At 41.2% G+C, this 72,089-nt stretch overlaps 1 protein-coding gene across 1 annotated transcript; it reads left to right on the top strand.

Annotated features, from left to right (window-relative positions):
* Window positions 1-45,267: 45,267 nt before the first annotated feature.
* On the top strand, window positions 45,268-70,309 carry LOC109411735 (DNA-directed RNA polymerase I subunit RPA2). Its single transcript, XM_019685334.4, has 4 exons — window positions 45,268-45,467; window positions 45,530-46,275; window positions 46,661-48,078; window positions 69,087-70,309. The coding sequence occupies exons 1-4, from the start codon at window positions 45,399-45,401 to the stop codon at window positions 70,241-70,243; spliced, it is 3,390 nt and encodes a 1,129-aa protein (XP_019540879.3). The 5' UTR covers window positions 45,268-45,398; the 3' UTR covers window positions 70,244-70,309.
* Window positions 70,310-72,089: the final 1,780 nt, after the last annotated feature.

The raw sequence follows: 72,089 nt of genomic DNA, 5'->3' as shown, positions 1-72,089 counted from the left end.
AACACTCAATAATCACACCGGAGGTTTGTCCGGCCTCCGTCGTGGACTCGGGTGGTCAAAGTACATGAGCTCGACGATGTTGTTATAGTTTAGCTTCCATGCGTCATTCTTCGTGTTTGACGAATAAAATCTCCATGTTGTTTTACCAGGTTCATTCTGTTCTGGGCCTTTCCGCCTTCTTGTATTAAAGCTCTCGTTGCTATATTTCTCATATTTATATAGGTCTTGTACCGCGCCAGCGAGCAAAGACTCTCAAAGCGAAAGAAAAATTAAATAATGGCCGTATTATATGTGTCTAATATACATATTTATGGTAAAATTTATTTGTTCTTAAGCTCACTGAAATAAAGCATAGCAGAGAACAAGGTAAAGCGAACGAGAAGGAGAACAAGAACAAAAAATGTTTGAAATTTATTTTCCCATCCAACATTTAACAATAAATTAAAATGAAATATTTTATATAAACGTAGGTAGGTACCACAGCCAAAGCAAAGGAGAGAAAAATTTAAAAAAGAATATGCATTATAAGCAACGAGCGGAAATATTCGCGGTTCAGGTTTTCGGGGCCCCACAAAGAGGCTCGCATATTCAAATGAACTCATTTCGGAAGCAACCTGCGCTGCATGCATTTTGGGAGCTGCTTTTATCGCCGTTTGATTAATGGATTCACATATTACCGAATAATGATTTCACACGTAACTCCAACTAGCGAAACAAGTCTGAATGGAGATATGTTTTGAAGGTGAGGTTTGTGAACTGCGACAAATTACTGCTCGCGAAAACTGTTCTATATTTTATTAAATGCTCAAATATTCGGTAAAATTTTAAACAATCTAATCTGTTTTTTTTTTTCTTTTTCGCATGACATCTTCAGTGGAACGAAGCCTGTTTTGAGTATCTGTAGAAAAACAGTTACAACGAAGATCACAAATTTCTCTGTAGTTAATTAGGGATGGGCGGGGCATAATGAGCACCTTGTATTTTCACTGTAAATCTTCAAATTAACAAAACAAATTGCTCGATTGTAGCATAATTATCTAAAATCCAATGAGTTGATGACAAAACATTAGTCAAAAATCCGTTTACCTTGAAAAATTAATCACAATACTTAAAGTGGTAACGTACTGAGAAAATATCATAAGAATCAGGTGACCTAAAATAAGGTTTTGGGAATCGAAATCACAGCTAAGTAGGCATCTATCGATTTTCTTGACATTCCCTAGGCCAATGAAATGTATTTGTTACACTTTTCAACTATTTGTATAATTATTTTGTTGAAAAAATATGCTTCGAAAAGTTAGTAGTAGGGGGTGATATGAGTAACTGGTAAAATATAAAGAAAATGGTAAACATCTTCAACAAACAAATTTTAATTTTGGTTTTCTCAGTTTTGATGCATATACAGGTCGGACTCGATTATCCGGGTGACCCAGGAAAAAAATCACCCGGATAATCGAGCCATATTTGTTTTTATTTTTTTTTTTTTTTTAAGATTTATCAATCAAAAACATTTCGATAAACATAGAAGCAAGCTTGTTTGATGTTATAGTCCTTAAACACAACGGCTGGTATGATTCGAACCATATTTGTTGAGAATGGAATTTTAGCCGAAAAATCTGCATTATAAAAGTAATTCTAAAATATTTAGACTGAATCTGATTTATTGGTGTTGTATTTGACATTAACCCTCCTTTGACATTAGCGTTATTTGTGACCCAAAATGTACACTACGTCAGTGTGCAGCTGCCAACGTAATGCAAAAGGAAGATGAAAGCAAATTATGCTACATCTTTTGACATAGGGTATTGTACCATTTCTGCAGGTGTACCTATTTTGGGCACTTGTCGCTATAACTAAGTCAATTTCAAACCGATTGCATTGAATTTTTGTACATAGTTAGATACTGTACGTGTCTAACTCTGGACAAAATTTCAAATCAATCGGTTTGAAATTGACTTAGTTATAGCGGCAAGTGCCCAAAATAGGTACACCTGCCCAAATGGTACAAGACCCTATTGCCATCTAAAACTGTGCAAACGAAACGAAAAAATATTTGTCCCCGGATAATCGAGCCATTTTTTTTTCCGGATAATCGAGCCTCGGATAATCGAGTCCGACCTGTAGTACGGTTTTGTCTGTAACTTTCAATTTATTAGCTTGAAAATTTCAGTATCAGTATATTATCACCGTTTAAAACTTCCTCAATAGAAGACTCCTTGGAACCCCACAGCTCCCTACAAAAATTAACACCGTAATCCCGTCAAATTCTCATTGAATGTTGCCGGTATGCTTAATCATTGACAAGAATAGTCAATTAGCATTTGATTGTGTACAAAACTGGTATTGACAATCCTGCCCCACCCAGGGTGCTCATTATGCCCCACTCCCAAAACGCAACTCGCGATTTTATACGTTTTTAAAAACATAAAATTTTACAACATTTTTATGTTTATTCGAAATTTCAACGATTAGCTTTTGACAGTTAAGGTTCAAATGAGGATTGAACGTTAAAATAACACATTGGTTGCACCTAATTTACTGGATTTGGTGGCAAAATGCTTAAGCTACTCATTATGCCTCGCCTATCCCTATCGTTGCTGTAGAGCTCACCTTGCATAAATAATTTTCACACCGTATGTGCAGTACATAAGCAATTTTGCAATACATGCTTGCACATTATTAATGGCGTCATCAGACATCACAATATATGTATGGGATGAATAGGAATTAACTGCACTTTGGTTACTATGCCAAGTATTTTTAAGAAATTCCATAAAAAATCCAACATATCATGTAAGAGCTTCTTCAGGGTGCATCAAATGATCTCTTCTGATGTTATTTAATAAATTCTTGTTAATAAATTTACATATTTTTTGGAGATTTTTTTTCCTAAAATTCGTCGTTAAAATTTTCGAGAAAAATTATAAATACCCGATTTTTTTCAAGAAATACTTATGTAAAAACATTGAAATAAATTGCTGAAAAAGTAGAACCTTTCTAGTCGAATTCTCATGTAAAACACTGGAGGAAATTTTTAAAAATATTTCTCTGGAGAAATTCTGCTAAAAGGAATTCCATGCATCAGAAGCTTCGAGGAGTTTCGATAATAATCTATCCAAATTACCGTTAGGATTGTTAGAAAGTGATCTGTTCAGTTTTTCCAGTCACGTTCCTCTAGAAATCTCTAGATCATTTCCAGAAAATCCCCGAGAAAATCTGTTATTAACCTGGAGGAAACTTATAAAAAATTCTTATAAATATCCGAATGAATCGCAAAGAAAACTTTCTAGAAAAACTCCTACGGAATCTTAGCAGACATTTCTTGATAAATGGCTGGGGGAACTCTAAATGGAATTCTAATCTAGCATTCTGAGGAGATTCTTGAAGAATAGCCAAGGGCTGAAAGTCTTTCTAATAAATATATAAAAAAAATAAATTTTAAATGAACTTCTGTAAGTAAATTTTGAAAAATTCAATTCGCTTTTTATAGAGACTTTCAGCCTAGGATTGGTTCATCTCTTTCAGAAATAAAATTTCATAATGACTACAATATGCAAAAGAAGGCGTTTCTGTGGGTCCTAAACATATTATTTTACAGTTTCTTGAAAAAAAATAACATTTCTTCGCGACTTTCCCCAAAAGTTACTAACTTTCTATTTCGTTTTTTTCTTCCAGGTTTTACACCTGGAAAATTCGTATATCTTAACATTCTTTCATTAAACCCCTCTCTCAATTTTTTCAGGCATTGGCCAAAAACCACTCAAATTAATCTTTTAAACTCCTATAGAGGATGTTTCTTACTCAAATCTATACTTTATTTTAAACTATTTCTATCAGGTGTCCCCTAAAATCAGAAATGCCTAATGAAACAGATACATCTTTTGTATTCGGGAATCGTGTCACGGGTTTATCTTTCTGGTGAGAATCACTTTGAACACACGCGAATACTGGGGTCTCCATTTAGCCTAGTGGTTAAGGCTATGGATCGCCAATCCGGAGACGGCGGGTTTGATTCCCGTTCCGGTCGGGAAAATTTTCTCGACTCCCTGGGCATAGTGTATCATTGTACTTGCCACACAATGTACAAATTCATGCAATGGTAGGCAAAGAAAGCCCTTCAATTAATAACTGTGAAAGTGCTCAAAGAACACTAAGTTGAAGAGAGGCAGGCCAAGTTCCAGTGAGAACGTCAAGCCATTGAGAAGAGAGAAGAAGACACGCGAATACTTAACTAACAAAACTCCGATTCATTATAAACTCTGAATAAAACGGTATATTTCACACGGTATTTCAGTACACTTTATTTCACGCTGTTGGTGACCGGTCTTGACAAGAGATATTGAAAAAGAGAGACAGATAAAGGAAACTCACGACAATTGTCGATGAGAAACGCAAATCTGTCGAAAAATGGCAAATGCAATTGCGTTTGGTAAGTTATCATATGCAGTTTTTTGTAGATGGATTCTCCAGTTCGAATTCAAAATTTAATAGTACCTAAAGGTACCATTAGACTGTTTGCTAAGATGACAAATACTTGACCAAACAAACCCAACAAATGACCAACACAAAGTGAATCATCGCCTAATGGACCCTTTAAAACTGGAGGTGTGCCTATTCTGAACTCTTTCAACATCCTATGGATTTTGCCTGACCGGTTCAGATAGATATTTCTGCAAAAACACCCTGTGGTGTTACGTTCTGCCGGGTTCCTTGCTGCAGCATTATTTTTGACAGCCAGTAGTTTTGACAACTGATCCAAATGTCGTTGTTCCTTACGGAATAATACAAAGAACTATATTTTGAGGCGTGCAAAAGTTACAGCTCCATTTGATTGTCACGTGAGGCATTACGTTATAATGTTTTCGCACTTGCTGAAAACTGCTTAAGTAATTTAGAAGCGGAAGCATTACTTGACCATCGCTCACTGTAGAGCCTAGCGATACACTGAGCGAATTGTTAAGGATCCACTTCCCTGATTCAATCCCTGAGTCGAGCATCGGCGACCAAGGCACAGGAATTACTGTCTCAGATCCACAAGAGATCCAATCATGGGTTTCTGGATCTAAAAAAGACGCAATAAAGGTTGCAAAGGAAGCTTTCACTCGGGCCAGGGTTGAGAGGGCTGTGAGATCTTTCGAGCCATTTAAGTCTCCTGGCATGGATGGAATATTCCCAGCGTTGATCCAAAAAGAGGAGAAAATACTGGTTGCACCCTTGGTTGAGATTTTTAGGGCGAGTCTGATTTTGGGGCATATACCCAACGATTGGCGTCAAATCCGGGCTGTATTCATTCCGAAGCAGGGATGGCAAAAATACTTTTTTCTCTTTTCCGTTCATCGATACTGGCAGTAAAATAAAAACAAAACAACGGCAGCACCAATACCATCAGACGCTGCGCCGACGGCTGTCAAGCAGACGCTTGATGGTTTTCGCTTCCCCATGAAAAAAATTATGAGCAGTCACGCTGAGGCGGGTGATTGTGAAAAATGTCAAATATTTTCAACTGCTAATAACTCACTTGTTTTAATAAATAATTTAAATCTATTTGCACAAATAGCAAGATCACACTCCTAGCTTTGTGATGCATGTAAAGAAGTTTGTCTAGAAGCGGTTTGAAACGCAGAAAAATGCGAAAACGGGAAAGACAGAAATATTTGTCGTCGTTGTGCTCGAGTACTGGCGCTCTCGCGCTTGGAAACCGTTTTGAGGAAGACGGCTGCAGGAAAAAAAATGTTATGACATTTATTTTTCGAGCAGTTTGAGTTTGGCTGGGCCTATGATGTTCGTGTGGAAAAATGTCAAATGTACAGCCGGTAATCGTTTTTTCCAGTACATTTCTCATCCCTGTTCCGAAGGCAGGAAAGAGAGATAAAACCAACCCCAAAGCATTCAGGCCGATAAGTTTATCCTCTGTAATGCTCAAAATTATGGAAAAGGTACTGTGCGAGTACATAAATCACACATTTAGGAAAGCAATGCCTTTGTCAAAAAACCAATTCGCTTATCAAAGTGGAAAATCTACGATCTCGGCACTACATACGGCAGTTCAAAAGATCGAAAAAACACTTAATGCAAAAGAAATTGCTCTTGTAGCATTTCTTGATATTGAGGGTGCATTCGATAACGCTTCTTATTCGTCTATAGGGTCAGCAATGTTGACGAGAAAATTCGACCCATGCATTGTTACCTGGGTGCATGCTATGCTAGCTAATCGAAAAATCTCCTCTGAGCTTAGCGGTTCATACATTACTGTAAAAGCAACAAGGGGGTGTCCGCAAGGCGGAGTGCTTTATCCTTTGTTGTGGTCACTGGTGGTGGATGAGCTTCTAGACAGCTTAGAGAGAAGAGGCTTCGAAGTGGTTGGATATGCTGATGACGTTGTCATTATTGTACGAGGCAAACTCGAAAGTGTTATCGTGGAAAGAATGCAATCTGCCCTAAATCACACTTTTTTCCTGGTGTCAAATGGAACAACTAGGCATAAATCCTACAAAAACTTCCATTATCCCTTTCACCAAACGGAGGAAGGTCCAACTGAAACCCCTTTTCTTGAATCAAACACAACTAGTTTATTCAAGAGTTTATTCAAGCGAAGTAAAATATCTAGGTGTCACACTCGACACAAAACTGAATTGGAACTCTCATCTCCAATCAGTTGTGCAGAAAGGTCTCAATACACTTTGGGTTTGTTCAAAAACCCTGGGTAAAAAATGGGGCCTAAAATCAAGTATGATCATGTGGATATATAAAACCATTGTTCGTCCCAGGATTACTTACGCTTCCCTTGTCTGGTGGCCTAAAACTAATGAGGCTGCTGCAAGGGCGAAGCTCAACAAAATCCAACGCACCGCTTGCATAGCCATCACTGGTGCAGTTCGTAGTACATCCACTTTGGCCCTAGACGCAATGCTTCACTTGCCCCGGTTAGATCAATTCATAAAGCTGAGAGCGGAAAAAAAGTGCTCTAAGGTTAAAGAGAACGAAAACACTGCTGTCGGGAGACCTTACGGGTCACCTCAGCATATTAAATGAATTTGCCATAAATCCCGCAATAGGGATTTGTAGTGACTGGATGGAAACGGTAGTCAATTATGACTTACCTTACGATGTGTTCATTCCTTCCCGCCAGGAGTGGGAAGGAGGTGGACCCAGCGTTCCAACAGGTTCTATAAATTTCTTCACAGATGGTTCGAAAATGAATAATCTGACTGGCTCCGGAATCTATGGCCCTAGAACAAAAATCTCTGTCCACTTGGGACAGTGGCCCACAGTATTTCAGGCGGAAATATATGCAATATTAGAATGCGTGTTCTTATGCCTGAGGAGAAAGTATAGGTTTGCAAAAATATGTATTATTTCTGACAGCCAAGCGGCACTTATGTCGCTTAATAACTACACTAGTAACTCAAAGCTAGTGTGGCAATGCATTCTGGCTTTGAAAAACTTATCCATACGCAATCGAGTCTACCTATATTGGATCCCAGGACATACGGGTCAAGAGGGAAACGAGATTGCTGATGAGCTAGCCAGGAATGGATCTAATGAAAGGTTCATTGGCCCTGAGCCCTTCTGCGGGTTCTCAGACTGCTATTGCAGTGCACTCACCCAACGTAGGTTCAAAGTTCTCAGCAAGCCCTTTTTAGGGCCTGCTGACATATGGATCTTATCTCCCAAGGACGTGGTTGGCTTTATAAAGCTAGTCTCGTCAGAATGGGGGAGTCACATACTGAAACTCAGGATCTCTATTCATCAATAATAGATGGTCTTGAGTTCAGTCGATACCAAGGTATCTCAGTGACAAACATGTTACTGAGATAACTTGCGTACCTCACAGCAAAAGGGTGTATCACAATAGTTCTAAAATCTGGACGCAGTGATCTCACCCGATAAACGAGAGAGAAACTAAATTCATATATTAGGCACAGCACAACTTCAAATGATATTTCATTTATAGTGGAATTAACTGTTAAGTATGTGTCCTTCTGAAAACATACCCCCTCTAACTGATTTATTCCTTAAAATCCCAGTCTAATGAAAGTTCAAATACATTTTTAATCGAAGCCCTGCCAAAGTTCATGCAACTGTCACTCACTCGATCGTATTGTCATTCATTAGCATTATTACACATATCAACGTCATCTTACAGTTGACTTGCGACTACTTCCTCGCTACTGTTGCTCGGCCGCCCATGTTCTTTGCTACCAACTCGACTGGCTGGCTGGTTATGTGCACTAAAACCGTCTCAGGAGTGTAATGCAATATCATTGCCCCTCCTCGTCATTGGCGTATAGTCGCTGTCGTCGACGTCGCCAGCGCGCTTGATCGCATTATGAATAAGTAATGATGGAAATGAAAACGAAAATCGAATTTGTAAGTTTTCCCAGTAAAATTGCCTCCACCATTCGCATGTGAGCCTGCCTAGATAGAAGACTTGGCTCAACTTGGCTTACGTGTAGAAGGCGAACCATCGAATTCATTATTGTCCCATGTCGGACTTCACTTTTGTATAATAGTATGACTGTTTCTCCGGCCTTCCCTCCACCGTCGATGCCCCCCTTCGTGAATATCCGGAGCTCTTATTAGTGGGTTTATTTGTTTGCTCATTTTTATGGACTTTACTAATCATGAAATTGACCTATCATCGGTATCTCGTTTCAGCTAGGAACGACAGCGACGACAGCCGGAGGACATGTCGACAGCGAATGGATGGACGGATTTTCGTTTAATTTGCCCGTCACATGCACACACATATCGGGAGACGGATATGGATGGACTAATCATATCGTCCTTTTCTTACTTTGTCTTACATTCTGATTTATGCTCTTTGTTCGGCTTATACGAGTTTGCGGTTGGGGTACCGATCGGAGGACCGTTGGACGGACGGACAGGAAAGTTCGAATCAATGTAGCCAGTTGATGGTGGTTCGGCGTAATGAAGCAACTATATAGGTGGGTACAGTAATCCCTTGGATAGTGCGAGTATTTTAGTGCTTATTCATCATAATATCTTTAACATATGCAGGAATAAAGTAGGATTCCCAAGTAACAATTCCATCGCTGATTGGTTTTGTTTGATTTTTATTAATGTTTTATTACAGCAATAATTAAAACTCACAGTTTTATGACTGCTTTTATGAAAACCATTAATAAAATGTTTTATAGCATACTTGAAGATATCCATAAAGACAGATTTTAAGAGTAAACAAAACTTTCCGATATGTAAACCTTCTGGCAATCATTATTACCGCAATAAAACTGTTAAAACTCTCAACAGATGGCGATCTGTTCGATTAGTAACGACATCTGTTGGTGGAAAAGCAGAAACTACGACACAGCTAGGTTTATTGTGGTCATCATAAAAGTAAACTTGCTTTCGTTTTATTTTCGCTGATTATGGTCGTCGCCATATTGAAGAATTAGCTTACGTGAATGAAAAATAGTTAATTTTGGTTAAGGACAAGGTATTTGGAGTACATAGCTCAAAATTTCTAGAGCACCGTTTTTTAGAACCGTTGAACGGATTTGGATGAAAATGCATCACGGTAATTGTTCAGTGGTTGTCAACAGCGTGATGCATTTTCATCCAAATCCATTCAATGGTTCTAAAAAACGGTGCTCTAGAAATTTTGAGCTATGTACTCCAAATACCTTGTCCTTAAATTAGCAATGAATTGATAGTTTGCAACCATTTTCATTACATGCTCACATAAATAAACTCTCTCTGCTGAGTTTTCTTGTGATTCGGGATAGTTTTACTAAATTCACAAATTGATTTATTTCATTCCAAGATGATAATATTCACTATTTTCGAAGCGCATTAATTTTATGATTCTGCAACCCCAATATTCACGGTAAATTCGAATGCGCATAAGCCTACCAGCACAACAACTACTAAAATACTACTTTGAAATAATCGCTTTCTACTTACGAATGATGTATCCTCCTGAACTTTACGTGCCATCGAAAAAGCTTCTCAGCATCTTGAGCTGTCATAGTTTTTGTTGAAAAAAAAAACAAAAACAATCGAGAATGGGAAATATTTCAACTAGGTTTTAAAACGGGTTTATTGCTACTCTTAATGCGATTTGCAAAACCTCTCCGAGAGTGGTCCACTTAGCCGGAAGATACTTATAGGTTATCAAGAGGTTTTGATGTATGATTCAGTTTTATTGCAAGTTTTATAAAATTGGCCATGAAGATCTCTTGTTGAGCCGAACAAAACTTAAAATGTTACTTGGGTTATGCTGGTTATCAATCACTAATAACCACAAAAAAGCGTTGGAGTTCATTGAGCTAAAGATTACCATGAATATATTGAAAAAAAGATCTTCCGTGCATCCCTAAACTTGGAAAATTTCAATTTTTTTTACACTGAAACACAAAAATGTAATCTTGACCAAATATTTTAAAAGAGATTTTAACCCTCCTAGGTTGTTAGGATTGACGCATCTCGCTGGCGTATTGACCTCAACTAGGGTTAATTGGTGGATTATTTTGTGCGTTAATCCGCTCTTTTCGAATGCTGTCTGTATTACGTAGGATTCCGTAGCCAATTCCGATGAACGGTGAATTGAATCCCGACTAGATGGACATTACAAAATTATAACAAGCTGTGTTATTTTGTTACAATAATTTTTTATAACAAGGGTTGTTATAAAACATGTACCGTTAGTAGTTAAAATAACAGAAATTCTAACAAAGTTGCCATATGAGAAGAACAAAAACATAATAACTTTTGTTATGATCATAACAAAAATATTACAAAACTTGTTCCATAAAATATGGTAAAATTTAACAAAATTATAACAAATTGTGTTATAATTCCTTGACAAACTTTTAGGGTAAAAACTAAATTTTTATACTCATTTTTGGGTAAATATTTTTATGTGAGTTATTCTATTTTTAGAAAAAGTAGGTGACATAAAAAAAAGTTTCCAGTACGTTATAAAATTTTCGGATCCGAACAGGATTTGAACCAAGACACCTACTATCGGTAGCAATCTGACGCCTCTGCCAATGAGGCCATCACAACACTTGAAGAAGGCGGTGATAGAAGCTTTACTGGTTCTACGTATTACCAGTTTCTTCATTCAAATCCTTGTTTGTCAGACGCACACGAGCGGGGTAGTATGACGTCACATTGAACTCGTTGACGTATAATAGACTTGATTTGTCGTTAGTGATTTTGTTTTAATCTATCACAATTATATCATATGCAGATATGATAACAGCTGTAGATATAATTTAGTTATATTTTACTTTTTTTTATTTTAAGCAATGGAATGGAATCTCTCTCATAAGGGGTCATCCATTAAGTTTATCGTCACGTTTTGAGGAGGCAGGGAGGGTTGAAAATTTCCAATTTTAGCGTGACGTACTTAATAGATGCTCCCTAAGGTCGAAACAAAATAGTAGAATAAACAAATTCCATGTTATAATGATTTAGTTCCACTTTTGCTTTCTCCATGTTCAATAACATTCACTACTTGCAATACTTTTTGGCGAAAATAGAACAGCAGTACTGTTTTGGTATTTATTGTAATCGATCTAATGTTTTCGCGTGTAAAGATACGTCATTTGTGTAAAATTCAACTCAAAAGTATTGGAAGGCATATAAACCGTAATTCCATGTAATGTAAACATTGTTCGCCCGGTCGCAAATTGTCGTTTAAGAAGACTTTGGGTATTATCGCCAGGTTTGTTCTCTTCGTCTTGAGGGTTTTATCGGCCAAATTGCCTGAAACATCCCGGTCAACCTGTGAGAGATTTTCGATATCGATCGATATCGATTTGTATTGAATCGATGGCGATCGCTATCGTCAGATAAAGCACTATAAAGGAAATCCGAATCTGGTTGATACGGATGCCCACGCAGATATGGCGCTTGTTTTAAACAATAAACAACCTGAGAATTTACTTTTTCCAAAGTTGTATTTCTTTATTCTTACTTAGAGTTTATCGATAAAAAATAACCCATTATCGTCATTTAACGTTATAAACTTTATTTGTTTCTGCAAAATAAAGTTCACAATCTTCCTATAACTTTCGAACTGTTCTTCCAATCAAGTGAGTGATTGTTTTTGGGATATACAAATGTGTTGGAAATAACATAATGTTGTTGATGGAGCACCGAATAACTTATGAAAATAGCGCATTTTCTTACATACTGAGAGACTCATGAAGCTAAATTCCGAATATCTCGGAAACGGTTACTTTCAGAAAGGTTATTACAGTAGACGTTCGGTCAGTGCAAGCGGTTTAATTGCAATGCTTTTGAACTGCAAGTCTGGTAAGTGTAACAAATTTACAGTTATCGCACCGCCAAATGTCAAAATGGTGCGCCATGTTTACCCAAATGAACAGACGGATGAAGTTCACGTTCATTTAACGTCAGTTGATGGTGTGTTGATACTGTCAGGCGTTCTAGTTATCGAATTTTTGTTCGCTAAGTGAAGCGTAAATATGTTGCAGTTATCGTCTACTGTATCTTTGACATCCTACTAAAATATGAAAACGGTCTGATAAAAAGTTCCAAACCTTTTTTCACGTTGTTTACCCGACTATCTATCGCGTAAGATTACAAAACTAAGTTTAATAGAGAAGGAAGCAAAGCTAATGATCTAACAAAGGGGAAGTTTGTCAATGTTTACTTGTTTTGTTTCACATCAGACAAGACATTACAATTGTGCCACAAAACTAACCCAACATCATCTAGAAAATACTGTGCTGTTGCGTCAACAGGTTGTTCGCCACAGCTTCCAGCAGAAATAATGTTCTTTAAAACGCTACAATGCGCTGTAACAGTACCAAAACGTACTCTATAAAAGCAGCTGTTTTGTTGGTGAGGATTCTTATTCGATTGGCATCCGGGAACTACACCGGTTTTGGATTAGAGAGCAATAAAAGAACCCCAGAAAAAAGATAGCTGTGAAGTATTTGATTTCCAGCTGTATTCCAGCTTACAGTTTGTATTGATAATAATGTTTACATCCGACAAGCCATGGTGATATCTCAACAGATTTTTTTATTATACTTACAGCTGTAATGATATCGCATAACGATAGTTGCTTCAAAGCACTGCTGGTTTGGGAAGAATTTGGCAGATTATAACTAAATATAACAAGTTGTTCTGTTGCATTTTTTTAAACAAATATGACGCCGTCCCCAAATTACGCGTTGGTCGGGGGGGTGGTTAATATGACGATTTTAGCGTTGCGTTCTAAATGAATGCTATAAGTTTTCTTTTATATCTTTTGGCACGAGTGGTCAATATTACAAACATGATCAAACTATTTCGCGTCAATACAAAAACCCCAACAAATTTTGAAATTATTTTATTACAAAAAATATAGCAAATATTACAATAAATGTGTAACGAAAATTTGTTATAGGCAATTATTTTAATATGCATAATGTAACAAATGCTGTTATATATCTGTATGAATAAATTATACAAATTTTGTTATAGTTTTGTTTTTAAAATAATAACAAATTTTGTTACAATTTTGTTATGGTTATTCACATATATGAATCCTTACAACACAATTATATGAAATTGTGTTATTTCTAACAACGGTTGTAATAATTTTGTTATAATCTTGTTAGGAGCTTCTGGTCGGTAACTTTCTTTCGTCAATGCATGTGTCGTGAAGTTGAATATTCCATTCGATGGAAATGTCGTGTATAAATCAAATGATAATTATTTTCAGTACGTTATGCGGTACGACCCAGATGGCGTGGATTACACAGCTAGCTACACTGTAAGGTTTCATTGGGAAACTCGATAAAATTTTTATGGGTTTTCCCAGATAAGCATTAATCCAATTATGAGGAAATTTTCTTTTCGATTCTGCAGAAAATTTATAAACAACTAATTGAATTGAAGCACAGCCAGAAATAGATTCAAGGTGTGACGGACTCCACCGTCGATGGCGGTAATGCAGCTAGTGACAGTTAGAACCAAGCTTCATGCTTAATTTTCGCTGCCCGCTGAGCACTTCCGTCCTAGCAGATATGCAGTGTGTAGACTGTAGGTACCATAATTAATTTCATAAATAACGAATCGATATCATCGTAAGAGGATTACTTTCGCTGCTCGCTTTCCTCATTATTTCTCCCACAACAGACTGCGAAAGAGTTTCACGAGGGACGTAGGATTCCGCTATATCCTTCTGCGCTTGGTTGTTGATCTAATTATTGATCTGTTTTCCCTGCGGGCCTAGAATAAGCACAAGTTTTTTCACCTTTCGATGAGCATTTGCTTCGCGCCTCAACACCCCGTTCGCGATTCCAAGCACACTGTGCGAGGGTTCTCGTAAGGATTCAATGATAAACATAAGCGATCTCCCCCAGAAAGATGCAGTGCTTGTCGCTCTCGGCGACTGTTTATTAAAAAGATGTTCAAATTGATACTGCCATGGAACACCTTGAGCTTCAAAAAATAATTGTATCTATTTTATGTTGTGAAAAATTGTGAGGTGTTTTTAATTCCATTAGCATGGTAAAATGAGCAGTGGAGCCCACGGGTTAATTTATAATTGCTAAGCGCCCCCATTGAGCAAGCAGGTTTTTGTCGGTATTATTTTGGAAGCCACGTTCTTCTGTTTCTTCGCATTGACTGACACATCTCGCGATTATGGAAGTAGGAATAAAAATTCAACAGCGTACCTCGCTGGCGGCGGTTTATGTTTATTATTTTTTCGTTTGATGAAATAGCGTAATTTAATATGTGCGCGCCTTTTGCTTCAACCGGCAGTGCGCGATTGTTGCAGCATTTTTTTTTTTTTTGCTCCGTTTAATCGTTTTACAAGTCCCTGAAGGCGAAGGCGCACAGATTTAGCGCCAGCGTAATTTGCGATTGTAAAATTTGGATGATATTTGAGATGCCTATTTTTGCTTAATTAGAAGACAATTATGCCGGTAGCTATGAGTAAGATTCGTTGAAGGATTTGAAGATTATTCACGCAAACCGGCTGCTGAATTCATATGGCTATGCCATGTTGATGATTGTATGTATTGATAAGATGATTCCCCAGCTTCCTTTTTCTTCTTCTTGGCATAACATTTCCACTTAGACAAAGCCTGCTTCTCAGCGCAGCTTGTATGAACATCCACAGTTATTAACAGAGCATCTGCCAATTACCATTATGCATTAGCGTGGGTCATCGGAACCGTTTTCTCAGATCAAAGCTTTTTTGGTTCCGTTTCGGGTCCAGAGTATCCGTGCAAAATTTGAGCACGATCGGTTGCGTCTACACTTTGCGCATTGCAATTGAAATTTGTATGGGATTTTGTATGGGAAAACATACTTTTTTGCGTTTTTGTCATAAGTTAAAAAAGTTTGTCTGAAACTTTTTAACCGATACTATAAAATGATAGCCTAGGATGTTCTGAAAAACTTTGTTGAAGACCGCAAAGCGATGCGATGCTTGTGAAAATAGTTATAACCAACTAACCGCATGCATGTGTTTATGTTTTAACATGTAAAGGAATAACAATAGCAACAAAATCATGCTGTTTCGCCAACGCTATAACTTTTTTCATAAGCATCAGATCACTTCGCGGTCTTTGACAAAGTTTTTCAGGACACCCTAGGCTACGTTTTCACTTTATCAGTTACATGCTTTTAAAAAAAAATCGAGCTTGTTATGAGATAAATGCAAAAAAGTGTGTTTTCTCATGTAAAATCCCATACAAACTTCAAACGCGATGCGCAAATCGTAGACATAACCGATCGTGCCCAAATTTTGCACACTTATTTGGGTCCTGAAATGGGATCAAAAAAGCTTTGATCTGATGGGTTACCATTGAATTTTCCATTTTTCCATATAAACGATGACCCACTCTATTATGCATATGTACATCGTGTGTCAGGCACGAAGAAGCCCAGGAAGTCAAGGAAATTTCCATTACGAAAAGTTTCTGAACCGACCGAGAATCGAACCCTGAGCATAGTGATGTTGAATACCTACTATTTTACTATAGCTGTAATTATTATAGGCCCCACGACTTCCATAAACTTTATTAATGCCATTGAACTACATAGTTTGGTATGACCCCCCCCCCCCCCTTTATGCATGTTAACCAAAAAATGGGCCAAAACTATCTTACGTCACTTTGCATAATTACGGCATTGCAGATTCTGTACTCAAACACAAATATTACATACTCAAATATTCGGTTTTTAATTATTCTCGATTCAAAAACGCAAGAAGTAAACCTGTAGGTATATATACACACTTATCGTTATAGTCATCACAATCCCGAGAAAAGTCTTTGAAGACCCTTGAAGAACCCTTGAAAAATTCCTGGAGAAATTTCTTTAGGAGGAGGAAGCTCTGGAAAATCCATAGAGAAGTCTTTAAGGTGAAACTATGGATCCAGTTTTTTTATAAAATATCTAAGCAATATTTCTAAAATCGGTTTTCGTGCACATGTAGAATATGGATCAAGGTATCTCCTATTTTTTTTCTAGATGGAAATTTTTTTTAGTTTTTGCAAAAACCATTTTTAAACAAAATTTCACAAAAAAATGGTTTCAACATAACGAAAAACATTTTCGACCTGGAAAAAAAATCAGGAGATACCTTGATCCATACTCTACATGTGTACGAAAACCGATTTTGAAAATATTGCTTCGTTATTCAATAAAAAATCAAAAACAAAAAAATAGAGGAAATGCTTCCAGTTTCGCCTTAAAGGGACCTGGATAAATCTCTGGAGAAACAGAGGAATCTCTGAAGAAGTCCATAGAAGAATTTCGTTACAAATCCCTAGAAGGAGTCTTGGAAGAATTTTTGATAAAAAAACAACACTGGAGAAGTTCTTAGAGTTTTTATTGGAAGAATACCAGGAGGAATCCCAGGAGCAATGACAGGATGAACATTTAGAAGAATAACGAAAGGAATTTCTGTAATTTTTACTACTGAAATATCTCAAGAAATTCCTGGAGGAGTCATTTTCCTGACGAAAATCCGTGGGGAAAATCTGGAGCAATCATACAGGAGCCTAAGAGGAATCAAAGGAGGTATTTCTAGAGGATGGCCAGCAGATATTCCTGGGGAAATTCTAGCAGGACATCCTGATCAAATCACTACAGAAACTCCTGAAAACCAATAGTATTTGCTAAAGTAATCCCAGCAGAAAATCCTGGACAAATACTAGAACGAATTCATGGAGGAATCCTGGGAGAAATGCATAGAAAAACAGAAGGAATTGTGGGAAACCACATGCGAAACTTCAGGTTAATCCCAGCGGAAACTTCTTGAGGATTCCTAGCAATGGTTCCTAGAGGAATCCTTGCAGGAACTCCTGGAGAAATCCCACAAGGAATTCTTTGATAAATACCAGCAGGAGCACTTGGGAGTGCTCTTCCTCTTTGGGGAAACCGTCGAACATCCCCAGGGGCATACATATCGGGAAAGAAAAAGAAAACTCCGCATTTTCATACTGAGACGAGATGCAATTAATTGAATGGTTAACACTGAAACTTCCTTTTACTTCACGAATAAATTATTAATGGGTATAACTTGAAACAGGCCATAAAAAGAGGGAGTTTTGTTCACACATTATGTCTAACTTTACATTAACGAACCTAATTCTAGAGGAAAGTTTATTAAACCCCAGGAGATAAACTTGAATGAGATGAATCCAAGAAGGTTTCTTGGAGTTTCAGAGGAGCCCAAAATGAGGAGGATCCATGGGATTTCAACGCTCTAGGGGGATTAAGAGGGCTTGAAATTTTTTCAAGGAGTTTTAGGTTTGGATTTAGGTGCACTTTAGAGGGGATTTCAGGGAGATTATAACCCAATGAGACATTCGTGAGGCCCCCCCCCCCCCCGAAAAATTTTGATCGGAATTCGACATTTTGAGGGGGGACACAAATAAATTATTCAAGAAATTCGAAAATTTTAAACTGAAATTAGAGTCGTTGAAAAAATTTCTGAACAAATCCGATGAGTTTCATGAGTTTGTCTAATTGTTTGGGAAATTTTTCATCAAATACGTTTATTATTTATCCTGCCCCCCCTTGCCGAGTCAACGAGCAAAGTGACAAAAGAAGAAAATGAGATTTGTTCTGGCCTAATCCTGTCGATAAAACCTTGAAGAATGAGAATGCAGTATTCATCTTCCTTTTAGCTAGACAGCTATTGGCTGGTTTCTCAATTAACTCCTCACCTAATTACCTCTAGGTATGAACGATTTGGCACGGTTAAGGCAGGGTATTTTGCGTAATTCAGATCGAATTGAGATCACTAGCATCTGTCCAGCAACTTCTACCCCTACCTCCGGGTGTGAACCCCCGTGGGAACTTCGGTCGTAGCATGACTTGGAAGCGAGAAGGTAGTTTTGCTTCTGCAAATCTGAGCGTCTGTTCTCCGGGAGGAGCGGCTCACAACAGCGTCTGCTCCCATGTTAGGGGCGGCTGATCGACGTTCGAGTTCCATGGAAGGATTAAGCTATGATCCTCCGGAAAGTAGGGGGTTGGCTCTGAGAGCCAGCCGTAAAACAGAATTGAAGGGAAAAATCAGCGACAGAATAATACGAACCGAGACCAACGACAACGACCCCAGCGAATAACGAGGACTTGGGATTGGAAACTCGGTACGTGGAATGGCAAATTACTCACCTTCTTGGGAGCACCCGCATACTCGCTGATCTACTGTAGGACCGCGGGTTCGGAATTGTAGCACCGCAGCACGTGTCATTCAAAGCAGCTTTTTCCAACACAGCCTTCCTTATCGTAACACCTGGGAGATAACCACAGTATAGAGTAAAGTGGGGCAAGAGTTACTAACTAGATAGGGTATAGGTACCATACCTTGGCCTAATTTGTAAGCCGCCTTGACAATTTTGACCAAAACTCATGAATTAATAGCACTAGAATTAATATGTTGACCATATTACACACTCTAGGCAATGCTTGTTTCACCAATTGTAAGTAAACTAACGTAAATATTCAAGAATTTACTTAATTAAGTTGAAAATATTCGATGCGATGGTATGCAATGTTGGTCTATGGTACAAAACTTGGCCTATTAGTGGATACAACGTTGGCCTATTGCTTTCCATGCACTAGAACCACTTATTATCTCATTTTTTTCAATATTTCTGCTGAAGTATTATCTCTGTTTGTTCACCAATCTTACTTTTAATTTTCATTTTCGGAGCCAAATTTTCATAAAACTATAAATATATTACTTAAACTAAAGTTTTTTCTTAATTTAGTAAGGAAAACAACGCAACCCTATTATTGTGTTATATTTTTACAGTCACCGCACACAAAATCTTTCTTCCTTTTCGTATCTTTTGAATATCTTGTATCTTTTGTATCTCTTGTATCTCTTGTATCTCTTGTATCTCTTGTATCTCTTGTATCTCTTGTATCTCTTGTATCTCTTGTATCTCTTGTATCTCTTGTATCTCTTGTATCTCTTGTATCTCTTGTATCTCTTGTATCTCTTGTATCTCTTGTATCTCTTGTATCTCTTGTATCTCTTGTATCTCTTGTATCTCTCGTATCTCTTGTATCTCTTGTATCTCTTGTATCTCTTGTATCTCTTGTATCTCTTGTATCTCTTGTATCTCTTGTATCTCTTGTATCTCTTGTATCTCTTGTATCTCTTGTATCTCTTGTATCTCTTGTATCTCTTGTATCTCTTGTATCTCTTGTATCTCTTGTATCTCTTGTATCTCTTGTATCTCTTGTATCTCTTGTATCTCTTGTATCTCTTGTATCTCTTGTATCTCTTGTATCTCTTGTATCTCTTGTATCTCTTGTATCTCTTATATCTCTTGTATAAAAAGTAAACTATTGAAAACATTTCATTTCTTTATATGGAAAACTAAAAAGTTCACATTGTGATCTTGAGAACCATTTGAGCTACAATAATTTTACAATATTTAAAAAGAAATCGATGTACTGCAAGCATCAATGCGATATAAGTAATCGAATTAATTTTCCAGAATGCATTGCTGTATGTGTGTAGACTAGACTAGACTATCGAGACGAACCAACCAAGGGCTGAATGTCTCTTTTATCAATACAATAATAATAATAATAGTATAATATTAGTTTCTGACGATTGTTAGAATTATTTTTAAAAACACTGAAACACTGTGTGGTGAAATAATTCTAAAAAGTATGCAACATTACAAAGAAAACAAATTTTAGACAGACGATAGAATGCGTAAACTACTTCAAGATTTGGTTCTCAAACACTGAAGATAGCATTCTTTTTTTTTCTCTGTATTAACGCCCTAGGCGAGATCCACGCATTACTTCCCTTCCGAAGGAAGAACTCACATTTTTTTTAAGTTTCTTGGGAATGCGGTTCAATCCCAGATACTCAGCGTGATAGTCACATGCCTTTAACATCACACCAGGCCCGCTCCAGAAAGCAATCTGACCATTGCTTTTGCTTATCTTTGAACATATGTAATCTTCAATTTTGTTTTTAGTAAACTTTTTCAAATCAGTTGAGACTGTTTATAACTAAATCAATTTACATGAAAGCTTTGATTGGCATTTTCTCATTACATTTAGCCCATGTAGGACGTTAAATAAAACGTCATTATGATTTCATTCGGCTTGATCAGTTTCCCACAAGCAAATACCTATAGGTATATGTGTTTCTACCTCCGCCTTTTCCGCTCAAACAATAAAGTCACAATGCATGCAACCGTAAACCGTGAAATCGCTCCGATCGGACCTTATTGCAAATATCATCGATTTGTTTTGTTATAATATTTGCATTGGCGTTGCTGGCTACCGTCTGCCACTTTGCTCTCGAGAAATTGTCGTGAATTTTTCGCATGTTCGTCCAGCTCTGGCACTGGCGTATATGTTGTTTGCCTGCCTGGCTCGACGAAAACCATGGCTCCTCGCAGACGGCTGCCACTGATCCTGGGCTGCTGTTGTACTTCGATTATGAGATTTTTCGTTTTTTCTTCTCCGCACCGTTTTCCATTCCATGTTGTTTGTATGGATATATGGCATGGCATGGGTGCCCCTGTGTGGAGTGTGGCCGGCCCTCGCGACGCGGACTCCCTCTGGTCTGTTTCCTTAATTCGGTATTTGACTCTGATGGCTTTCGTTAGGTCATGTTCCGATCCGAAAGTATTATTATTACGATTTCTTGGTCACTTTAACGTTCGGTTGTGCCACCAATGGTCGGAAAAAGTTTTTTTTTTATCGGAAATAAATTATTACAACACAACCCTTCACTTATCGAAAAGTTATGTTTGCTTTTGAAAATGGAGCCCTTTCGCGCGCCCATCCTACCTGCCTCAACATCTGCAGACGAAATATTTTCTTATTATTCAAGTTCCTTTCCCATCTTTTTTTTTCATCTTCAACCATTCTTCTGGCTTTGCTTTTCATACACATTACTGCTTTATTATTGTTCCTTATCACACATATATTTATATTATTATTTTTATTTATTTGCGAGTTCACTTGTACGTCTATATACATTCTTATTTGTTACAATTACTTATTATTTTTCCATTGTACAAGACTTTTCCCTAGCGTTTCCCTTCGGCTTCCGTTGTTTGACCAGGTCCAGCAACCGTGAGATTAAGCCCGAGCGAGGGAGGAAACATCCAAAGACAAAAGATGGAAGCGATTTCCCCATACCATTCCATGCCGTACGCTACGTTCGTCTGGTGGCGGCCTGCACTGTTCCGACCGACTGGGGAAAAGAACAGCACAATGCCTGCGAGGCTGTGAAAGTTCGCTCAATTATCTGTGCCACGAGCATGGGGGGATCTATCCCATTCAGAGGGCGGTTTGCAAACCCCGGAGGCACAATGTAAAACTGCACTGGATAGTAATAATAAAAGGTACTTGCAAACGTATGGAACATCTTTATAAGATAACGAATGTGACATCCACCGCTGCCGGTTGGTTGTGCCGCCTTTTCAGATCACTGACTGCAACAAAGGCAAATGTAGGTACTTTGGATACTTGGGCTTTGTACCCGGGTCGGCGAAGACACATATAAGGTCATCTCTCTAATCGATTAGCCGTCATTAGCATTAAAATGGTTTTATACGGTGGCACATTAGTCAACGGGAGGCGACGTTTGGGCGGCGACTACGTCAAATGGCTGTCAACTTGGGAAGAGTTATATCATAATTTGTAAATTCGCTAAAAGAGAGAAAAAAAGAAGATTCGAACTGTACAATTATTTGCAAAAAGTCCGACTAGCGTGTGCTATAAATCTGATCGAGAAAAGCGACCAAAATTAATTAAACATTGAAAATCAATACCCCCACCGAGTGGAAAGAAGGAAAGACACTGAGACACACGGTGGCAATGAACGATCCCTTAAATCCCCATTCCAGGAGCACCGACTGCACACCGTCAGGGCCATAAAGAAAGAACGAATAATTAGTTATTCGAATACTAATTTAATAAATTTTGTGCATTTTCCTCTTACCTTGTGGACACTGGCGTAGCGAGGGCTTTGTCAGGTGCGCTGTGGCTGGAAATGTCGTGGGGTGCTTAGTTCAATTTGATGTTTATAGTTTTTGGATTGTTAGTCGCTGTTTGCTTTGAAAAACTTTTTTTTAAGTGTGATCAAGTGATCAAAAGATTAATTCGTCTTTGAATAATTTTAACAAGACTGAAATCAAAATGTACTGTAGGGGAAAAGTAGATATCGTCTAAGAGAATGTGGACATTAGCGTGGGTCATCGGAACCGTTTTCTCAGATCAAAGCTTTTTTGGTTCCGTTTCGGGTCCTGAGTATCTGTGCAAAATTTGAGCACGACCGGTTGCGTCTACACTTTGCGCATTGCAATTAAAATTTGTATGGGATTTTGTATGGGAAAACATACTTTTTTGCATTTTTGTCATAAGTTGAAAAAGCTTGTCTGAAACTTTTTAACCGATACTGTAAAATGATAGCCCAGGATGTTCTGAAAAACTTTGTTGAATACCGCAAAGCGATCTGATGCTTGTGAAAATAGTTATAACCAACGAAGCGCATGCATGTGTTTATGTTTTAACATGTAAAGGAATAACAATAGCAACAAAATCATGCTGTTTCGCCAAGCAATGTCATCGCTATAACTTTTTTCATAAGCATCAGATCACGGTCTTCGACAAAGTTTTTCAGGACACCCTAGGCTATGTTTTCACTTTATCGGTTACACGATTTTAGAAAAATTCGAGCTTGTTATGAGAGAAATGCAAAAAAGGGTGTTTTCCTATGTAAAACCCCATACAAACTTCAAACGCGATGCGCAAAACGCAGACATAACCGATCGTGCCCAAATTTTGCACACTTATTTGGGTCCTGAACTGGGATCAGAAAAGCTTTGATCTGATGGGATTCCATTGAATTTTTCATTTTTCCATATAAACGATGGCCCACTCTAGTGGACATATAACTGAAATCAGGATGATGTTATGTGTCTTTTACTTCTGATAATTTACTACATTGGCTACCGAGGCCCGCACAATATCAAATTTGACGAATCAAATTAAAAGAAGTGTTACCTTTTAGGTACTGACCACCCAATTTGGTAACAAAACGCTCTAGATAGTTTGAAACATGGCTGGCATTTTTCACTTTGATTTGAAATACCAGGAGGCTCCATCTAACTTATCACGGTAGCAATGGAAATTGATGGAGGAGACGCATGGTAGTTAATGGATTGATGCGTTCAATCATTTAAATTCTGTGCCTTTCAAGTTAGACAATCATTCCCAATTTGGAAATCCATCTTTTCCCACCCATTTTTTCGACTACCTGTCATGCTCGAGCTTAGCCAGCTTAATTTTACGTCTACCTTTCCTTCAGAGTTTGTTTTTTATTATCGTACAATTTAATGACTTTTTTTTTCTCAGATAGGCTTCATATATAAATGAACGAAAACTAGATTGAAAAAAAAAACAGGGTAGCCTAATTTTCCGGAAAACTCCACTTGAAAACAAACATTTTCCACAGACACCACCTACATTGAAAAATCATAACTTAGGAACGAAGCATCGTAGACACATTTTTTTGTGAAATCATAAGCAAATTTTCCCAGTAATTAAAAAAAATACAAAATGAAAATTGTTTTCAACAAAATGTTCCACTGTTGAGGAAAAACAGTTGGAAAAGTTGGCAAAACTATTTACGAAGTCTGGAAAAATTCCCAATATAATATTTTTGGAAGAAAATTTTATAAGCTAGGTAGGAATATTCTGTAAAACTTTCAAAATGTGATACATATTCTCGTTCCTGAGTAATGACCATTTTTGTGCAAATTAATAATCAAGACGGGTCGTGAATCAACCAACATGTGGACAACTCCCACAAAATAGGTCATAACTCAGGAACGGAGAAAAACCACATCTTGAAAATTTCAATATAACTTATGTAATTCCCTTTCAAAAATATTTGTTTTTATTTTTTCCGGACTTACTAAATAGTTTATCCGACTTTCAAAACTGATTTTTCTCAACAGTGGAAAACTTTGTAAAAAACAATTTTTCATTTCGTTTTTCTTTTTTTTTTTTGAGTTTCTGAGGAAAAATTTCACAAAAAAAAATGTGTCTACGATGTTTCGTTCTTGAACTATGATTTTTAAAATTAGGTAGTATCTGTGGATTTTTTTTTGTTTTCCAATGAAGTTTTCCGGAAAATTAGGCGACCCTGGTTATTTTCGATTTAGTTTTTGTTCTATGAATCCAACCTATGAAAAAAATAATAATTCTAGAACCTTTGTACCAATTTGTACGAGAATTAAAAAAAAAACTACATATGAAGTTTGTTAGCATATTGTCACCGTCGGAACATAGACCACTTATCGACAGCAGCTTTGATTTCACGCAGCTTCAATACTGTAAATTTATTTCTTATTGTTATTAATTTATGTACATTTAATTGGTAGCTTACATTGCAATATCGGTTCACATTTTGTAGTAGACAATTATCCTAACCGTCTTGCAAAGCTCACATACGGCTACTCACTGCTGATGCTTTCGAATTTACTTTTTCGGTCATACTCTACTTTTGATACAGGGTTGCCAGTTTCACTAAAGACTAGCGTATTGCAAACGTACGCAATTTTTTTTTTTTTAGTCTGGTCTATACTACACATACACAGCCATCTCTCCGGAGAATCCTGGAAAATGATACTGTTGCCTAGTATATTTTTTATCTTTTTTCAATAACTCGACGAAATTTTGCAAAAGTTCGTGTTGAGAAGGAAAAGAACACGGGTTTCTTACCCTAGAAGTGTCATAATAAAACAAATTTTGAAAATTATTGGACCAGGACTTCACAGTTTATGACCAAAGTTTTCTATACAAAACTTGGGGTGTTCAATTGATATGTGAATTATAAAGTGTTGAGCATATATTTGGGCGTTTTCTGTATTTAAATTTGTCTCGTTATTTTATAACGCCTTAGTATATGCACGGCATGTTCTAAAGCGCATATCAATTGAACACCCCAAGTTCTCCATACAAAAGCCAGATTCATGTGAGTTACCTACACAAATTTCATCTGGGATTCCTTGAGCTGTTTTTCTTGGAATCCCTCCAGGAGTTATTTTCGTAATTCCTTCAGAAACTCCTGCCGGCATTCCTCCAGAGATTCCTTCCGAGATTGCCCTGGGAATTTCTTCTGGGATTCTTCTCGGAAATGCTTTCGAGATTTCTCTAGGAATTCGTTCAGAGAATCCTGCAAAAATTTATTCTAGGATTCTTTCTAGAACTACATTCGTGTTTTCTCCCGATTTTTTTTCTAAAGTACCTCAGAAGTTCCTACTAGGATTCTTCAGGAATTCTGAGATTCTTCCAGGAACAACTCAGCATTTTACAGAAGTTCTTTCTGGGATTCCTCCAGGAGTATCTTCTGAGATTCCTCAAGTTCCTTTTGAAAAGTCTTTAGAAGTTTTTTTTCTAGGATTCGAAGAAGAAATTTCAGTGGGAATGTAATCTTAAGAGAGGAACAGTTGGCGGAGCTCCAAAAGGAACTCATAGAGAAATTTCGTACAAAATTGCTGAAGAAATTCCTTAAGAAATTGCTGTAGAATTTCCTCAACGAATTCCTGTAGGAATATCATTAAGAATTCATGGCAGAATTTCACACAGAATTCCTGGAGGAAATCCATTAGAAATTCCTTAAAAACTTATCGAGAGATTCTGTGGTAAACTCCTGGAGGATTTTTATTTGGGGCATCTGAGAGAAATTCATAATGCACTTCAGAATCTCGTAAAGAAATCCTGGAAGGAGTCCCAGGAGCATTCATGGAAAGTTACATAAAAAGTCCCAGAAGGAGTTTCCGAAACAAGTCCAGACGAACTCTTGGTTGAATCTCATCCCGTAAGTAATTCCTAGAAGAATCCCAGATTAAACTCTCGGAGGAATCCCAGAATGAATAGAAGACACTCCTGGAGGAATCGCGGAAGAAATCTCGATTGTCAGAAGAAACTCCTGGTGGAAACTAAGATAAACGCTGAAGGAATCTCCTACAGGGGATACTCAAAATAACTGGGACAGGTAAAATTTTTACTTTTCAAAAAAATGTTCAACTAGCTGTAACTTTTCGAAAAGGGCATCAAATATTCTCAAATTTTTACTGTATCAACTCAATGCTCAAAATTTCATTGTATTCGGTTCATTGAATCCGGAGATATAACAGCTCAAAGTTAGCTATCGGATAATTATACCTTTTTTATAATCTTTCTTACTTAGTGTAGAATAGCCCGATCTTTTCCAAATTTGGACCACTGATACACAACAAGTTGATGAACTTACAGTAAAAATTTGAGAAATTTGATGCTCTTTTCGAAAACTTACAGCTACACGCAACCTGAGATTGGCAGATTCTAATACAGTTGGGTATGGAACATATACAAATATTGTATTAAGGCTTTGCAAATACAAAAATTGGTAGGTGGCAGTATACCAAAAATTGTATTGGCTTCCTAGAATCTGGAAAAGGAAAATTTTGCATGTGTGCGTGTGCTCTGCCGCATTGGTTTCTCTTTATTTGTTCTATTTTTAGACTGGTCATGGCAGCAGTGGCGGCATCAATTACCAAAACATGTTTAAAAAGAAAAACGGGCGGCGGCGGGAATCGAACCGAGACAGTATTATGATGATACATAGTACCCTGCACTCTAACCAGCACGGCTACAACTGCACTTGGATAGACAAGAGGCTGAAAGCCATCATTAACAACACAAACGTGGCTTGGTGATGGAAGTGATACAGCCACCACACTGCACAATGGGCCCAGAGACGAATTTACGAAGACAAAACTGTTTAAGTTTTTAGACACATATTGTGTTTTAGAAAGTTTCTTTTTAATTGTTGATCCTTTTCCCCATTATTGTTATGTCAAACATCTGATTAAACTGATTCAAAAATCTGCTCTCTAATAATTTTATTTACGATTCCATGATGGATGGTGATGGATCGTTTAATTGGAAATTCCACCAATAAGCTGCGCCAGAGATCAAGCAAATTTTAAATTTCATATATCTCAGGACTCTCTTCACTTAGAAAGATGATGTCTTCGGCAATGTTATTCAGTTAGTCAAGAGCTTACAGTTAATGGTCCACTTGTTTCGAAATTTTGTCACTAAGTGGCACTAGTTACACATTTGCAAAATCATTCAAATGATTGATTTTTTTTCGTGAAGTAATCAACAAGCTGTAAAAAACGCACAATAAAATGTACATAATTTCTCTCACGCAGAGTTTTTGTACGGGTGATTAGAGTGCTGCGTGAGAGCAATGGCAGCCCGCAAGTCAGATTCCCAGTGCGCAATTTCTGCGCGCACGCAGAAAAAACAGAACTCAGTGCACACGCAGTGTGTTTAAAGGGGTATGTGTTGTTTGAGCATTTGGTGAACCAAAAGCATGCCAGTGAGTCCTAAACCCACTACGGGGTATCAAATCCTGTGATATCAGAGACAAGCAGACGTCTTAAGCTGGTCAAAGACTTACAGTTGATTGATATTTTGGTTCCAAATTCCACCAACAGGCGGTGCTAGTGAGCTAACAAATTTTGTTTTCCATATATATTAGGAAAATTTGCAAAACATTGCAACTAGCGCCGCCTAGCTGCAGAAACTCGAACCAAACGATAATTATTCTGAAAGCCCTTGATCTACCAAACAATTTTGCCGAAGACACCATCTTTCTAAAGAATCAGAATGCTGAGATATGCGAAATGTAAAATTTGTACGCTGTCTAGCGCCGCCTAGTGGTGAAATCACGAATCATACGGTCCATATTCTGAAAGTCCTTGACCAGCTGAACAACTTTGCCGAAGAAATCAACTCTTTAAGGAATCAGGATCCTGAGATATATGGGATGGAAATTTTGTCAGTGTTGCATCTGCTTGTCTAAAATATCACAGACAAATAGATGTGACACTAACGAAATTTCAATCTCATATATCTCATGGTCCTGATTACTTAGAGAGTTGGTGTCTTCGGCAAAGTTGTTTGGCTGGTCAAGAACTAACCGATAATAAGACTTAAGGTTCAAAATTCCACCGCTAGGCGGCGCTAGAGAGCAAACAAATTTTAAATTTCGCATATCTCAGCATCCTCATTTTGTAGAAAGATGGTGTCTTCGGCAATATTGTTTGGTAGATCAAGGGCTTTCAGAATAATTACCGTTTAGTTCAAGTTTCTGCAGCTAGGCGGCGCTAGTTGCATTTTTTTGCAAAGTTTCCTGATATATATGAAAAACAAAATTTGTTAGCTTACTAGCACCGCCTAGCGGTGGAATTTTGAATCTTAAGTCTCATTATCTGTTAGTCCTTGACCAGCCGAACAACTTTGCCGAAGACACCAACTCTCTAAGTAAACAGGATCATGAGACATATGAGATTGAAATTTCGTTAGTATCACATCTACTTGTCTGTGCACTTGTCGTGCACTGGAAGCACAACTGAGTGCGCTCTTAACACGAATTTTTGTGTGCACATTTTCTGCGCGCACAAAATGTGCAGGCAGAAACTGAAAAAACATGTTTTTTCTAACATTTGTTTGAGCACTCATTTTGAGAGTGCCGCCATGGATGCCAGAGAGTGAGCGGCTGGTTTATGTGCAAATTTGCTACAACTTTGTAGAACATTTTGAAATTGTATAGAGAATAATTAATCAGCAGATTTTTGGATAAGCCACACTCGAGTGACCGTACTCATTTCACAATAACACAAAAAAAATAACAGAACTTGGCAGATACATTTTTGTCTTCGTAAATATAACTCTAAACCCATTGTGCACTGAAAAGCTCGCATCCCAAGCCGCATCCAGCAGTGTGCTGTTTACTAGTGGAAAATTCCTAGTAGACAATAGGACGCGAAGCTCGGCAGCGAAGCGAAAATTATTTTTAGACGCATCCCGGTTCAACTTCTCGGGTTTGAATAGCGGTGTTTGTGTGTAGTAGTATGGAACCTGTGGAACCGTGTAGCGCATCCTAATACAACGAATAGATTATGATTTAACACATTTTCTGTACGTTTTTAATACATTAATTGGTAGAAAAGGCATATCTCAATTTTTGGTAGCCTTTCTTGTTTTGCGTGTAGTTCTACATTTTTTGAAAAGTAAAAATTTTACCTGTCCCAGTTATTTTGAGTATCTCCTGTACATGGATCCCTGAACCACAGAGGGAACACCAGAAGAATTCCTGAGAGAATCCCGGAAGTAATCCTAGAATACTTCCTTTATTTTTATGGTGGACACAATTAAACGCTCGCAATGCCTTATTTGCTACTGCTCATATGCTGGAATTCTTATAGTTTCGAATATGAAGATTCCACCACATGAAAAACATATTTAAAGTTCATTGATTTGTTGGTTATATAGAGAGGATATAAATGGTTCCTTTGAACAATAGTACGATGGTTTGTCACTTCATACGTCTGCATCAAATTTTTTACTTAAAATTCCACAGTTTGAATAAAAATAGGGGTGTTCATAATGCCCCAAGCCCCCTATCAACCGGAAGGACTGTATCTTCGGGAAGCTCAAGTGACATTATACAACATTTCACAGGATTTTCTGCAGATGCAGGAAATTAATGAAGCTGTTCACAATTTATATCATAAAATGCTGATAAGTCTCGTAATTTTAGTTGACTCTGCATCGTTATTCTTTATATCGAATATGACGAATATGAGTGCAAATTTGAAGCATGCGTGATCTGAAACAACCCAAATGAATTTTGAAATCGAACATACAATTCCAAGGGTATTATAGATTATAGCAGGACAACAGTTTAACTACTGTAGTATGTGGAGAAGACTTAATTCTAGGATGACCCTGAATGTCGTAAAGTAGTACAGAGTAACGTAGCCTAATCAACTTTGATTACCGGGCCTACTGGAAGATTAATTGATATTGTTATCAATTAATCTTCCAGTAAGCCCGGGAATCAAAGTTGATTAGGCTACGTTACTCTGTAAAATAGATATGACTAATGTTACTACTAGTGTACACCTCAAGTTCTACTCTTCGGAGTAGTTGGTCTGTAACATCTGATTCAGAAATGTAACAATGATTCGTAAATTTTCAAGAGGGACTTTGGTTATAGTTGGATAAGCCCAGTTTCATGATCGAAAGGAATCGCTCAAGAAACTTCTTGGGCGATTCCTGGCAAGGAATTTTCAATGCTTCAAGATAGACTAAGAAATTCCTTCTGAATTGCAAACAGCCCTATATCAGCTAATCACTTATGTGAAGGCTGTAGATGTCAAGTACAAGTCAAACACCAGGACAGTTTGGACGATGCTGGAATATCCCAAATCACAAAAAAGTTTATGTCAAGGTCCAGTCATTCAGTGGAGTATGCAAAGGTACTTTGTATAGCTCGTGTTTCGAGGGTCTGGAACATCCTAAATGACAAGGTCAAAATTCGATAGATTACCGAAGGCAGGATAGTTTGGACGACTTTGAATGTATATAATAATACCTCAAGCAGGTCCCATACACATAGTTGATTAATGATTATGCAACCTTACTGTGTATAGCGGATATTGTTGAGGCGCCGCAGTGCCTCAAGCGGGAAATTTCTTCCTCGCAAGAAAGAAACACGGGATTGTACTTTTCACTAAGCACTTTATTCAACTTAACTTTGCGTTGTTGAAGCCACGCAAACGCTTCTACACTTCTACTTCGCGTTGTCGAAGCCACGCGAACGCTTGTACACTTCGATATATCACACTTCACTGTTGACCGTTTGCCGGGTCAGAATAAACTGTTTCGTTGTTCGGTGGTGGTGCTCTCCTTTTATAGCACTCCGGAAGGCATCCAGAATGTTCTACAATATTCCCGGATAAAACATTCTAGAACCTTCCGTCGATCTGGCTGCACTGCTCGAACGAAGTAACTCACGGTCACTCACGAGCGGCCTGCACATGTTCTTCCAACTGGGTGCCGCCGCGATGAGGCTCGCGCGCTCGCAGCTGTCATCATCAATCATCATCGTCGGTGGTGAGTGGTCCCGCCTGGGATCGTTGTCGCCGCCTTGTTTACCTTTGTGGGAGCTCGAGTGACGCTGTTCGTTCTCGTCGGGGAAAGTGGGGCACATTTTCCACCGGAGCGTCCGATGGGCGCGAACAGATATGATTACACAGAAAAAAATAATTAAATTTAAACGACATGTAAATGGCAAACGCTGTGAATTTAAACGAATTTAAACTAAAAAATGATTGAAAATTGAGTCGAATTTGATGCACATAATGAGAGCATAGAAAAACATACAATTTTACACTTTTATGAACTTAAAATTCAATGGCACATCAATTTTATGTTCAAATTGAAAAGTGAATTAAATAACATTTGATTTTCTGTTATTTAAACTATAAATTTAAATTGGCGTGTAAATTTACAGCGACACTCGTTTACCATCAATACAAATGGCGTCTTTGTTTCAGTTTTGTTCTGCCGACGGCCGGAGGGAGTTGTTCATGTGAGAAGCACCGGAAGACGCACTGTTAGTTTGTTTTGTGCCGCGAATATCTATTATTTGTAACACCTTATGCGTACCCGAGTCATCATTGATACATGTGTAATCTTCCAACTAGAGAATGATGTTAAAAATCATCGAGTTCCTTAAAAACCCCTCATCAGCAGCAGCAGCACCTCGCAGTGCGTCTCCCGGTGCACCATTTTGCGATGCTGTTGCGTCGAGAGCAATTGCCCAACGTTGATGAGGAAACATTTGCATGGCCGAACATCTGATTTATGTACGCTAAGTACCACATCGTCGCAATGATTATCCTCACAAGACGCTTTTTCGAAAGTCGAAAATCAAATGCATAAACAAACATTCATGTCAATATACAGAAGCGTTGGAAATTAATCGTTCAAATTTAAACGATGTTTAATTTTACACGACTCTCACACGAGACATGAATCGTGTAAAATTAAAATCGTGTAATTTTTATGTCTAACGCAATTTTGCGTTTATTTCGATGCTCCAAATATGTGCATCGAAATAAACGCAAATTTACACGAAATTATTAAGTGTGTACCCGCGAGTTACCCCAAGCAACCAAAAGTTCGGATAAAATAGCATGTTTGGGCTTAATCAGCTATTCGAAGGATGATGAGTAGCATTCTACTCAGCTCACTTTTTAAGTAATTAACCGAACTTGAGTTTACAAAAAGTACACTTGTGTTGCTGAAAGGAACGCTATTCAGCTTAAAAATAAGCTTCGAAAAAATTAAAAAAAAAATGCGCTTAGTCCTCAAAAGTAATTTATTATTAAGACACATTAGTACATATGGAATCCAAATTGACTAATACCTTGAAATAATTTTTGATGTTTTTACTTACTGAGATTTGAACTCAGGTTCTCCTCGTTGAAAGCCGGCGCCCAACCACTACTCCATGTATATGTTGTTAGGCACTGTGGGATTTTACTCAATGTGCTGATATCATTTAGTAAAGCTCAATCAGGTTCGCGTGTGAACTTTCTCCGAACCTGAAGCCGAAAGTTCAAAAGAAGTTTACGCGGAACTTCTTGTGAACTTACACAGTTTGACATTTTCAGTTTGTTTTGGTTCGTGCAAGTGCAATGCAATAAATTAGTGCCAGTGGTGATAATTCAGAAAAGTTTAAAAGATTTCAGAGACTACGTTCCCGTCGATTACCGGCGCGCTGGTGCAACTAGTGAGACGGGGTTGGAAACATGGAAGACTTTTACCCGCAGGCCGCAGCCGAAAAAAAAACCCCGGCGGAATCCTGTTCTGCCAGTTGTCCGCTGCGGGGCAGCCTTTGAGCCACACAATATGGATGTTTTGCGTTGATTACAAGTAAGTACGCAGAAATATTATAGTGAAACGAAGTGTACTTGTGAAATTAACACAAACTGTGGTTGCTGCGTTCGATTTCCGAGTGATTTAATTGAATGAGAACTTCCCCCAGCTCCGCTGTCGCCGAAGTTCAAGTGAAGTTCACTTTTGGTACGGTTAATATCTATCCGAACTTTGAGTAGTAAGTTCAAAATAAGTTCGAAACAAGTTCGGAACGGAACATTTCAAGTTGTTGGGACAGGTCCAAATGAACTATATTCGAGCTTTAGAGGCACGCAAAAGTTCAACATGAGTTCGGCTAATATTTGATTGCACTCTGCTCTAAAGTTCAACGTAAGTTCTTTCTGAACCTGTTTTCGACTTTGATGTCATTTTGAAGAGAAGTCAAACGCTTGTATATGTACTTCCAAGTTCATAAACAATACATGAGTAACTTTTTGGAGAATCAAGTTCGACGAAGCCAGAATTGAACCAAATTTAAACTTCTGAGTACGCGCTTCAAGTGAAATCCGAACTTTTGGTTGCTTGGGACGGGACGTGAGCGTGCCGACCCTAAGGCTATTGAGTCTCAGTACTGCTCCCGACCGACTTACTCGATAATTACAAATGTGTAGGTAAAACGAACAAGATCGCGCCTGTAGATTTGAAGGACAGAATATGAAAAACTGTTTCATATTCAGAAAGAGGGCTTTTCAAAAATGTTTGAACTTAAACATTATCCAAATTCCGCATTTCACGCTAATGATGTATCAATTATTTTGTTTTTTTTTTTTGTTTCTAAACTTCGTGGCACTTCTGATGTTCGAGGATGTGAATGATGTCTCAACCCCAATCACTCAATGTTTTCCCTAATAGAGGAGTAGGTTTGTAATCACATTGCCGAAGACAGATTTCACTTTTATCGAGTGGATGATAAGTCAGCAAAAACGATGGAAGTGACGTTGTTCATAAAATTTATGTCACTCCGTCAATGCTCTTCTTATTCCTGGGATGGGACATAGGAAGGCTTCAAAAAACTCGCAAAAAGAAAGCTTAACTGTATCGATCGGAAATGCCAATGAAATACTTATATTCTCTTGTACTGCTTCATACTATCATAGCTTCCGATAAAATCGAAATAACTGTAACGCATTTTACAAAAGATGCATGGTATAATATTCAATAATTATTTATATTATTTATTTCCACTACATTAGTTCTTCTTCTACTTATTTTTTTCTTTTCTTGTTCGTCTTCAATTTCTTCTTCTTATTTTTGGCGTTACACCCCAACGCTGGAAAGGTGCTGGGTCAACCTTCACATGGTTATTTATATGTGATTTGTTATTTTTTTTTTCTAAAAATATTGAAAGAGAGAAAAGCACCTTTGAGAGATTTTAATCTCCACATGGTCGTTCTAAAAATCTGCGCATTTACCGTTTCGACTATGGGCCTTTTCAAACTTAAAAGAAGAAGATTTTTCAGAATAAGAACTAATGTAAATAAAATCATGTGCAATGCAATGAGTGTATTTGAGAAATATAGAATATCGAAAATATTTGAAAAAAAAACAATGCTGACCAATAAGACCAACAGAAACCTTATGTGGATGCGTTAATATGTTAATATCCATATTGTTAATAATGCGGGTTCCAATTCTGTGAATGACTCTCCACTGCTACGCCACTAGATTGCAAATAAAGCACTGGACACATAAGTTTTCAATCTAACCATGTGTACGGGAAAAACGAAACACAAGGCAGAGATGACCCTTACCACTGTATGTGCCATGTGTGCTCTGATTTCTGAACGGTTCATCTGCTCCTGGAACCCAATCCTCACTACTCGCTAAGAGCTTCCGATGGCATGCAGCAGACGTTATTTAAATTTAATTTTTTATCTCGATTGCAATTGTCGTTTTCCTCGCCGTTGTTACTCAAGCTCATGGGCGCTCTCTAGCGCGCCAAGTGCCTGATATACACACATCCGCATATACCCGAACCGTGGAGTGGATTCGAAAAATATCTTTATGTACAACAAACAACAGCAGAAATAATTTTCTACTGCGCGCTCGTTTTCCATGAAATCACATAATAAATTGCAATATTTTCCTCTTAAAACATGGCATCTTCACCGTTCGATCGATTCCGATATTTCTGATATGCTGGGTTGTTGCGAGAAAACGTTCCTCTCATACAAGTGCCAGAATTGGGAAACGTGTGTGCAGCACCGAAGCCGACAACCAACGCGCGCCGGCAGAAGTAGAACGACGCCCTTGCCGCCGAAGAGCCTGATCGGAAAGGGAGTGGTCTCCGACTAGGAAGAACAGGTCACTTGCACTCTACATCTGAATTTTATTTAAAAAAAACAGAAAATGAAGAAATCAAAAGTCAAATCGAATATTTGTTATAACATTTTTTATCAATTCTAGATATCTATTGATCTTCTGAACAGGAATTTTGAAATTGACCATTTACACGCCTGAAGTTATGCAATTTCCTTCGAAATAAACGAGTGCAACCACATTTAATCACTTTTTCAACTTAAACTGAAACTTCTGAAACTGATTCATGTCCAGAATAGCTACATGACAACACAATCAAGGTTCCATAAAAATGTGAACACAGAAAGTTTACAGGTACTAGTAGCAATCGATTGTTTAGTACCAACGGTTTCGGTTATTACAAAAAAAACTCGTAAATATAAAACCAACTTTTTTCTGAAGACTGAAAACTCCACACTCATCTCTAGACATCTATGAACTGAGAGATTAGCTAAGAATTTTATGGTCATAACGACGTGTAGAAGTTGCTAATATGGAATTTAGTCCGCGAATGATCAATTTGACCTCGGTTTACGGTACCATGAATCTTTGTGTGATTAAATTGATCGGAATATGATCGTGCATCGGTATTTGTCGAAATTTTTGACAAATTTGGTAGTTTCAACATAGAATAATGGATTGTTTTAAACGACTGCACTTCTGCTCTAAGCACACAGAAATCATGGCTACTATGTTTCACTGCGAAATGCAGTGATGCCCATCGAATAGATTAACCATCATGGGTAAAGATTTTGATTCTGTCTGAATTAAAATCAGTATCCAAATCATGAACCATGCGATTTGAATTGTGAATTCGGCAAAGTTGTTGCTGATAGAGTAGCCTAGGAATGCCAAGGGTCAACTAACCCTCTAGGGCACTTGGGAAAATGCGGTCGATTGAGTGTAGAACACCATTTTCCCATAGTAATTTTCATACAAACTTTGAAGAGTTTGTGTGTCTTAATTTTATGAATAGCATTGAGCGATTTGAGCATAAAAGAATTAAACATCATGGTCCGCGAACTGTGATTTTCCAACCACTGGCGTAAGACATTGGACCGCAACGGGTATAAGATACTGGATTCTATCCCAGCTACAGGATCAATCCGAGAGAAAGAGAGAATAAATGTACACATAATCTTTATGCTACGGTGTCTTACGTGTACGTGCCTTTGCCAAACTCGCCTTGCCCTATGGATGGATACCTACCGCCTCGACGATGGAGATGCATGCTGTATTGCTTCTTCTAAAACATATCAAAACACCTTACCCGGTGGAAAATTCTTGCCCGGAATTCCTCCATCCGAGGGAAACATCCGACTCGGATTCTACCGCAAATTTTCTCTCGGTGCAGTAGTACGCCTTTCAAATCCAGCAAAAGTCTTTATCCTGAATGGTTGTTTTCAGGAATCGTAAAATTGATTGCAAGAATAAAATCTTTCTTCTGTGCTGTGTCCCTTTTTACAGTACCTACCCATATGAATGTTTGGTGGTAGAATAGGTATGTACATATTGGGGTTTTCGGAAGGAGTCAAGCATCGTCAGGGAAAATCGATAGAGATGAGTGAATGGATGGATGGAATAAATGATAATATAAAAAATGAAGATAGAGGAAATAGTTTGGATAGCTTTTGGGTAAATAACTTTACGACTAGATTCACTTTGATTGCTCAACCAACGTGCCTTGCCAATATATTTCAGTAAGTTCAAGTAGAACACGATTTTCGACTATAGTATACCATCTTGCTTTTTATGGGTCTCCAGTTAGCCTAGTGGTTAAGCATTTGGATTGCCGATCCGGAGAAGGCGGGTTTGATTCCTGTTTCGGCGTTGGTACATCTAAATCCAAAAATTTTCTCGACTCCCTGGGCATAGTGTATCATTGTACTTTTGCCACACAACGTACAAAACCATGCTATGGCAGTTTTTTTTTATTTTTTATGTAGATTAGCTGTACCTGCTCTAAACATTTTTTCTCTTTATGTGTCGGTCTATTAGTCTGGATTTGCATCCTGGAGTGATGCAATCTTCGACAAAGTGCTTCAGATTTGTAGATGCAACAGTTTTACGTTTTCGGTATAGATTTGCTGTAAAGTGCCCCACACAATGCATACGTTTACGTGTGCGTGACAGTAATTTGACACATTTCCCATGAGAAAACTGTCAAAAAAACGCAAACCTCGACGGAACGGACGCTATGTGTTCCAGGCTTAACTTACCTAGACTATGCATATAGGATGGTTATTTTGTCAATCTTACGTTTGTCTTTGATATTGAAGAAATAACAAACAGATGTTACACTAACGACATTGAAATTTCATATATTTCAGAACCCTCAGTACTTGGAATGTTGGTGCCTTTGGTAAGGTTGTTTGGCTGGTCAAGAACCTACAGATAATGGGACTCCAACCCTCTAGGATACATACTAAGAACACTAGAGCGTCGTATTGCTAGATAAAACTAATCTAGATCAGTTTAAGCAGATCTATATCAAAACCGAAGACAAAAAAATGTAGTACCAATCATTCCAAAGCACTTTATCGAAGACTTCAACCCTCTACCAAGAACACTAGAGCGTCATAAGGAAAGATAAAACTTATCTAGATCTGTTTTAGCAGAACTAGATCAAAACTGAAGACGTAAGAATGTAGTACCAACCAATTCAAAGCATTTTGCCCTAGGCTCCAACCCTCTGGGATGCATATCGAGAGCACTAGAGCGTCATATCGAAATATAAAACGTATCTAGATCGGCTTCAGCAGATCTAAATCAAAATCAAACGTTAAAATGTAGACCAACCCATTCAAAACACTTTGTCGAAGACTCCAACCCTCTAGGATGCATACCGGGATCACAAGAGTGCCGTATTGAAAGATAAAACTTATCTAGATCAGTTTCAGCAGATCTAGATCAAAATCAATGACGTTAAAATGTAGTACCAATCAATTCAAAACACTTTGCCAAAGGCTCTCATCCTATAGAAAGCATACTAAGAACACTAGAGTATCTTATTGAAAAATAAAACTTATCTAGATCAGTTTCAGCATATCTAGATCAAAACTCAAAGACCCATAAATGTAGCACCAATTAATCTAGACAACTTCGCTGAAGACCCTAGCCCTCTAGGATGCTTGGCAAGCGCACTGCAGCGCTTGTTCGTCGAGAGCCGCAATTGATCGTCGCTAGGGATGTTCAAGATAGTTGCGAACATCTTGTATTACCTCTGCACTACGCCTTATTAGCAGAAACCACGTTTACAGTAATTTTAAGTTGTTACGACCTTGGTCACGACTTAAATTTTTCATCATTAGATTTTTTTTTTTAAACATTCCTCACTTATGCTATTCTGGAAGAAAAATGAGCATTCCTAAAAACATGAATTTCGTATAAAATAAAAGTAGAATAGTTGGGTAATCGATTGTTTAGTAGCAATGATTTCAGCTAAATGAGAAATACATTTCAAATTTCTTAAAAAAATAAGGCAAAACTAATTTTTTATTTTTTCTAAAAAATAAAAGTCTACACTCATTTCTAGACGGCTACGAACCAGATGACGTAAAAAGTTTAAGATCATTACGACGCTTAAGAGTTCCTAGTATGGAATTACAATGTAGTACCCGAATGATCAATTTCACCCCGCTGATCAATTTGACCCCGGTTTACGGTACGGGTTTGGACCGAAGGGTCTCAGATTTTCATGAAACTCATGAACACAGGCAGGGTTCATAGATATATGAACAAAAAAAATTGAAAAAAATCAAGGTGCCCATTTTCCCGGAAAACTCAGGTGGATTTTTTTTTGTTTTCCCCTGATACTACTTACTTTCAAAAATCACAACTCAAGAACGAAGCATCGTAGAAACAAAGTTTTTTTTAGGAAATGAAAGTATTGTTTTCCAGAAATCCAAAAATAATATGAACCGGTCAAAGTTTTCTACAAAATTTTCCACATCTGAGCAAATTCATAAAGAAAAGCCGGAAAAAACTATGCCCGAACTCGTGGAAAATTTTCAAAAAAAATATTTTTAAGAAGGTTATTTTATAAGCTTTAATCGCTGGAATTTTTGGAATGCACTTTTTCTTCGTTTTTGAGTTATGGCCAATTTTGTTGAAAAATGTTCAAATGTGCCATATAAGCCTTTTTTTTTAATCATAACTCAAGAACTCAAGAAACAAAGTTTTTTGATGAAAACGAAAGCTAATTTTCTCAGGAATCCAAAAAAAAATATGAAATTGAAAAATTTTTCCATAATATTTTCCAACGTTGAGAGAGCCGGAATATTTTTGAAATGTAATTTTATAAGCTTTGATCGCTGAAATTTTTGAAATGCACTTCTTTTTTCGTTCCTGGGTTATGGTCAATTTTGTGAAAAATTACCATATAATATAGGCTTACATGGTCATTTTCCACGAAATTGGTCATAACTCAGGAACGAAAAAAGTGCATTCCAAAAATGTCAGCGATCAAAGCTTATAAAATCACCTTCTCAAAAATATGTTTTTGAAAATTTTCCACGAATTCGAGCATAGTTTTTCCGGCTTTCCTTTATGAATTTTCTCAACGATGGAAAACTTTGTGGAAAACTTGAGTTATGATTTTTCAAAGTAAGTAATATCAGGGGAAAACAAAAAAATCCACCTGAATTTTCCAAGACAATAGACGACCCTGATTTCAGTAACAAATTTTGAAAACGACGTATAATCAATGTTACATCATTGATTATATGTCGTTTTCAAAATTTGCTATTGATTTTTTCTCATTTTTTTATTTATTTATCCATGAGCCCTGCCTGTGGAAAAAGTTTCATGAAAATCTGAGATCTTTCGGCCCAATTTGTACGATGATAAAAAAAGGCCGAGTGTTAAATATTACAATACCTTCTTGTTCCTGCTTGTATTTTTGCACATGCTTCAATGTCGATACAGAATTAGTTATTTATGCAATTCAGTATCGTAATTTCAATTTAATGTAACTAATTTCAGTACCATAACCAAAAGAAAAACTGAAATGAGTTACAAAAACAAAACAAACAAAAATGGCAAGCTTCGATGCTAGGAATTTTTCTCTGGATATTTTTTTTTTCAAAGGTTTTTTTTCAGGGATTCCTTTCGCGATTCCACCTGAATTCATTTCAGATGCGTTTCCGAAATTATTTCGAGACTTCCGAGATACTTCCTTGGAGATCCTAATGGGGATTTATTCACGGTTTCCTCTCGATAATTTCTTCAAGCATTTCTCCCACGATTTCTGCAGGGACACATACAAGTTTCTTTTCAGCATTTTGTCCCATAAATTTGTTATGGCTAACAATACTCTGTATAATCACCAAACCCACTGATCGGGTTCTCAGAGTAGTTGAGAGCCTAGGGCAGAGCATCTATTCAATATGTGAATAAAGATTAGTTATGTTATGACAACGAACTGACTCGGTCGCCCTTACTCGTCAAGAAGAAATGTCTTTTTCAACTTATTTTACGGAATGCAACAGTGGCGACGAGGATGGGATGTTGGTGGAATTTGCACTATCCTTTTTATTTCGTGTGATGTATTTTTTGTGCAAATTCCCGTTGGCGATAAGCGTGCAAACCCTGTGATGATTTTATGTTATTTTGGCTTGTGTGATGTGAGCTTGTGCTTGATTTTTTTTAAATCGTTGTGCTATGGTGTTTTTCGCTTTTTACACAACTGCCTATTATTGTAAAGTTTCTTTTTTGTGAAATACTTGTGAATGTGAATGCATTTTTGTGGTTTTCCACGATTTTTTTGCACGTATTAATGTTTTTGTGTGATGCTGAACATCGTACGTGCTTTGGTGCAACGGCATTTTTTTGTGTTTTTTGCTCATTTTTTACAGTCAGGAGGTTGAATAAATCAGCAGATATTTTTTTCCCTGACGACATTTTTAAGTATTTCACGTTTTAGATGAGTATATATTTTCCATGTATTTATTTAAAATGAATCTTTTTTTTTGCATGGAACCTGGATCAGGCCATTTTGAGTCACCTAAGATTCTTTTTGTCCAGTTATATTCCTTTGACTGGATTTTGCCTGCATTCCATATTTGTTTCTCTTTGCTCATGGTGAGCATGAGAGCCTTAGTTTTTATCTCAGCACCATTACTTCAACGTCACCAATCCAATTGTGAGTAACGCACTTTTGACCATCGGCGCCGAAGCTTTTTGAGAGCGTTATATGCTATTTTCACCGGACTTTCATTGTGAGGAAAAGAAGAGAGTAGTTATGCATACAGTCACTATATACACAGTCTGGCGGACTGTCACTTTCGACCGGAGCCAATCGAGCATGACGTCACGGTGTAGCATTTATCGGTGTGGACACTATGACGTCATGCTCGATTGGCTCCGGTCGAAAGTGACAGTCCGCCAGACTGTGTATATAGTGACTGTAGTTATGCACGGCTACCAAGCATCTCGTAATGGCGAAACAACGGATGGAGGATATATATCGTGATAGCAGTCAGATGTTTCTGCCACCGACTTGAATGACTTGCATCGACAATACAAAACTCGACGACGGACCGTGGAGAACCTGGAGAACCCATCTGCACCTGAGATCTACGCGTGTTTGAATTCAACGGATGGCTAGTTTTGTTTGTATTGTTTTGTCTAATGTTAGGGTAGCTGTACCTGATTAGGACTTTTGAAATTTTTATTTGGCGTGCATTGTAGCTTCGTGTTGTTGTTAATATTTTCTATTGTTGGGTGTATGCCTATTTTACAGATTTTTATTCCTAAAGATTTATTTGCGTACCTTAGCGATTTTAACTCTTAGTCAACTGATGACTTGCGGCAGTATTTACAACGGAGCTTTGCTTCTTTAGAGTGCAGATTAATGCAACATTCAGCTATAAAAGTGTGGAAGGAGTGTGCAGAATATGTGTCAAAAGATAAGCTTTTACAAAATGTAATAATTTAAAAAAAAGCTTTCGATTTGTTTCCATTTTCATTTGTACATTTGTCACTATTTTTTATTGTAAGTAATTTCTTAAAGTTTAACTCAAGGTTCAACTGTACAGTATTCACTGTTCGAATTCTTTTGTTTTTTTTTATATAAATTGCTGTTACAAATTATAAAACCGTGTTCTTAGAACATTGTAAATCGTCTGTATATGCATAAGGTTTAAATGAAGATATAAGAATTTGTAATCAACTAACTAAAGGGAAAAGGAGTTGTTATGGCTAACAATACTCTGTATAATCACCAAACCCACTGATCGGGTTCTCAGAGTAGTTGAGAGCCTAGGGCAGAGCATCTATTCAATATGTGAATAAAGATTAGTTATGTTATGACAACGAACTGACTCGGTCGCCCTTACTCGTCAAGAAGAAATGTCTTTTTCAACTTATTTTACGGAATGCAACAAAATTTTCATGAATGCTTTCAAGAAACTATCTCTAAAGTCAGGATTCACATTCTTTTAAAGAATTCTACAGAATCCTTCAGGTATGATTTTCTGTGCGGATTTGTCCAGGGCTTCCTCCCGACATTTCTTCAGTGTTACGAGAGGAAATCTGTGTTCGAAATGTTGTTCAGAATTCCCCACAGTTCCTCAGATTTTCTCCCATTTATACCAAAGTGTGATCTGGCACCATTGTCAAACTGTAAAGTGTTACGTGTGCTGAATGAAAATTTCAATTTTGCGGATGTCTTTCAACAAATTTCGTCGATCAACGATAATAAGAGTGGTGGAAGATTCAGAAATACCGAATCCATGTTGGTCCACAGGATGCAGCTGGCTGTAAATGTTGGCCTTGTGATTGTAGGAGTTTTTATTACGTTGAGAAAAAAATATCTTCGCACAGCTCCAACTACAGTAGACGTTCGGTCGGTGCAAACGGTTTAACTGCAATGCTTTTTAGCTGCAAGTCCGGTAAGTGCAACAAATTTGCAGTTATCGCACCGCTATCCGTCAAAACGGTGCGCCAAGTTAGCCCAAATGAACAGTCGAATGAATTTTGCGTTCATTTAACGTCAATTGATGGGTTGTTGACGTTTATCTGACGTTGCAGTTATCGAATTTTGTTCGCTAAGTGAAACGTAAACATGTTGCAGTTATCGAACGTCTACTGTATCCAAATGTCATGGGCAAAAATGTTTGGCTAACGACCAGTAGGCGATTATTTGTCTATGTATGACAAATACCGTCTAAATATATCCCCTTACTTAATTGGCCAAACTTATTTGGTTATTACATTATTCGTCAAATATATTTGACAAAAAATGACAAATATTTGATCAATTGACAAACAGTCAAATGGGTACTTAAAGCCTTCAGTAAGTAAGATTGGAAAAATTCAATCCTCCGAGTGTCGTTTCTGTCAAACGGAAAACGAAACTGCTGAACATTTACTCTGCAACTGTGGAGTACTATCCAATCAGAGATTGGCGGTTTTTGGTAAAGGGTTTCTAGAGCCCTTGGTAATTTGGCGAAGTAATCCCAACAGGGTAATAAACTTCATAAAACGAGTTGTGCCTAGTTGGGATCAGGTGTTACATCAACCATTGTCCATCACAGCTCAATTGTGACAGGATATTTGACTAGCACCAAATTAAATATGGGTCATACCACAATATTCCTAAATAATGGACGCAGTGGTTAAAAGGCTCTACAGATGAGGAAAAAAAAAAAAAGCCTTCAGTACACGCTTTGCCAAATGTGCAAATATTTGGCAAAATTTGACAAATTTATTTGTCATGCGTGTACTGACCAAATAAATTGTTGTGCAAATATTTGCTATTATTACAAATTGAGCACTTTTCCAAGCACTTTTCAAGTAAGGCAAAATAGCAAATATTTGATCATGTTTGCAACTCTAATCAGTACTCGAGTGGCAAACATGTGCAAATGTGAGTTTGTCAATTGTTTGTCATACGTGTACTGACCATTGACAAAAATAGCCAAACGACAAACATCTGCTAACGTCTGATACGTCAAAAAGCTAATAATATTTGCACATATTGGCAAAGCGTGTACTGAATGCTTAACTCATAAATTCTCAGAGTTGCTCTCGTTTGCACAATAGAGGTAATAAACTATAGAGGGAGAATGTCGCTGGCGTCGCCGCCGCAACATCTCTTGCTGGCGAAGATAGGCAGGGATATAAGTGTCAAAGCGAAAAAGTATGCAGTTTGACAGATAGATACCCGAGATGTTTGCGAACGAGAACAAAGGGAACAGCAGCGACATTCGTCCTCTATAGTTTATTAACTCTATTGTTTGCACAGTGTCTTGCCCATAGTATAGCGCATTTAGTTCACCACTGGACTACATATCGCACTAGTTTTCACGAGTGCGAAAACGCTAATAAAAGTGCGCGATTGCATCAAATCAACTCGGTGTCTTCAGAGCACTTGTTCTCCATAGATTGAAGAAATAGTGCGCCGAAGACATCAACCTGATTTGATGCAATCGCGCACTTTTATTTACGTTTTCGCACTTATAATGTCGCAGTTCGCAGTCCAGTAGTGAACTAAATGCGGTATATATATAGAACACACACTTCCTGCTACCTGTTTACATCCGGATATCGATGCAGCACGGTACGAATAGACGAGCGAGAAACCCTCTTCGGGTCCACCCTGTGCGCGCATGTTATTATTTACATCGTAAACACATAACTACAAATGCAATCCGAACATCACGGCGGCAGGCGGCTGTCATTTTCGCTCGCACTTTCTCAAAGCAGCATGTTTTGGTCAACAGAGTGAGTCGTGTGGAAGTTTTTCCGAATATTTTTCCTAATTTTCAGTGAAATAAATGTACCACGGACAAGTTTTGTAGTTCAGAATGAAGAACCTACCGGTGCTTACCAATCTACAGCCTCAGTTCAGCATAATCCCATCGAAACAAAATGAGGTAGGTGATTGAATTCTTGGATTATGATTTAACCTCTAACGGTCACGTTTTGCATGTTGTAGATTCTGGCCAATCTCGGAACCCCGCACATCGATTCCTTCAACTACATGCTGGAGGAAGGCATTGACGATGTGATACGGCGTCTGGACCCGATGGAGTTTGAGCTACCGAACAAGAATCGCGTTCGTTTACGTATCAGCCATTGTTCGATAGCGAAACCGACGGTTCCACTGAATCAGATCAACGTCAAGGAGAAGCGGATTTTCCCATCCGAATGTCGACAGAAGAACGAAACGTACTCCGGGATGTGTACGATAGTGGTGGACTGGGACGTGAATGGGCAACCGAAACCGCCGATTACGAAAGACATCGGACATTTGCCGATAATGCTTAGGACGAAGGCATGCAACTTGGGTGGGTTGTCCCCGCGGGAACTGGTTGAACGGATGGAACACGAAGACGAATGGGGTGGACATTTCATCGTGAGAGGGTTGGAGAAGCTGATCCGAATGATTATTATGACGAGGAGAAACTTTCCGATTGCCCTGAACCGGAACTCTTGGAAGGAACGGGGAAAGGAGTTTAGCAGCACCGGCGTAATGATTCGTTGCGTAAAGACGGATCAAACATCTACCAACAATGTGCTGCACTACCTGGTCAACGGAACGGCAAAGTTGATGTTCTCCATCAGGAAGTCGCTGACGTTCGTTCCGGTTGTGATGCTTCTGAAAGCGCTGTCGCCTTACACCGATAACGAAATCTATAAAAGGCTCATTTCCGGCTTCGAAGACGATCAATATTATAAACAGTGAGTAGTTTGAAGACACCTACTGGTTCAACAATAATTTTTGATTTCAGTTTCTGAAAGTACCCATCATAAATTGTCAAATACTGATTTTGTTAGATTAGTTTCGTGTTTTATTTTATGTAATTATCAAATTTTTGAAAATATTCGGGGCTCTCTGTTTAATTCTCAAGATATAGTTGCAAAACATCGATGTTTCAGCCTAAGCTTGATACTAAATTACAATACTAAATTTCGAACTAAACTAATAAAACCCCTGAAGACCTAAAGTGTTCAACTTACTTTAGTTGGTACCTACTTTCAAAAACTGAAGCCGAAATTTTGTTCACACTTTACATGTTGCAATACTTCTAAAAAAAATACACTAAACACTTTGTTTCGATTTCAGTTGCATTCAAAATATGCTCCGTGAATTGCAAGAAGAGGGCATTCACAATCAAGGCGAATGTAAAAACTACATTGGGAACGTTTTCCGGCAAAGATTGTACAACTTGCCGCCGTGGTACACCAACGAAGAGACGGCGGATCACTTGCTGAAGAATTGCGTACTGATTCACCTGGACGACGACCTGGATAAGTTCAATCTGCTGGTGTTTATGATGCAGAAGCTCTTCACTGCAGCTCAAGGCCGTTGCAAGCCGGAAGGAGCCGATAGCGTCATGATGCAGGAGCTGTTGCTTGGCGGCCATTTGTACCAAAAATTGCTTCGGGAGCACATGATTTCATTTCTGATTGGGGTGAAATTCAACATTTTGAAGCTATGTAGCGACGCAGATGCGCACTTGACTCAGAACGAAATGTTGATGGCCTGCAAGAACACTGCGAATTTCGATCGTTCCTTTTCGAATTTCCTGGCAACCGGTAATATGCCGAAAGCGAGCGAAATGGGTTTGATGCAGGACTCCGGTTTGGTCATTGTGGCCGAAAACATCAATCGGATGCGGTACATGTCGCATTTCCGTGCCGTTCATCGTGGTTCGTTCTTCGTGACGATGAGAACTACCGAAGCCAGACAGTTGTTGCCCGATGCCTGGGGTTTCATCTGTCCCGTCCATACTCCGGACGGAACGCCATGTGGTCTGCTGAATCATATGACCTCCGATTGCCTGGTGTCCAAAAGTGCCGAACCTAAAAAGGTGGCCAACATCGAACGGTGTCTGATCAGGTTCGGGATGACGCCCATCAATAGTGTGTGTTTCGACGGCTACAACGTCCAGGAAAGCTATTCGGTAATGCTGGAAGGAAGAATCATCGGACATATCCCGAAAAATGTAGCAGCTGTGGCGGTCAATAAGTTGCGTTTGCTCAAAATCGAAGGACTGGAAATCCCAGAGGCCACCGAAATTGCGATGGTTCCATCGAAGGAAGGCGGTCAGTATCCCGGATTGTACATTTTCGTCGGTGTGGCTCGCATGATGCGTCCTGTGATGAATCTGTACGCCAAAAAAACCGAACTGATCGGAACGTTCGAACAAGTCTACATGGACATTTGCATAACTCCGGAAGAAGCCTATCCAAACGTGACGACCCACATGGAACTGTCGAAAACCTCCTTCCTCAGCAACTTGGCAAAGCTGATCCCCATGCCGGACTGCAACCAGTCGCCTCGAAACATGTACCAGTGCCAAATGGGTAAGCAGACGATGGGCACTCCCTGTCACAACTGGCAGCAGCAGTGCGTTTCTAAGTTCTACCGGCTGCAAACTCCGGGGACGCCGCTTTTCCGACCGGTCCATCACGACAACATCGATTTGGACAACTACGCCATGGGAACGAATGCCATCGTGGCGGTTATTTCCTATACCGGTGAGTGTGAATTATGGGCGCAGGGAATATGTAGTAATTATGGGTAGGCTTATAAGCAAAGTCTGAAAGCAAATTGAAAACTAATTTTCATGTTGTGGTATTGCAAGTTTTGATAACTCAGGTTGTTGTAGTTTTGGTCGTTTTAACGGTTTAAGACATCAAAACTGATAAATAATTATCTTGTGAAAATCAATCAGTAGGAAAGCCTTCTCTGATGTACCTAAAGATTTCTTGTGGGTTTCAATTAGGAGAGCAAAACTTTCTTTTGAACAGGAATTCTTTCAGCAGGGATTGCTATTAAGATTTCCAACAGATAAATCACTTCGGCATTTCTCTAGCATTAAATTCTTTTAAAGATTCCTCAAACAGGCATTCCTTCGCATAAATAACTATTTTAAGATTCCTCCTGCAGAAATCCCTTCTGGATTTTTTTTTTGTTTTCTGTGATTTTTCTAGTAGGAGTTCCTTTGGATTTTTTGGTTCCTCCGGGACTCCGATAACAAAAACTTCTTTTGAGATTCCTCCAGCATAGATTCTGATGACATAAATTTCTCCAACCGTTTTTTTTCCTGGGGATTCCTTCAAGAATTCATTATTGAGAATTCTTCCAATAGTTGTTTCTTTCAGAATTCAAACATCAAAATAAAGTTCTTTTAGAAATTTCTTCAGGAGTTACTTTAAGAATTTCTATTAAAGTTTTTTAAGTAGCGTTTTGCAGAAAATTCCGAAGGAACTCCTGGATGGATTCCCGATGAAATTCCTGAAGCTATTCTACAAGAAACTCCTGCAGAAACACGAAGGGAAAATCCTAATACCGTGACGTTAAGGATGCTCTTCATTTCAAACAGCTTCGTAAAACCGAATTTACAAATCTTCTTCGTTTTCCGAACGTTATTTTATTGCTTATTGTATGTATTAAGTATAATAAATATGATAAGTGGAATTCCAAATCTTTAAGTCATGGTTAACCTTCCAGGACGCGCGCCATCAAGCAACCGAAACTGCACCGCGCTCGTGCTGTATACGAAAAGCGAGTTTTTTTGGTAGTGTTGTACTTTTTACAACAGCGCGCGCGCTGAAGGGTTAAAATAGAAATGATAAAACATAGCGTTGTTCCTAATACGAATACCGTGTATGTGACCCGCCTACATTGGTGGTCCTTTGAGTCAACCCTTGTGCTCATTCTGCGAATGGAGTGACGTGAGAAAAGTCGGAGTCGTATATCGAGATGAGGAATCCACTCTCGAATGAAGTGACTCGCCGTGTAAATCACCGTGCGACCGGTAAAGTTTGCTGCAATGATGGAGGGCTGCCAAACGGGGTATAGAAGCGCACCGTTAAAGGTGCTCTAAGTGCTTAATAAAAAGAACCTGCGTGTTAAACGTTGCTTAGAGGTTTGTACTACTGATTTATAAAGTAAAAAGTACCTATCAATAATATTTTTTAGTTGCTTGTGTTTGTAAATATTTGCCAAATTAATCACACCTAACTTAAGATGGTGTTATGTGCTATTGTTTGAACTAGTTACTTAATAAAGAAAATAAGTCACATAGTAAAACATTTGAGATTTTCGTCTAATACACGGTATTAGAGCATGGCACGGTAAAGCCTCTCCATGTTAATTTTCTGACACCTAAAAACTTCAGAATCTCGAAAATGCTGTTACCGTGTGCGCACCAGGGGGTAAGAAACTCGGCACACTTCATTTTGTGCCAATGTGCCGGCGATGTGCCGAAGTGTGCCGCCGTACTGGCAGTCATGCTGTCAGTTGACATGTGACTTTTTTATATATCTGGCAACTACGCGTTTGTTTTGGTTTTCGTTTTGTGTTCAGTCATAACCAAAAAATATTGTTTGATGCTCGTGATGCTGCCTCTTCTTCTTCTTCTTTTTTCTGGCCAACTAGCACCGTTCGGCGCCAGTTGTGTCTTACGTCGGCTGGGTCTAGGAGCTAAGCCTTAAATTCCGACGCCCCAGGGAGACAGCCACCACACCTGAGGACCCTACATATCGAACCCATCAACACATGGGCCGGGACCTACGGCTTTACTTCCTATCCGAGGGAAGGTGTGATCACGGATTTTATGTCTCAGAAAATCCCATCGGCGTCGACGGGAATTGAACCCCGACCGACTGGGGTGAGACGCAACCACGCTTACCACTACACCACCGACGCCGACTGATGCTGCCTCTATCCATTATGTGGCTGAGAAGGTTGTTTTTTGCCAAAATATTCCACCACAAACTGGAAAATTTGTGATCGACACAGGGATCACCATCTCAAGCGCAGAATCCTAGAAATGTAGCATTTTAGTAACCTGGGACATTCGTAATCGCTGGCACGATGGACATCTCAATTCAATCCAAAATGATCTAGCGATTGTTCTCTTAACGACCTGTATAAAATTTCTATCTTCACAGAGTTTTGTAACTCCGTGTAACCACGTTATTTGGTTACAGTCCCAGGCGAACTCCCAGAAACATTCACTTCTTCGAAATAAACTAGAATATTCCGTTAAAATTGTTGGCTGAAGAACTCAAAAATTACATTTTATTGCAGGTTTTACTGCCTTTAGACCCGCAGATTCTAACCCTCGCCCTCGCCGTATCTCTCATTCGAAAGATTATATTTCAAACTCGATTTCAAAGGACTTGCGATCCCGCCGTTTATTAATAAAATAATTCGATGGCATCTTCCGGCCGGGCGCATCCAGGGGCACATCTAAACCAAGTTCGAAACCTCTCTGAAAGCCCTAGAAGACCCCTTTGTTTTAACCCGTTTAACCATTTAACATCACATGGAAATACAAGAGGAACTTCCATCAGAGTCGTGTTTTGTGTATCAAAGTTTTGTTTTGTGTTTTTTTTTGTTGAAAACGAAAACATGGAGAAGTGATGCCAGTTTTATGACAGCCAATCTAAAAAAGTGCCAGCTTGTGCCAGCAAGTGTGCCGAAAGTGTGCCCGGCACACTGTGCCGAGTTTCTCACCCCCTGGAGATTCATATTCTTGTCATTCCATCTCTGGTTTACGAGGCATGCAAAACATCACTTAATTTGTATTTGCTTATGTGCGAAAAATCTTGTGAATCCTGCTCGTTATTGTAAAAACAAATTCGCCAGGACTAGCACTTCAAAATAAACCCACTTCAGGAATAGTGAAGCAATCCAGTTCATATTTGATGACAGAGGACTGCACTTTCTTATATTTTTAACGCATTTTTACAAAATCATTTTCATCACATTTTTTTTAAACGTCATGACATTGCCGAATATGAACAGATTTGAATGAACTAAATTTTGTTTTCGAGGTTAAGGACTAAAGTAAACAGCAAGCATCGACGTTCGCATGCTTTGCCACCGGATTGTTTGTATTACAATGTTGCTGAACACTGATGAAACATGCGAATGGCGATGAATATTGCTTCGCCATGTACATGTGAACTGCGAGTGAACAGGTTTGCCAATGCTTGAGCTTTGTTCGTCATCAACGAAGCGTCGTCGTCGCTCGTTACGACTGGAAAAAAAACTTCATCGCCCGAAGACATGATTGCTTCGATGCATCATGCGTGCTCTTCGCGAAGATCAGAAAACCATTCGCACGAGCAGCTTCGTGAACGACACCCGCTGCACGGCATTCTAGCTAACATGGTACCCTGGTACCTGCTAAATAAAAATGGTCATATTTTTGCCATTTTATCACCGATTCTAGGGCTAATTTGATTCAAAAAATCACCTTCTACTGAGAGGGGAGCCAGAGCGGTCACCGAGGATTGCGGAAAATACGGATTTCGGCATAGAATTTTAATGCCTGATGCCAGGTCTTTCCCAACCAGATAAGCCGCAACGCAACTGTCAAAATGCACTCGCAACGAAGTGGCCGAATGGAGGAGTGAGTACCATGAATGAATGGGTATCAGGTATCAGGTATCAGAAGGCCGGCTCCAGAGGCACGTTATCCTCCATTTGGGACATTTGTGCCATCGCCATACATATGAGCCTATTTCATCATTTACCTGAGGGAGAATGGGACAAGGGATGGGAATTGGGAAAGGGAAAGGTGATGAAATAGGAAGGGGTGCCCTAGAAGAGGGAATGAACGCCTAAGCGCAACGAGAGCTCATAGCCCATACCACAACGGGGTTAATCAGTGCCCTGAAAAGGACACTGTAAAACGCATAAGCGTAAAAAGAGCCTATAGCTCATTGGAGGTAGCTTGCGACGCCATGCGACTTTCAATATGACATAGAAAGGCACGTCATCAAAAGCATCCTCAATATTCAAGAAATCACCCAAGCAAAAACTACGTTTGAGCGAGTGCTTTCTTGAAAACGTATACAACTTTGTGTAAAAGAGTCACTGTGGACATCCCAAATTGGGAGACATGTGAGTTCACATGAACAGGCATGTTAGCCAGACGAACATCACAGATGTGATAATCGACAATGCGTTTCAAGCATTTCAGAAAGAACAAGGTAACCAGATAAATCTGGAACTTATTCCTTCTTTTTACAACGCACGCACTCTTTCGGGATGAAACTACAGAGTAATTTCACGCCATGAAAATACCCAGTAGAAAACTACAAGAGTTCAAAACATGTTTGAAAAACTCAAAGCCCTCTGGAGAAAAATAGGACAAAGCCTCATTTGCTCCAGAAGATTTGAAGTAAGCAGAGCTTTTTAGTGCCCACTAAATCGATTCTACAGCTACAATCCTCGGGGTAGAAGCAAAGATTCGTAGCTATACAAAAGACTGGTGTATCCGAAGATATGTAGAACTTGAACAGGTCCGAGTTCCGTTCAGGAATACCTCTTGCGGTCCGCACAGACCGCAGAGGACAAGCTTCTTTCAAAGCAGTAGCTATGGTATACCACAATGAAGGGCGTTGTGATAACAAAACCACAATGAAACTCTCTTGGAGTAGCAATAGAAGCGAGTTATCCATAAAATGTGATCGCAACCAATTAGGTTCCCTCAGGGGGTGAGAAACTCGGCACAGTGTGCCGGGCACACTTTCGGCACACTTGCTGGCACAAGCTGGCACTTTTTTAGATTGGCTGTCATAAAACTGGCATCACTTCTCCATGTTTTCGTTTTCAACAAAAAAAAACACAAAACAAAACTTTGATACACAAAACACGACTCTGATGGAAGTTCCTCTTGTATTTCCATGTGATGTTAAATGGTTAAACGGGTTAAAACAAAGGGGTCTTCTAGGGCTTTCAGAGAGGTTTCGAACTTGGTTTAGATGTGCCCCTGGATGCGCCCGGCCGGAAGATGCCATCGAATTATTTTATTAATAAACGGCGGGATCGCAAGTCCTTTGAAATCGAGTTTGAAATATAATCTTTCGAATGAGAGATACGGCGAGGGCGAGGGTTAGAATCTGCGGGTCTAAAGGCAGTAAAACCTGCAATAAAATGTAATTTTTGAGTTCTTCAGCCAACAATTTTAACGGAATATTCTAGTTTATTTCGAAGAAGTGAATGTTTCTGGGAGTTCGCCTGGGACTGTAACCAAATAACGTGGTTACACGGAGTTACAAAACTCTGTGAAGATAGAAATTTTATACAGGTCGTTAAGAGAACAATCGCTAGATCATTTTGGATTGAATTGAGATGTCCATCGTGCCAGCGATTACGAATGTCCCAGGTTACTAAAATGCTACATTTCTAGGATTCTGCGCTTGAGATGGTGATCCCTGTGTCGATCACAAATTTTCCAGTTTGTGGTGGAATATTTTGGCAAAAAACAACCTTCTCAGCCACATAATGGATAGAGGCAGCATCAGTCGGCGTCGGTGGTGTAGTGGTAAGCGTGGTTGCGTCTCACCCCAGTCGGTCGGGGTTCAATTCCCGTCGACGCCGATGGGATTTTCTGAGACATAAAATCCGTGATCACACCTTCCCTCGGATAGGAAGTAAAGCCGTAGGTCCCGGCCCATGTGTTGATGGGTTCGATATGTAGGGTCCTCAGGTGTGGTGGCTGTCTCCCTGGGGCGTCGGAATTTAAGGCTTAGCTCCTAGACCCAGCCGACGTAAGACACAACTGGCGCCGAACGGTGCTAGTTGGCCAGAAAAAAGAAGAAGAAGAAGAGGCAGCATCACGAGCATCAAACAATATTTTTTGGTTATGACTGAACACAAAACGAAAACCAAAACAAACGCGTAGTTGCCAGATATATAAAAAAGTCACATGTCAACTGACAGCATGACTGCCAGTACGGCGGCACACTTCGGCACATCGCCGGCACATTGGCACAAAATGAAGTGTGCCGAGTTTCTTACCCCCTGGGTTCCCTAGTTTGTTGAGCAGGGACGCCTGAATACGCAAAGTTTGCGAAGGAACACTCAGAAGTGCAAAGAAGGTCAAATGGAGATTCCTTATCTGACACATGCCAATCAGTCAACTCATGACAAATTTTGCTCATGCAGAGTTGGGTTAGGTGCAATTCTATGTTAAGTTAACTATGAACTGTACTACCTAAGAATTCCATCAAACTGAAGCATCTCAAATCAATGTTTGAGCTACTTCAGATGCCAAAAATCAGCGGAAATATGCTGAAAACAAGAGCTTGCTTCAAGGCATCCATAAGGAAAGGTTGAAACATACTGTTAACGAAGTAGATCCACTTGGGCTACATACGCTTTTTACGCTGAAAATTGATCTGACGTTTCCTTGCCGTAGCCACTACCCAAACTAGACAGGATTACACTCTTCACAATCACAGCACAAAAAGGAAACATCAACGACGAACCAAATCGGTGTCAATTGAAAAACGCTAATGACGAAAACGCATTAAGCGAACCCATAGAGGTAGTAATGTAAGCTAATTAACAACATTTGAATAACCCCGCCCTTATTTAGCCTCAAATTTGAGACTTAAGAAGGGCAACTGATTATCTCGGAGAAACGCAAGGTCCGCTGCACAATTGCTCCGGTTAGCGCAGTAAGGGCGTAATTCTGTGGAGGACGCCCTAACTCTCCACAGGCTCCGTTTGTGGTTAGGTTTTTATTAGACCCCCCTAACCATTCATTCTTTGGCACGGCAAGCATAAAGCCGCATAACACCATGAATTAGGGGTCACCTGTTTAGTGGACTCTTACCACTGGATCAGGCGATCCGTAGTGTTATTCTTAGCCAATTGAGACAACCGCTACCGACACTACACAGCTATCTAGGCTGATCGGGAAAAGAAGTTAACATTGATGGTCAACTTCCAAACGAACCCGAACAGCCGTCAACTGGAAAAAAAACTTCATCGCCGTTACGACTGGAAAAAAAACTTCATCGCCCGAAGACATGATTGCTTCGATGCATCATGCGTGCTCTTCGCGAAGATCAGAAAACCATTCGCACGAGCAGCTTCGTGAACGACACCCGCTGCACGGCATTCTAGCTAACATGGTACCCTGGTACCTGCTAAATAAAAATGGTCATATTTTTGCCATTTTATCACCGATTCTAGGGCTAATTTGATTCAAAAAATCACCTTCTACTGAGAGGGGAGCCAGAGCGGTCACCGAGGATTGCGGAAAATACGGATTTCGGCATAGAATTTTAATGCCTGATGCCAGGTCTTTCCCAACCAGATAAGCCGCAACGCAACTGTCAAAATGCACTCGCAACGAAGTGGACGAATGGAGGAGTGAGTACCATGAATGAATGGGAGTTGCATGTGCTCTGCAAAAGTGATCAACTTACTTCCTCGTTCACTGCTCCCATTGACTTGCTAGAGTGTTCTTCGCGAAGCATAAATGAAAAAACGAATGCTTGTGAATAATGGATCGCGAAGATGCAAAAATGAATGCTCGCGAGGAAGATCCAACGCAACATTGGTTTGTAATATCACCGATTTGGCGTCCGAAATTTAACGTGGACAGCCTTTAAAATTCTTCGAGAAATTTTTCTTGCCAATGAATATCCTTCATTAATTTCCATTGTAGCTCCTGTAGGAATTCCTCCGGAAACTTTCTTGTAGTTTCTTGTAGAATTCTTCAAGAAGTTCCTTAGGAAATTGTCCAAGAAGTTCCTTAAATAGTGTTCCTTCGGATAGTCAGTGAGAATAGCACTGTGGACTGTATTTTTAACAATTTTATTAAACGATTGAATTCGCGTACCGATCGCAGTGCTGTACGCAAAGAAACTAAAAAGGTAGTTCAACTATAGTATGTACTGGCCCTCAAACTACTCACACATACAAAGTTAACAAAATAGGGTGGCCAATATTTTTCAATAAAGAAATGCACTTATTTTTCTCGAACCATACTCCCCCGCGGTGGGTTCGCCCGCAATCCTCACTCAGCTTAGGCCTCGTCATCAATTGGCAGAACTGCTATCTTCGTGGTTGCTCGTCGATAAATTCCGCTGCTTGTTCGAACATCAACAACTCTTGTAATTCCATCGGTCCCAGGGTAGACTTCCTCGATGCGACCCAGCTTCCACATTTGGGGCGGCATATTATCTTCCTTGAGAATTACCAATAGTCCCTTTCGCAATAGTGTAGGTTCCTTATACCACTTGCTACGCCGCTGCAAACTGGTGACGTATTCGGCTGACCATCGTCGCCAAAAACATTGCTTCCTTTTCTGCACATGTTGATATCTTGACAAACTTGACTCTCGCAGATCTTCGTAAATCGGCTCGGCAACAGCTGTCAGTTCGCGGCCGATCAGGAAGTGGCTGGGGCTTAAAGCTTCATAGTCACGAGGATCGTCGGTTAACTGAACAAGGGGTCGTGAGTTCAATATTCCTTCGATCTGAACTAACAAGGTATTCATTTCCTCGTAAGTTAAATAACTTTCATTCAACACCTTGTAAAGATGGGCCTTCATACACTTCACGTTTGCCTCCCACAATCCTCCATGGTGTGGGGCACGTGGGGGGTTAAATTTCCACGAAATTCCCCTTGGCTGGCAGAAATCATTGACACGTTGTTGTAGGACCTGCGACTTCAGAAGTGTTACTAATTCCGTAAGTTGACGATCTGCACCACGGAAATTAGAACCGTTGTCTGAAAGAATTTCTGACGGGTTACCACGGCGTCCAGCAAATCGATGAAGTGCCGCGATGAAACCGTCCGTTGTCAATGATGACACCAATTCGAGGTGTACAGCCTTAGTGGCCATACACACAAATAGGCTAATGTATGCCTTCAGTTTCCGGGCAGCAGGGACGGATGTCCTGGGGCCTGACGCACCCCCCCGCTTGCGAGTCAGCCGCGTAGTTGCCGGCTAAGAATAGGACTACTAACCCCAATTCAAGGTGTCAAGCGACCCGTGCCGAGGAATGAGTGATCGAGGGGGTGAAAAAGATGCTCGATCTTTAACGGAGCCTGTGGGGCACCTGGGCACCCCCCACAGTAAGCTGTCCCTTACCGCGTTAATGCAGAGCTCTGGCGTGGTGGACATTCTTTCTCGTGCGACTCGTGGGAATAAAATATGAGTAACAAACCAATACAGAAATCAAGTGTAGCAGGTAGTAGTGGTGGGATCAACCCCTTCGCAAGAAGCGGGTTGATGAGATCTCCGACAAGGAGAAGTGAGGAGATAGGCGCTGGGAGTTGCGTACGCAGCTCAAGCGTGGGTGCTCCAGTCCACTTCCCGGCAAGCCAGCCGGTGGAGGTTATGGACGGAGCGTGGTTGTTGAGGGCCGTCAACCGAGGATCCAAAGGACGGTCCGCAATAGAGGTGGCTGAGCAGCAGCTTGGCAAAATCATCGACTTTGCGTCCACTAAGTCGAATATAAGCAAGGACCTGAAAACGGCCTTGCTTCGACTTAGGGCGTCGATCGACAATGCCAAGCAGGAGCACGCGGCACTCGCGTTGCTGACTGCTGCAGCAGCGGAGCCTGCAAATGAGAAAGTGCCGAAGTTTACCCAAACGGAGGCCTTCTCCTTCGCAGGAAGTCCGAATAAGGCGGAAGCGACTGCTCGCGACAAACGGGGCAAGCAATCGCAGAAGCGGGCGAGGCAACCGTCAGGCGAGGAGCTGTCTGGCGGTGCCCGCAAGGCCAGGCGAATCATTACCCCGAAAGTCGGTAATAATGCCGGAAGGTCGGACCCCAGCCAGGGTTCCCGGAAAGCTGGGAAGGGTGGGCCTGAAAAGGCTGGCCCGTCCCGGAACGATGGGAACAAGGGGTTGCGACCGCTAGTGGGCCCTCAACAGCCACAGAGTAGGGCGATCCAAGGGGTGGACCCCCCTTGGACGAAGGTAGAGCGGAAGAGGAAGAAGAAGGCGAATCCGCAGGTAGTAGCGCAGGACGCCAAGCCAAGGCGTAGGAGGGCAGGTGCCAAGCGCGAAAAAGGCGACGCTATCGTCATCAAGACGGAACAGTCCAAGTACTCGGACGTCTTGAAGATGATGCGAAGCGACGCCAAGCTTGAGGGTCTTGGAGCCGACGTACGCAGTATTAGACGTACTCGTACGGGCGAGATGATCCTGGAGCTGAAGCGCCAGAAGGAGCACAAGGGCGCCGCCTATAAGAGGCTGGCAGAAGAGGTCCTTGGTGAGGGTGTGCAGGTGAGGGCTCTGACACATGAGGCGACTCTGAAGGTCAAAGACATCGATGAGATCACCGAAGTGGAAGAGCTCGTCACGGCACTGCGGCAACAGTGCGATGTGCAGGTGGCCGCCGCAGCCGTTAAGCTACGGAAAGGGCCAGCAGGGACACAGATAGCTTTGGTTCAGCTACCTGTGGCGGACGTCAAAAAGTCCGTTAAAGTAGGGAGCATAAAGGTGGGTTGGTGTGTATGTCACCTGACATTCCACGAGCCACCAGAGGTTTGCTTCAGGTGTCTGGAACCAGGACACAAGTCGTGGGACTGCAAAGGCCCCGACAGGCGCAAACTGTGCAGGCGATGCGGCGCTGAAGGTCATAAGGCCCAAAGCTGCACGAGTCCGCCCATCTGCATGATCTGTACCGGGAAATCCTCGAACAACAGACATCCGATGGGTGGTCCAAGGTGCCCGGCCTTCAAGAAAGCCGCAGTGAACAACAAATCACAGTGCAGGTAACGCAGCTGAACCTAAACCACTGTGATGCGGCTCAGCAACTGCTTTGTCAGGCAGTTTCTGAGTGGGAGACGGATATCGCCATCATATCGGACCCATACCGAGTACCCGCCGGCAACGGCAACTGGGTCGCGGATGGGACCAGAAAAATGGCGGCGATATGGACGACGGGTAAATACCCCGTTCAGGAGTTGGTGTCTACTACCTATGAGGGCTTCGTGGTCGCCAAAGTAAACGGGGTCTTCTTCTGTAGCTGTTATGCGCCTCCGCGGTGGCCGATCGAGCAGTTCACGCAAATGCTGGACCGCTTAACGACCGTGCTAACAGGTCGAAGGCCGGTGGTAATAGCGGGCGACTTTAATGCCTGGGCCGTGGAATGGGGAAGCCGTTTCACGAACCAGCGGGGTCAGATCCTGCTAGAAACACTGGCCATCTTAGATGTCGACTTGGCTAATGTCGGTACCAAGAGTACCTTTAGTCGAAACGGAGCGGAGTCAATTATTGACGTGACCTTTTGTAGTCCTGGCCTAACAAGTAGTTCGAACTGGAGAGTAGATGATGGCTACACTCACAGCGACCACCTGGCGGTTCGCTACAGTATCGACTACAATAACAGCAGACAGCGGATAGAAGAAGAGGCGGCTAGGCCAAGGCCAAGCCCTCGCAGGTGGAAGACATCATACTTCGACGAAGGGGTATTTAGGGAGGCGCTCCGCCGTGAGCGAAACTTAATCGGTTTAGACGGCGACGAGCTGGTAGCGGTGCTCTCACGTGCGTGTGATGCGACCATGCCTAGGCGAGTCCACCCTAGAAATGGGAGGCCACCGGCTTACTGGTGGACCGACGCGATTGCGGACCTGCGCCGCGCCTGCCTACGGGCTAGGCGGCGGATGCAGCGAGCACGATCAGAGGAAGAGCGAAACGAACGGCGGGTGGTGTTCGCCGCTGCAAAAGCCGCGCTTAAGACCGAGATAAGAGCAAGCAAAAAGGCCTGCTTTGAGGGTCTCTGTCAGAGTGCCAATACGAACCCGTGGGGTGACGCCTACAGGATCGTTATGGCCAAGACGAGAGGTGTGATGGCTCCTACAGAGCAATCTCCAGAGATGTTGGAGGGGATCATTGGAGGACTTTTTCCGCGTCATGATCCTAGTCCTTGGCCTCCTTTCGTAGGACAGCCGGAGACTGGGGCTGGCGATGAGGAGAGGGTCACCGATGTGGAACTTGCGGGGATAGCTAAGTCCCTTAGCGTAGGTAAGGCCCCAGGTCCGGACGGAGTTCCGAACCTGGCCTTAAAAGTAGCTATTGCAGAGGCTCCCGAGATGTTCAGGTCTGCTATGCAGAAATGCCTGGACGAGGGAGTTTTCCCAGAAGCTTGGAAGAGGCAGAGCCTGGTACTATTGCCAAAGGCGGGGAAACCACCCGGAGACCCGTCGGCATATAGACCAATATGCTTGATTGACACGGCGGGGAAGGTGCTCGAAAAGATCATCCTCAATAGAATGTTGCGGTTCACCGAGGGCGAAAATGGTCTTTCGAGTAACCAGTACGGCTTCCGGAAGGGGAGGTCCACCGTAGACGCTATCTTGTCGGTTACAAAAACCGCCGAGAAAGCACTCGAGCCTAAGAGGAGGGGAATTCGCTTTTGCGCGGTAGTGACTCTGGATGTAAGGAATGCGTTTAATAGCGCCAGCTGGTCTGCTATTGCCGATGCGCTCTTGCGTCTGGGGATACCGGAGTACCTGTACAAGATTCTCGGAAGTTACTTTCAGAATCGTGTACTAGTTTACGACACGGAGGTGGGTCGGAAGTGCTTTCACATAACCTCAGGAGTCCCGCAAGGTTCCATCCTGGGTCCGGTGTTATGGAATGTCATGTACGACGAGGTGTTGAGGTTAGAGTATCCAGTGGGAGTGGTGATTGTCGGATTTGCCGACGACATTACGCTCGAAGTCTACGGTGAAACGATCGAGGAGGTAAAGTTGACTACCAACCACTCGATCAAAGTTGTGGAGGCGTGGATGCGGTCCAGGAAACTGGAGCTGGCTCACCACAAGACAGAGGTGACGGTTGTTAACAACCTGAAGTCGGAGCAGCAGACGGAGATCAGTGTAGGAGACTGTACTATCCTGTCAAAGCGCTCCGTCAAACACTTGGGCGTGATGATCGACGATAAGCTTACCTTCGGTAGCCACGTCGATTATGCCTGTAAAAGAGCCTCCACAGCTATTGCGGCACTGTCCCGGATGATGTCCAATAGCTCTGCGGTGTACGCCAGTAAGCGCAAGCTTCTGGCTAGTGTTGCTACATCCATACTTAGGTATGGCGGCCCGGCGTGGGGCACCGCGCTAAGTACTAAATGCTACCGACGGAAGCTGGAAAGTACTTACAGGCTTATGTGCCTGAGGGTTGCGAGCGCGTACCGTACCGTGTCACACGACGCTCTCTGCGTCATTACTGGTATGGTGCCTATCAGCATTCTTATCAGTGAGGACATGGAGTGCTTCGAAATGCGCGGCACAAGAGGCATACGCAGGACTGTCAGGATGGCCTCTATGGTCAAATGGCAGCGCGCGTGGGACAGTTCCACCAAAGGAAGGTGGACCTATAGGTTGATACCGAGGGTAGATAGTTGGATTAATAGGCGCCATGGGGAAGTCACATTCCACCTGACACAGGTCCTTACAGGTCATGGTTGCTTCCGACAGTATCTACACCGTTTCGGGCATGCGGATTCTCCCGAATGCCCAGTGTGCAATGGTTTAGAGGAAACGGCGGAACACGTTTTGTTCGTGTGCCCGCGTTTTCGCACAATGCGTGACCGCATGCTTGCCACATGCGGGGAGGACACAACTCCGGACAACTTGGTCCAGAGGATGTGTAGGGATGAGTTTGGCTGGAACGCCGTTTCAACGGCTATTACCCACATCGTCTGGGAGCTACAGAGGAGGTGGCGCGTGGACTCGGAGAATGGCTAGTCCAGATGCAGTACAAGAGGTGGTCCAGGGGTTCGGAGTCGGCTTCGTAGGTCATACCGGTGCCCTGCGGTCGAGATCGACCCTTACAACGATTAAGTGGCCGCGGAGAGGAAGTCCCGGTAGCGGTGCTGTCGTGGCGTCGGTCTACTGGGTTGGATCCGAGCCCGCGGTTGGAAAGGGGTCCCCGGCAAGGGTCGGGGTAGGTGAGATCCTGCTGTCTGCAACCTACGGGTGCATCTGATAGGGCCTGAAGGGTAGTGATACCCTTCCTTACGGGCAGGTCAGATCGGGTTGCACGTGGGCATCAGTTCTTGATGTCCGCTCAGCAGTAGGGCGCGGGCGGGGTTGACCCTGCCCGCCTTCCGAGGACAAAGGGAGTGGCGAGGACCACTCGGGAAACTGGCTAAGCGCCAGCATGCTACCGTGATGGACTCTCCAAAGCGAGTCATCGATGTTCGTTGCTGCAGGCTACGCAGCTAACCTTGTGGGTGCGATGTGCACTAGCCCCTCTCTGAAGCAATACCTTCTTGGTGGTTCCGGAGAGACGTAGGGTTTGGCGACCATAGGAATGGTTTAGTGGGTACGAGGAGAGAGTAGTCCTGGATTTTACTTTTGTTGTAGAAGACGGCCTGTCAGACCTACACTACCCTAACCTTCTGTTAGGGTGTCTGTTGAGCAGATTATCCCCCTATGGTTTAGAAGGAAAAAAAAAAAAAAAAATGCCTTCAGTTTTATCTTCGATCGGGCACCTACCTTCAAAAGAAATGGCCCAGCGTAGTCAACCCCCGTTCTTGCGAAAGGCAGGTCTGCTGTTACTCGACAGGCAGGGAGGTCGCCCATAAACTGCTGTACCTCAGTAGGCTTCGAACGAAAGCACGTAACGCACTTATGCAGCACTCGATTAATTGCTCTTCTCGCACTGACAGGCCAGAATTTCTGCTTCACAATCGCCAGGAGGCCATTCAAGCCAACGTGCAAGTTTTCTACGTGTAGTGCTTCAATCAGGATGTCCGTAAAATGACTGCGTTGCGGGAGAATCATTGGATGTTTTTGGTCCCTCGGCAGGTCAGAATGCCTAATACGACCACCAACTCTCAGCAATCGTTCACTGGTGTCGTAGATCGGGTTCAGGTTCTTCAACATTTTACCCGCCGGTTTTTGTTTCTGCACCCGATCAATATCCTCGGACAGTTCACACTGCTGGACAACAAACACCATAGCAATCAAGGCATCGTTGTGCTCAATACTGCTCAACCATCCGTGACGTCGCTCCTGTTTACGTTTTGATGCCCGACAGTTGAATATGAATCTGTTAACGTATCCGACGATTCGCTGCACCTTCCTCAAACTGCTACAACCAAGGATCAGTTCGTACATTCTGTTCTCAGCAATTGCACTGGTCACTATCTTGTCCGGTACAGATCGCTCAGTGCCGCCATCGACAGCAACTGTTACAGCCTGCTCTACGGCGGAATCTTCGTCGTAATTCGATCCACACACTTTGATGCTGTCTTCGTACTCTGCAACATGCAGGAACGCAGGTCCCGTCCACCAAAGAGCACTTCTTATTAGTTCTTCGGGAAAGACACCCCGTGACACTATGTCAGCAGGGTTTTCCTTTGACGATACATAGTTCCACTTAACATTCGGCATCAAGTTACGAATCTTCATTATTCGATTTCTTACAAACACTGTAGTCTTTATGTTCATTTTTCTTATCCAACACAACACAATTTTCGAATCGGCCCATAGCATCACCTTTTCGGTGTTAAATGCTAGGGCTTCGCGCACTTTTTCCATCTGCTCCACCAGTAGGAGCGCCGCACACAACTCGAGCCGTGGGATGGTCATCTCTTCCGCTTCTGCTTTGAGTTTCACTGGACGTTGCTGCTCCTTAATGGGTGCCACCTTCGACTTGGCACAAACCAGCTGCATTTGTACAGTTCCATCCGTCTTCACGCTTCGCAAATAAATGCAACAACCGTATGCCATCATCGAGGCATCGGCAAATCCGTGGAGTTCTTCTTTCGTCACATTATCCGCTGTCAGTCTTCGATCGATTTTAAATGAACTGATGTTACAGAGCTCCGTCCTCAGTCTCTTCCAGTCGCGCAGCTGCTCTTCGGGAAGGGGGTCATCCCAATTCATCTTGTCGCTCCACAGTCGCTGCATTATCATTTTGGCAATAACCACAACTGGCGCCAAAAACCCCATCGGATCAAACAATTTAGCTGTTTCGGACAATACCAACCGCTTCGTCGGTTTTGTAGCGCCTTCGTCCACTGGCTTTACCCGAAACATGAAGGCATCCTTTGTCGGGTTCCAAAGTATTCCCAGGGTTTTGATTACACCGCTTTCGTCGCCTTCATTAACCTTCAACAGCTTTTCTTGTGCTTGGGCGGGAATCTCTTCAAGAAGTGTCACGTCGTTTGCGCACCACTTGTGAAGTTCAAATCCTCCTTTGGCAAGTAGCACCGTCAAGTCATTCTGTAACTGCTTTGCATCGGCTAGTGTATCCGCACCGTCGAGTACATCGTCTATGTAGACCGATTTCAGTACAGATTCGCTTGCCGTTTGGTAGTTGTCGTGTTCGTCTCTCGCAAGTTGTACCATGGCGCGGGTGGCTAGATAAGGCGCCGCCGCGGTTCCGTAGGTTACGGTACTCAGTTCCAATTCCTTCAACGGATCAGTTCTGTTTTCTCTCCATAGAATGCGTTGATATTTTCTATGCTCAGGACTCACCAGCACCTGGCGATACATTTTTGAGACATCGGCAGTGAAGGCATACTTATGCATTCGAAATCTCAACACAATGTCGAACAGTGAGTCCTGTACAGTCGGGCCGATCATCATGACGTCATTCAGAGAGACATCGGTGGTGCTCTTCGCAGAGGCGTCGAACACCACTCTGAGTTTAGTAGTGGAACTGTCCAGTTTTACAACACAGTGATGTGGCAGATAATACGCACCATCTGTTGAACTGTCAACTTCATTCACCACCCGGCAATGGCCTAGTGATAGGTATTCGTTGATGAAATCCACGTACATCTTCTTCATTTCGGGGGCTCGTTCCAGTCGGCGTTCGAGTGCGTAGAATCTCTTCTCGGCTTGCATTCGGGATTCACCAAGCTCGCAAAGATTGTCACGAAAAGGTATCATGACCACGTAGCGCCCTTCTGGTGTTCGTGTGTGTGTCCTCATGAAATGATCCTCGCAAAACTCGTCGAATTCAACATGCATGTCGTCCTGCTGATTGTCAACAATCCAAAACCGTTTGAGTAACTCGCTCAGCTGCTCGTTGTTAACCTCCGTTGGTTTTGCATGACACACCTTCACAATGTTGAACGCGGTTGCACCGGCTATTTTGCCTCCCACCAGCCAGCCTAGCGAGCTTTCCTGCAACACGGGCAAATCGGGTGACATCTGGCATTTTCCTGCTTGAATTAGCTCAAAAAACATCTCGGCACCAATCAGCATGTCGATGCGACTTGGTTCGTAAAACCTTGGATCAGCCAGCTCTAGCGCATCTGGAATCGGCCAACTTGAAGAATCGATTTTCGTCGCCGGGAGGGGTCCAGTTACTCGTGGAACCACAAGACACTCCAAAAGGAAGCTGTCATTGGTCGTTTTCGAAGCCACCTTCGCACAAATCTTGAACTTCACAAATTGCTTCATCCCGTTTACGCCAACGATGGGAACGTTTGCGCTCACTCTTCGTAGATTCAGCAAATTCGCCATCCGCTCCGAAATGAAGCTCGTCATCGCGCCTGAATCGAGCAGCACACGGCAGTCATACGGGACACCACAACAGTCGAAAACTTTCACTACCGCCGTTGCCTACAGGATTTGTTTCTTCGACACTCTCGGTTCAGAAGGAATAACACATTTGGCTGCCGTCAGCGGTGGGTTGCCAGAGTAACCATCACTTTGTTTACTTTGTGCCGGTTGGTCGGTGCTGACAGGCTTTTTCTTCTCTTCGTAGTGCATCAGTGGATGGTGCTTCTTTGTGCAAGATGGGCAAGCCGGTTTGTTCTTGCAAGCACCCGTTCGATGCCCTCTTTTGAGGCATCCGAAACACAATCCCAGCTGCTTCGCCTTTTCATAACGCGCATCTACCTGCATATTCTTGAAGGTTTCACAGGTATCGATCAGATGCTTTCCCGAACATATCGAGCATCCATCGTCCGGTTTCTGAACTGTCACAGTGTGTGTTTTGTGTGCAGCAATCCCCGCGGAGGGTCTGGAAATCGGATTTTGATTCCTGCCTTTCACCGAGCTAATTCCTTGTTCGCAGCGCTCCAGTACGTGACAGTGGTTCCTCAAAAAAGCAACAGTGTCTTGGTATGCCGGCAGTGTACCGTGTGGAACCGACAGCTCCCAAGCTTTTCTTGTAGCAGGATCGAGTTTTGACGTCAAGAGTGTGATGATGATCGCTTCACCCATTGTGTCCATCCTCAACTTGTGGAATTGGAGCGATTCAACCCGTTTTACACAGTCATCGACCAATATTCGCAACTCATGGGTACAGTAGACGTTCGGTCGGTGCAAACGGTTTAACTGCAATGCTTTTTAACTGCAAGTCCGGTAAGTGCAACAAATTTGCAGTTATCGCACCGCTATCCGTCAAAACGGTGCGCCAAGTTAGCCCAAATAAACAGTCGAATGAATTTTGCGTTCATTTAACGTCAATTGATGGGTTGTTGACGCCTGTCTGACGTTGCAGTTATCGAATTTTGTTCGCTAAGTGAAACGTAAACATGTTGCAGTTATCGAACGTCTACTGTAGATTCCTTGGTCATCGGCTTCAAGTTTAGCAGTTTGGTTATGTGTCCATGGATCACCATCGGCAAATTCTCGTATCGGTCGATGAGTATTTTCCAGGCCCCGTCATAGTTATTGTCGTTCAGAGTTTGCTCGTCGATTGCACCTTTAGCATCTCCGATCAAAGCTTTGTCGAGGTGATGTAGTTTCGTAGCATCCGAGTCATGTACACACCGGTCGACAATATCACGGAACCTTGCTTTGAACTTAAACCACTGATCGTAGCGCCCGTCAAAGGTAGGTAAAGGCGCTTGTTGCAAAATCAGGGAAGGTGGAATCCGTGTTTGAGCATTGGTTGAGCCGCTGCCACCCGGTTGACTAGCTTCTCTGGCGTTCATCACACTCAGTTGGCTCAGTCGATCTGCATTGGAGGCCTCAGCAGCAGCTCGTTGTTCATCTTCGTGGGCTTGAATCATCTCACTTATTGCGATCCGAGTGAATTCGTAGACCTCCTCGAATTCAATGAAGTGTTGTTCGAATTCAGCTTTGCGGCTGGCATCCGTCAAATAAATTCGATTTTGAAATCCATTGAATTCCTCATAGCAGGAATCCACTGTCTTCAAATACAGTTTCAAAGCATGAAAACTGAATTTGTCGTGGCTCATGTTCGCTGCAACGATCACCACTCGGATCCTTTCCACTTTGTTCCTTGTCGCTTGGCAACACTGATGCAAAGCCTCTACTGTGTCGGCCATGTTTTTCTCCTTATTGCGTCGTTCTTGTCGCTCACGCTGCTCACGCACACTTTCAACGGGAGTCGAGTATCTGTCTTGACCTTGCGGTGTCAAAAATGGCGACGCACTTGCAGGAAACAAAGTTTTCTTCACTTTTCCGGATCTGAGGAACATATCATCACTAGTCCAATTCTCGTTATGTTCACTCTCCTTTCGCTCGAATCCGGTGGATTATTCCGTCTGGGATTTATTTCGGAAAATCGTGGATTCTTTCCGAGAAACACTCAGGCTCTCGAATCAATCTTCAGCCTTCTTCAAGCCGATCACTTTTTGCACTTTCCTGGCACCGCCGAGCCAGAAATCACGTCGCGTCGCGAACTGCGTCGAACTTCCGTCGAGCCGTCGAAACACGTCAATATTTTCCTGATTCGCGCACGAAATCAAGAAATCGAAGCGCTAACTCAATATCCGGTACGTCAAGGACCAATGTTCCTTCGGATAGTCAGTGAGAATAGCACTGTGGACTGTATTTTTAACAATTTTATTAAACGATTGAATTCGCGTACCGATCGCAGTGCTGTACGCAAAGAAACTGAAAAGGTAGTTCAACTATAGTATGTACTGGCCCTCAAACTACTCACACATACAAAGTTAACAAAATAGGGTGGCCAATATTTTTCAATAAAGAAATGCACTTATTTTTCTCGAACCAAATAGTTCTTCAAGGAGTTCCTTCGGGAATACCTTCGGGAAATCAATGAAAATTTTCTTCGGTAATATTTTCTGGAATTTCTACAAGAATTCCATCAAAACTTCCTTCAGGAACTCGCGAAAAAATAAAGTCGCCGGGGCCCGTGGCAAAAGTGGTCACACGTTTGCTTCATAAGCAGATGGTCTTTCGTTCGATCCCAGCCCCGGCACTTTCGTCGGATGCTCTTTCCCCCTGAGAGCAGCTGACACTGCCCCTTTTCTGAGCCCATGGGTCAAACGGACCCGGATACTTGGATATCGGCGAACGGTAACTCATAATGGACCCCCAATCGGACTGGAAAAAGGAACAACCAACATCCATACAGCAACATCCTCGTGCTCATCATTCTGTGATTCTACCATGATAGGGTAGAAAGTGGAAGCAGCGCGTAAAAAGCAACCAATTCGATATAGTAGAATACCGTCGACTCTCCATATCTCGAAGATCTGCATCTCGATATCTCGATGGTTTGATCGGTCCCTTCAATTTGCATACATTGTTGTTACGCTATGGTTGAAATTTGATTCAGTGAAACATTTCCATTTTTAGGGCGCTGGTTCTTATAATGCGTTGAAGTTAGTACCATTAGTCAAGTAGATCATGAAGTCCTCCATTTGAGATAGGTATTTGTGTCATCGCTATGAAGAAGATGGCACAAATACCTATCCCAAATCGAGGATAAACTGCCTCTGGAGCCAGCCTTCTGATACCTGATACATGATAGACCTAAACCGCGTGAAATCTTATTTAACTTTCTCAATCTCTTTCCCCACAGGCTACGACATGGAAGATGCCATGATCATCAACAAGTCGGCCTTCGAGCGTGGATTTGCCCATGGAAACATTTACAAAAATGAATTCATCGAGCTCAAAGGAGACAGTTTCTTTGCGCGTGATCCGCGCAATGAAAACCTTCGGCCGTTTCTGGACAACGATGGACTGCCCCACAAAAGCGCAAAGCTCTCGTTGAGAACGCCCCTTTACTGCTACTTCGACACCAATGACCACAGCTACCACGTGGTCAAATTCCATGGCCATGAAGATGCCATCGTGGACAACGTCAAGCTCTGCGGGTCCACCTCGGCCAGTGCGCCGAAGCGAGTGGTCATTACCTTCCGGATAGTGAGAAACCCCAACGTGGGCGACAAGTTCGCTTCCCGAGCAGGACAGAAGGGTATTTGTTCGCAGAAGTGGCCTGCTGTGGATCTACCTTTCACAGAATCCGGTATGATTCCGGATATCATCTTTAATCCACATGGTTTCCCGTCGCGAATGACAATTGCTATGATGATCGAAACGATGGCCGGTAAAACCGGTGCTTGCCATGGCCTGGTGCACGATGCGACGCCGTTCAGATTCACCGAGGACAACACCGGTATCGATTACTTTGGCCGACTGCTGGAGGCCAGCGGGTACAACTACTATGGCACGGAGCGAATGTACAGCGGCGTGGACGGGCGGGAAATGAAAGCGGACATATTCTTTGGAATTGTCCACTATCAACGTTTGCGTCACATGGTGTCAGATAAGTGGCAGGTCCGGTCCACTGGTCCCCTCGATCAGTTGACCCACCAGCCGAACAAGGGCCGATCCAGAGGAGGAGGTGTGCGGTTCGGAGAAATGGAACGCGATGCATTGATAGCACACGGAGCTTCGTTCCTATTGCAGGATCGATTGTTCCACGGGTCGGACAAGATTACAACACTCGTGTGTAGGGGTTGTGGCACGCTTTTAGGCCCAATTAGTAGTATAACGAAAAGGGTTGCCACGAATACCTCCGAGACGCATCGAACACCTGCCACGTGTCGACTGTGCCGCTCCGACAAAGAAATTGGATACGTCGAAATACCGTACATTTTCAAGTTCTTGGTATCTCAGCTGACGGCAATGAACATTAACGTAAAACTAGATCTAGAGATGCCTCTACTGTAAAAAATAAAATTAAGTTTTCTTTTATGTTATAAAAAAGTAAATAAAGTTTAGTACATAAAATACGAATTATCCTTCTTTTTTATGTATATGTCCGTATTCTATTGAACAAAGTTCTGTCTCGTTTGTCGTGAGATACCTTAGTATCGATTGAGCTCAAGACCATCTATTATTGATCCTGAGTTACAATATGTGATTCCACCATTCTGGCGAGACTAGCTTTATAAAGCCAACCACGTCCTTGGGGGATAAGATCCATATGTCAGCAGGCCCTAAAAAGGGCTTGCTGAGAACTTTGAATCTATGTTGGGTGAGTGCACTGCAATAGCAGAGGATGTGTTCTGATGTTTCTCTCTCGTCACAGAAGCGACAATTTGAGGTTTGGATTGCTCCGATCTTTTGTAGAAGGTATCTGCAGTGGCAGTGCCCAGTTATGAAATTCAAATAACTCAACGTACAGATGGGTAAATCATTGGTTAAATTGGGAAAAAATCCACAGCTCAGGTGAGATTTGAACTCACGACCCTTATTCGCTAGACAAGGGCTTTACCAACTAAGCTACCGAGCCAATTAATGACCCGACAACTTAGTTGTCATAAGGTTCAATTCTAATCTCATCGATCTATATCATCTTCCCCTAAACCGCAAATATAACCATCTCTGTTGTAGATATGTACGAAGAGCGAAAGCGATTTGTTTATTGTTTGAAACTGTTTGCCTATCGTACAGGCAACGCTTCCTCAACCACTTGTAGAGGAAGAACAATGCTACCTGGAAGGCGATCAAACGCGTCGTTCGCATTCTATTTGATACGACGGGTAACTACGTAGAGGTAGATGCTCGAAAACGACTCACTTGAAGTGCAAATTTACGGTAATACCAATCCGTGTGGTCAAATTATGAAGTTCAAATAACTCAACGTACATATGTACAGATGGGTAAATTATTGGTTAAATTGGGAAAAAATCCACAGCTCAGGTGAGATTTGAACTCACGACCCTTATTATTAGCGAATAAGGGTCGTGAGTTCAAATCTCACCTGAGCTGTGGATTTTTTCCCAATTTAACCAATAATTTACCCATCTGTACATATGTACGTTGAGTTATTTGAATTTCATAATTTGACCACACGGATTGGTATTACCGAAAATTTGCACTTCAAGTGAGTAGTGCCCAGTTATTAGACCGGTGTAGATGTGGAGAAAAGAGATGTTGAGACCTAAAAGTTGTTCAGCTTTCTTCGGGTTTATCGTTACGAGCATTTTGGATTGGCTCGTATGGGGAAGTGTATTCCAGTTTGATGTGATTTGACTGACCCTATTTTATTGTTCAGTTCCATTTTAACAGAGCAGTCTGAGATCCCGCAGAAGGGCTCAGGGTCAATGAACCTTTCATTAGATCCATTCCTGGCTAGCTCATCAGCAATCTCGTTTCCCTCTAGACCCGTATGTCCTGTCCGTAGACTCGATTGCGTATGGATAAGTTACAAGTGTAGTTATTAAGCGACTTAAGTACCGCTTGGATGTCACAGAAAATACATATTTTTGCAAATCTATACAGGCATAATAACACACATTCTAATATTGCATATATTTCCGCCTGAAATACTGTGGGCCACTGTCCTAAGTGAACAGAGATTTTGTTCTAGGGCCATCATAGATTCCGGAGCCTGTCAGATTATTCATTGTCGAAACATCTGTGAAGAAATTTATAGAGCCTGTTGGAACGCTGGGTCCACCTCGTTCCTTCCCACTCCTGGCGGGAAGGAATGAACACATCGTAAGGTAAGTCATAATTGACTACCGTTTCCATCCAGTCACTACAAATTCCTATTGCGGGATTTATGGCA

Source organism: Aedes albopictus, chromosome 2 (genome assembly GCF_035046485.1).
Source record: "Aedes albopictus strain Foshan chromosome 2, AalbF5, whole genome shotgun sequence".
Classification (NCBI taxonomy): Eukaryota; Metazoa; Arthropoda; class Insecta; order Diptera; family Culicidae; genus Aedes; species Aedes albopictus.
The sequence above is the reverse complement of the archived record's forward strand: the minus strand, read 5'-3'. Positions and strand labels throughout refer to the sequence as shown.

Coding starts and splice junctions, on each gene's coding strand:
- LOC109411735 (XM_019685334.4), top strand. CDS start 45,399: ATGAAGAACCTACCGGTGCTTACCAATCTACAGCCTCAGTTCAGCATA. Junction 45,468..45,529: donor TCCCATCGAAACAAAATGAG/GTAGGTGATTGA, acceptor TGCATGTTGTAG/ATTCTGGCCAATCTCGGAAC. Junction 46,276..46,660: donor GACGATCAATATTATAAACA/GTGAGTAGTTTG, acceptor TTTCGATTTCAG/TTGCATTCAAAATATGCTCC.